General features: G+C 42.5%; 1 protein-coding gene across 1 annotated transcript; it reads left to right on the forward strand.

Annotated features, from left to right (window-relative positions):
- Positions 1 to 23,702: 23,702 nt before the first annotated feature.
- On the forward strand, positions 23,703 to 50,658 carry kcnk10a (potassium channel, subfamily K, member 10a; the record flags this gene model as incomplete). Its single annotated transcript, XM_079525611.1, has 8 exons — positions 23,703 to 23,757; positions 28,707 to 29,113; positions 38,915 to 39,032; positions 42,360 to 42,520; positions 43,959 to 44,151; positions 46,006 to 46,148; positions 49,427 to 49,780; positions 50,311 to 50,658. 8 exons carry the CDS (start codon positions 23,703 to 23,705, stop codon positions 50,656 to 50,658), a joined length of 1,779 nt encoding a protein of 592 aa, XP_079381737.1.
- Between the last annotated feature and the right edge of the window lie 21,431 nt (positions 50,659 to 72,089).

The following is a 72,089-nucleotide window of genomic DNA, read 5'->3' on the forward strand; positions in this document are numbered from 1 at the left end:
ATTCATGTCATGTGTGAGTGGATGGGACCCGAATGGAAACAAGGCCGCAAGGTCTTTCTTCGGTGTAATCCTTTTTCGGACAAAAAAAATGCCTGACTGTACATTGTGCTGTTTGCATTTATATGTTGCCTAATAAAATATTCAATCAATCTCCCCCCTAATCACTGATAGCCACCACAGTATGTACTTTTGCAAGACTGATGGGTGCCTCTATATTTGATCAATGTCCTTACTGTTACCTCACATATCCTGTCATAAGCAGCCAACACAAGACCAAAATGTACTTTCGACAGTTTGTCTTCAAAGGGTGCTTGCACCCACTAGATTAATGATAATTTTAATAATTAAAATGATCATTAATTGCCTGTGTATATAAATATATATCATTGTCATTGTATGTATATTTATATATACTTCTATACTGAAAGCATATGACCGGATGCCGTATGTGTCAATTGTGTATGACGTGTATATAATGACGTGAAATAAACACACTCGCTATCTCAGCCATTGTCTAAGAAGCAAAGATATATCTGTCTCTGAGTTTCTTTATTTATCCTCCGTCATGTTTCCGGCTAGCTCTGAGTTGTTGTTTATTTGACGCTATACACGCTAGCTTTGTTTAACACAGACAGTATGGCTTGTGGCCTCAATATTCCCAACGCCCTGACTTACTTGTACCCGGGCGCAAACACAAAATTTATTCTGGACAGACTCCCTATTATCCTGGCCTCTATTCCACCCACCATCAGCCAACTTGTTCTTCATGTGGGAGTAAATGACCAACAGTCCATTGAAACGAAAAATAACTTTAAAAGCATCTTCGATCTCCTTCTCAGCTGTGGTAAACAGTTATTTATTTCTGGTCCAATCCCGTTGTTGCGCAGGGGGAGGTGCGTTTCAGCCGGATACTGGACCTTCACTACAGGCTGCAGGGCTCCGTCTTTTTGGCAAATCTAGAACTTCCTGTTTGAGAGCTAGCAAATTTAAGACATCCGGTTGCTTTCAGAATAAAATCGTCGTTAATTAAATAATTATTACATTACATTATTAGTATTAGTATTACATTACAGTTATTGTGAAGACACACATTATGTTTCTGTGTAAAAATAAGTAATTAAATAACGTAAAAATGTTATCTAAATGGATAAATGCCCAAGTCCATGCACTGGAGTGCCCAAGTCCATTCACTGGAGTACATGGACTTAATAAAGTGGATGCTTTGGAAACGTCCCATTTCCAGACTACAGTGGACTAAAGTGGACACTGGACAAAAATCTCTGCTATGTTTCGACTAGTGTGACATATGCACGCGTCCGGGGAGACCTCCTCTACAACACCACACCCTCCGCTAAGCAGCAGAGGTGTAAAACAAAAATTGGCACCAGGTCAGAGGTAAAAAATGTCAAAAAACTTCCCATTTCCAGACTACAGTGGACTAAAGTGGACGCTGGACAAAAATCTCTGCTATGTTTCGACTAGTGTGACATATGCACGCGTCCGTGGAGACCTCCTCTACAACACCACACTGTCCGCTAAGCAGCAGAGGTGTAAAACAAAAATTGGCACGAGGTCAGAGGTAAAAAAAATTCAAACAACTTCCCATTTCCAGACTACACTGGACTAAAGTGGACGCTGGACAAAAATCCCTGCTATGTTTCGACTAGTGTGACATACACACGCGTCCGGGGAGACCTCCTCTACAACACCACACTGTCCGCTAAGCAGCAGAGGTGTAAAACAAAAATTGGCACCAGGTCAGAGGTAAAAAAAAGTTAAAAAAACTTCCCATTTCCAGACTACAGTGGACTAAAGTGGACGCTGGACAAAAATCCCTGCTATGTTTCGACTAGTGTGACATACGCACGCGTCCGGGGAGACCTCCTCTACAACACCACACTGTCCGCTAAGCAGCAGAGGTGTAAAACAAAAATTGGCATGCCATACAGCGAGGTGAAAGGTCAAAAAGTGGACTAAAATACAATAGAATATAAAAGAATACAGACAAGGCTTTGAAAGTTACAAAAAAATACCTTTTAATTAATCATTGCTAATATAACAGTGTACACTTTCAATGGAAAGAAAAAGGCATACAGTTTGCTTACGGTGTTTCCACTGTAGTCTGGAAATGGGAAGTTGTTTGACTTTTTTGACCTGTGACCTGGTGCCAATTTTTGTTTTACACCTCTGCTGCTTAGCGGACAGTGTGGTGTTGTAGAGGAGGTCTCCCCGGACGCGTGCGTATGTCACACTAGTCGAAACATAGCAGGGAGTTTTGTCCAGCGTCCACTTTAGTCCACTGTAGTCTGGAAATGGGACGTTTTTTTAAGTTTTTTTACCTCTGACCTGGTGCCAATTTTTGTTTTACACCTCTGCTGCTTAGCGGACAGTGTGGTGTTGTAGAGGAGGTCTCCCCGGACGTGTGTGTATGTCACACTAGTCGAAACATAGCAGGGATTTTTGTCCAGCGTCCACTTTAGTCCAGTGTAGTCTGGAAATGGGAAGTTTTTTGAATTTTCTTTTACCTCTGACCTGGTGCCAATTTTTGTTTTACACCTCTGCTGCTTAGCGGACAGTGTGGTGTTGTAGAGGAGGTCTCCCCGGACGCGTGCATATGTCACACTAGTCGAAACATAGCAGAGATTTTTGTCCAGCGTCCACTTTAGTCTGGAAATGGGACATTTTTTGACTTTTTTACCTCTGACCTGGTGCCAATTTTTGTTTTACACCTCTGCTGCTTAGCGGAGGGTGTGGTGTTGTAGAGGAGGTCTCCCCGGACGCGTGCATATGTCACACTAGTCGAAACATAGCAGAGATTTTTGTCCAGTGTCCACTTTAGTCCACTGTAGTCTGGAAATGGGACGTTTTTTTTTACATCTGACCTGGTGCCAATTTTTGTTTTACACCTCTGCTGCTTAGCGGAGGGTGTGGTGTTGTAGAGGAGGTCTCCCCGGACGCGTGCATATGTCACACTAGTCGAAACATAGCAGGGATTTTTGTCCAGCGTCCACTTTAGTCCAGTGTAGTCTGGAAATGGGAAGTTTTTTGAAGTTTTTTTACCTCTGACCTGGTGCCAATTTTTGTTTTACACCTCTGCTGCTTAGCGGACAGTGTGGTGTTGTAGAGGAGGTCTCCCCGGACGCGTGCATATGTCACACTAGTCGAAACATAGCAGAGATTTTTGTCCAGCGTCCACTTTAGTCCACTGTAGTCTGGAAATGGGAAGTTTTTTGAAATTTTTTACCTCTGACCTGGTGCCAATTTTTGTTTTACACCTCTGCTGCTTAGCGGAGGGTGTGGTGTTGTAGAGGAGGTCTCCCCGGACGCGTGCATATGTCACACTAGTCGAAACATAGCAGGGATTTTTGTCCAGCGTCCACTTTAGTCCAGTGTAGTCTGGAAATGGGAAGTTTTTTGAAGTTTTTTTACCTCTGACCTGGTGCCAATTTTTGTTTTACACCTCTGCTGCTTAGCGGACAGTGTGGTGTTGTAGAGGAGGTCTCCCCGGACGCGTGCATATGGCACACTAGTCGAAACATAGCAGAGATTTTTGTCCAGCGTCCACTTTAGTCCACTGTAGTCTGGAAATGGGAAGTTTTTTGAAATTGTTTACCTCTGACCTGGTGCCAATTTTTGTTTTACACCTCTGCTGCTTAGCGGAGGGTGTGGTGTTGTAGAGGAGGTCTCCCCGGACGCGTGCATATGTCACACTAGTCGAAACATAGCAGAGATTTTTGTCCAGTGTCCACTTTAGTCCACTGTAGTCTGGAAATGGGACATTTTTTTTTACATCTGACCTGGTGCCAATTTTTGTTTTACACCTCTGCTGCTTAGCGGAGGGTGTGGTGTTGTAGAGGAGGTCTCCCCGGACGCGTGCATATGTCACACTAGTCGAAACATAGCAGGGATTTTTGTCCAGCGTCCACTTTAGTCCAGTGTAGTCTGGAAATGGGAAGTTTTTTGAAGTTTTTTTACCTCTGACCTGGTGCCAATTTTTGTTTTACACCTCTGCTGCTTAGCGGACAGTGTGGTGTTGTAGAGGAGGTCTCCCCGGACGCGTGCATATGTCACACTAGTCGAAACATAGCAGAGATTTTTGTCCAGCGTCCACTTTAGTCCACTGTAGTCTGGAAATGGGAAGTTTTTTGAATTTTTTTACCTCTGACCTGGTGCCAATTTTTGTTTTACACCTCTGCTGCTTAGCGGAGGGTGTGGTGTTGTAGAGGAGGTCTCCCCGGACGCGTGCATATGTCACACTAGTCGAAACATAGCAGAGATTTTTGTCCAGTGTCCACTTTAGTCCACTGTAGTCTGGAAATGGGACTTTTTTTTTTTACATCTGACCTGGTGCCAATTTTTGTTTTACACCTCTGCTGCTTAGCGGAGGGTGTGGTGTTGTAGAGGAGGTCTCCCCGGACGCGTGCATATGTCACACTAGTCGAAACATAGCAGGGATTTTTGTCCAGCGTCCACTTTAGTCCAGTGTAGTCTGGAAATGGGAAGTTTTTTGAAGTTTTTTTACCTCTGACCTGGTGCCAATTTTTGTTTTACACCTCTGCTGCTTAGCGGACAGTGTGGTGTTGTAGAGGAGGTCTCCCCGGACGCGTGCATATGTCACACTAGTCGAAACATAGCAGAGATTTTTGTCCAGCGTCCACTTTAGTCCACTGTAGTCTGGAAATGGGAAGTTTTTTGAAATTTTTTACCTCTGACCTGGTGCCAATTTTTGTTTTACACCTCTGCTGCTTAGCGGAGGGTGTGGTGTTGTAGAGGAGGTCTCCCCGGACGCGTGCATATGTCACACTAGTCGAAACATAGCAGAGATTTTTGTCCAGTGTCCACTTTAGTCCACTGTAGTCTGGAAATGGGACGTTTTTTACATCTGACCTGGTGCCAATTTTTTGTTTTACACCTCTGCTGCTTAGCAGACGGTGTGGTGTTGTAGAGGAGGTCTCCCCGGACATGTGCATATGTCACACTAGTCGATACATAGAAGGGATTTTTGTCCAGCATCCACTTTATTAAGTCCATGCACTCCAGTGAATGGACTTGGGCACTCCAGTGCATGGACTTGGGCATTTATCCATTTAGATAACTTTTTTACGTTATTTAATTACTTATTTTTACACAGAAACATAATGTGTGTCTTCACAATAACTGTAATGTAATAATAATACTAATAATGTAATGTAATAATTATTTAATTAACGACGATTTTATTCTGAAAGCAACCGGATGTCTTAAATTTGCTAGCTCTCAAACAGGAAGTTCTAGATTTGCCAAAAAGACGGAGCCAACAATGCTTCCCACGCTAACCGACTGTTACATTACATTACATTACAGTCATTTAGCAGACGCTTTTATCCAAAGCGACTTACAATAAGTGTATTCAACATAGGTAGGGAACAAAAACTACTAATCACCAGAAGTCTTTAGTGCATTTTCTGCAAAAACAAGCAACCAAGAGTATACCTAGCGCTAAGGTAAAAGTGCAATATATCAGCTACCTATTTCCTTAAACAGATGAGACAAAATAGCTAAATCAAATGAGCATGAGCTAAAACAATTAAGTGTATCGACTAAACAAGATCCAATAAACAATACAACAATAGAAAACAAGCGTTCGTACAACAAGTAGGTCAGGCAGAGAGGAAGGTTAGTGTTTCCTGAAGAGGTGGGTTTTCAACCTGCGGCGAAATATGGGCAGTGACTCTGCTGTCCTAACATCAGTGGGAAGTTCATTCCACCACTGTGGGGCCAGAACAGAAAAGAGTCGTGACCGTGTGGATCGGCCAGAAGGACCCTTGAGTGACGAGGCAATCAGTCGCCCCGAGGTGGCAGACCGAAGTGGTCGGGCAGGGGTGTAGGCATCGACCATAGCCCGGAGGTAGGAAGAGGCTGTTCCTTTCACTGCCCTATAGGCTAACACCAGGGTTTTGAACTGGATGCGAGCCGCTACGGGGAGCCAGTGTAGAGAACGGAGAAGGATGGTTGTGTGGGAGAACTTGGGGCGGTTGAACACCAGACGAGCCGCAGCTTTCTGAACAAGCTCCAGAGGTCTGATGGCAGATGCCGGAGCACCAGCAAGGAGGGAGTTGCAGTAGTCCAGGCGGGAGATGACGAGAGCCTGGATGAGCACCTGGGCTGCCTTCTCCGTGAGGAAGGGGCGAATCCTCCTGATGTTGTAGAGGAGGAATCTGCAGGACCTTGTCACTGATGCGATGTTTGCCGAGAACGTCAGTTGATCGTCCAGGGTCACACCCAGATTCTTCGCAGTCCGAGTTGAGGTCACCACAGCATGATCAATGGTGATGGCCATGTCTCGGTGCGGACAGCCCTTCCCCGGGAGGAACATCAGCTCGGTCTTGTCCAGGTTGAGCTTCAGGTGGTTTGTCGACATCCACTCCGAGATGTCAGCCAGACAAGCAGCAATGCGTGCCTCCACTTGGGTATCAGAGGGGGGGAATGAGAGGATCAGCTGGGTGTCATCGGCATAGCAGTGGTAGGAAAAGCCATGGGAGTGGATGACAGCACCCAGAGATGTAGTGTAGAGAGAGAAAAGAAGAGGACCCAGAACCGAGCCTTGGGGAACCCCAGTTGTGAGCCTGTGTGGTTCTGACACAGACCCTCTCAGCATCACCTGGTAGGAGGACCCGTCAGGTAGGATGCAAACAGGGAGAGTGCAGAGCCTGAGACACCCATCCCCTCGAGGGTGGAGAGGAGGATCTGATGGTTCACCGTGTCGAACGCTGCAGACAGGTCCAGGAGTATCAGGACGGAGGAGAGAGAGTTCGCTCTAGCGGCATGGAGCGACTCCGTCACTGCCAGCAGGGCAGTCTCTGTCGAGTGACCCACTTTGAACCCAGACTGGTTGGAGTCCAGGAGGTTGTTCTGGTGGAGATAGGAGGACAGTTGTTTAAAGACAGCACGTTCGAGAGTTTTAGATAGGAAGGATAGAAGGGAAACCGGTCTGTAGTTCTTGATCTCAGAGGGGTCAAGTGTCGGTTTCTTCAGGAGGGGGGTGACTCTGGCAGTCTTGAAAGTAGAGGGAAAGTAGCCAGATGTCAGAGAGGTGTTAATAAGGTGGGTTAAGAAGGGAAGAAGTTCAGGTGCAATAGACTGCAACAGAGTGGATGGGACCGGGTCCAGAGAGCATGAGGTGGGGCGACTAGATGTAACAAGGAGAAGGACCTCGTTAGGGGAGAGGGGAGAGAAGTGGGATAGAGAGGGGATGGGGGGGGGGGAGAGGAGTAGATGAAGGTAGAGAGGGGGGGGTGGCAGGCAGACGGGTGTGGGTAGTGCGCAGGGCACCAGCCGGGGGAGGAGGGAAGGAGGATCGGATATCGTTCACCTTCTTGTCAAAGAAGTTGGCGAAATCGTCAGGGAGGAGGGACGAGGAGGGAGGAGGGGGTGGTGGTTGTAGGAGAGAGGAGAAAGTTTCAAAGAGTTTTTTAGGGTTGGAAGCAGAAGCCTGAATTTTAGTGCAGAAAAAAGCAGCTTTAGCAGCTGATAGAGAGGAGGAAAAAGTAGAAATGAGAGATTGGAAGGTGAGAAGGTCCTCCAGGAGATTGCCATTTCTCCATTTGCGCTCAGCCGCTCTCAGGCTCCGTCTCTCAGTCCGCACTGAGTCCGACAACCAGGGGGCAGGTGGAGTTTGGCGTGCAGGCCTGGTGGTGAGGGGACAGAGATGGTCGAGAGAAGAGGATAGAGTAGAGAAAAGAAGATCTGTGGCGGTATCAGGGGATAGAAGAGCAAAGGATTCAGGGGCAGGGAGAGCAGAGAGAACAGAAGAGGAAAGATCAGTGGAGGAAAGTGAGCGAAGATTGTGACGTGAGGAAATCATGTGGGTAGGGAGGGGCTGTGAGGGGGGAGAGGAGAGAGAGAGAGAGTAGGACATGAAGTAGTGATCAGAGAGTTTCTTACCCTTTTCACTGGAAAGAGGAGTGACAGACAGGTTAGCAATAGAGCAGCCTCTGGTGAAGATCAGGTCCAGTTGGTTGCCCGCCTCATGGGTAGGAGGAGATGGGGAAATAACTAGGTCAAAGGCGGCGAGAAATGAAAGTAGTGGGTCTAGCTGCTTCTCAGTCGGGAGGTTGAAGTCACCCAGAAGGATGAATCCAGAGCCATTGACAGGGAAGTGGGAGACTAGATGGTCCAGCTCCTCCAGGAAGCCACCAGCAGGGCCCGGTGGGCGATAAACAACTGCAATGGTGAGCTTGACTGGATGAGAAACAGTGACCACATGAAATTCAAATGAGGTAGGAGAGAATTGTGACAGTGAAACAGGAGAGTATTTCCATTTTCTGGAAATTAGCAGGCCAGCCCCACCACCTGTCCGCACGGCTCTGGGAGTGTGAGAGAAAGAGTACACATCTGACAGAGCCGCGGGCGTAGCAGTGTTTTCTGGTCTGATCCAGGTCTCAGTCAGAGCAAGGAAGTTAAGGGAGAGCAAGGATGCGTAGGCTGAGATGAAAGCAGATTTGCCTTCCACCACAGCCGAGTGGCAATTCCAAAGCCCTCCCGTTACCACTTGCTCGACGTGAGTTGAAAGAGTAGGATAGATGAGATTAGTTGTGTCGCGACATCTGGGTGTAACCCAGTGTTTGTGCGACCACCAGGAAGAAGAGAGGACAGGAATAGGAAGAAAACACATTGTAGATCACTAAACATATACTACTATACACTACTATATCTATCACACTACTATATATGTCACTAATCAATGATACAGCTTATCGTTCAGTGACGAAGTCGGACTTTGACAAAGTCGCCTGTCGCCTTTGTTCGCCTGGCCTTAGTTTGCTGGACGCCGCTTAAAAGCTGACGCTTTCAGCTGGTGGTATAAGGCCACTTCAACTGATTGCTAATCGTCTGCCAGGAGTGCTGGCTAAACCACACACTTCACAAGGCAATCAAGTGGCCTATACAGGGTGAAACTACTTATACTACTACAAAGTGCCAATAGCCTACTGCTTGAAGCACACAAACAATACAACTATAAACTACAGACTACCACACAAGCTAATAATACAATACTAATAGAAAAGCACTTAGGGTACCACTACTAGCAGCTTGCTAAATAACAAAATAATGCTACTATACTCAACTAGCCAGAGGTCAGGAGCTCAGTTCACTTCAGATGTTGGTTACACACTGAATAGAATACTCTCAACCTGCCTACTTATCCCTTGAGCTGTGCTGGCTAAACCACACACTTCACAAGGCAATCAAGTGGCCTATACAGGGTGAAACTACTTATACTACTACAAAGTGCCAATAGCCTACTGCTTGAAGCACACAAACAATACAACTATAAACTACAGACTACCACACAAGCTAATAATACAATACTAATAGAAAAGCACTTAGGGTACCACTACTAGCAGCTTGCTAAATAACAAAATAATGCTACTATACTCAACTAGCCAGAGGTCAGGAGCTCAGTTCACTTCAGATGTTGGTTACACACTGAATAGAATACTCTCAACCTGCCTACTTATCCCTTGAGCTGTGCTGGCTAAACCACACACTTCACAAGGCAATCAAGTGGCCTATACAGGGTGAAACTACTTATACTACTACAAAGTGCCAATAGCCTACTGCTTGAAGCACACAAACAATACAACTATAAACTACAGACTACCACACAAGCTAATAATACAATACTAATAGAAAAGCACTTAGGGTACCACTACTAGCAGCTTGCTAAATAACAAAATAATGCTACTATACTCAACTAGCCAGAGGTCAGGAGCTCAGTTCACTTCAGATGTTGGTTACACACTGAATAGAATACTCTCAACCTGCCTACTTATCCCTTGAGCTGTGCTGGCTAAACCACACACTTCACAAGGCAATCAAGTGGCCTATACAGGGTGAAACTACTTATACTACTACAAAGTGCCAATAGCCTACTGCTTGAAGCACACAAACAATACAACTATAAACTACAGACTACCACACAAGCTAATAATACAATACTAATAGAAAAGCACTTAGGGTACCACTACTAGCAGCTTGCTAAATAACAAAATAATGCTACTATACTCAACTAGCCAGAGGTCAGGAGCTCAGTTCACTTCAGATGTTGGTTACACACTGAATAGAATACTCTCAACCTGCCTACTTATCCCTTGAGCTGTGCTGGCTAAACCACACACTTCACAAGGCAATCAAGTGGCCTATACAGGGTGAAACTACTTATACTACTACAAAGTGCCAATAGCCTACTGCTTGAAGCACACAAACAATACAACTATAAACTACAGACTACCACACAAGCTAATAATACAATACTAATAGAAAAGCACTTAGGGTACCACTACTAGCAGCTTGCTAAATAACAAAATAATGCTACTATACTCAACTAGCCAGAGGTCAGGAGCTCAGTTCACTTCAGATGTTGGTTACACACTGAATAGAATACTCTCAACCTGCCTACTTATCCCTTGAGCTGTGCTGGCTAAACCACACACTTCACAAGGCAATCAAGTGGCCTATACAGGGTGAAACTACTTATACTACTACAAAGTGCCAATAGCCTACTGCTTGAAGCACACAAACAATACAACTATAAACTACAGACTACCACACAAGCTAATAATACAATACTAATAGAAAAGCACTTAGGGTACCACTACTAGCAGCTTGCTAAATAACAAAATAATGCTACTATACTCAACTAGCCAGAGGTCAGGAGCTCAGTTCACTTCAGATGTTGGTTACACACTGAATAGAATACTCTCAACCTGCCTACTTATCCCTTGAGCTGTGCTGGCTAAACCACACACTTCACAAGGCAATCAAGTGGCCTATACAGGGTGAAACTACTTATACTACTACAAAGTGCCAATAGCCTACTGCTTGAAGCACACAAACAATACAACTATAAACTACAGACTACCACACAAGCTAATAATACAATACTAATAGAAAAGCACTTAGGGTACCACTACTAGCAGCTTGCTAAATAACAAAATAATGCTACTATACTCAACTAGCCAGAGGTCAGGAGCTCAGTTCACTTCAGATGTTGGTTACACACTGAATAGAATACTCTCAACCTGCCTACTTATCCCTTGAGCTGTGCTGGCTAAACCACACACTTCACAAGGCAATCAAGTGGCCTATACAGGGTGAAACTACTTATACTACTACAAAGTGCCAATAGCCTACTGCTTGAAGCACACAAACAATACAACTATAAACTACAGACTACCACACAAGCTAATAATACAATACTAATAGAAAAGCACTTAGGGTACCACTACTAGCAGCTTGCTAAATAACAAAATAATGCTACTATACTCAACTAGCCAGAGGTCAGGAGCTCAGTTCACTTCAGATGTTGGTTACACACTGAATAGAATACTCTCAACCTGCCTACTTATCCCTTGAGCTGTGCTGGCTAAACCACACACTTCACAAGGCAATCAAGTGGCCTATACAGGGTGAAACTACTTATACTACTACAAAGTGCCAATAGCCTACTGCTTGAAGCACACAAACAATACAACTATAAACTACAGACTACCACACAAGCTAATAATACAATACTAATAGAAAAGCACTTAGGGTACCACTACTAGCAGCTTGCTAAATAACAAAATAATGCTACTATACTCAACTAGCCAGAGGTCAGGAGCTCAGTTCACTTCAGATGTTGGTTACACACTGAATAGAATACTCTCAACCTGCCTACTTATCCCTTGAGCTGTGCTGGCTAAACCACACACTTCACAAGGCAATCAAGTGGCCTATACAGGGTGAAACTACTTATACTACTACAAAGTGCCAATAGCCTACTGCTTGAAGCACACAAACAATACAACTATAAACTACAGACTACCACACAAGCTAATAATACAATACTAATAGAAAAGCACTTAGGGTACCACTACTAGCAGCTTGCTAAATAACAAAATAATGCTACTATACTCAACTAGCCAGAGGTCAGGAGCTCAGTTCACTTCAGATGTTGGTTACACACTGAATAGAATACTCTCAACCTGCCTACTTATCCCTTGAGCTGTGCTGGCTAAACCACACACTTCACAAGGCAATCAAGTGGCCTATACAGGGTGAAACTACTTATACTACTACAAAGTGCCAATAGCCTACTGCTTGAAGCACACAAACAATACAACTATAAACTACAGACTACCACACAAGCTAATAATACAATACTAATAGAAAAGCACTTAGGGTACCACTACTAGCAGCTTGCTAAATAACAAAATAATGCTACTATACTCAACTAGCCAGAGGTCAGGAGCTCAGTTCACTTCAGATGTTGGTTACACACTGAATAGAATACTCTCAACCTGCCTACTTATCCCTTGAGCTGTGCTGGCTAAACCACACACTTCACAAGGCAATCAAGTGGCCTATACAGGGTGAAACTACTTATACTACTACAAAGTGCCAATAGCCTACTGCTTGAAGCACACAAACAATACAACTATAAACTACAGACTACCACACAAGCTAATAATACAATACTAATAGAAAAGCACTTAGGGTACCACTACTAGCAGCTTGCTAAATAACAAAATAATGCTACTATACTCAACTAGCCAGAGGTCAGGAGCTCAGTTCACTTCAGATGTTGGTTACACACTGAATAGAATACTCTCAACCTGCCTACTTATCCCTTGAGCTGTGCTGGCTAAACCACACACTTCACAAGGCAATCAAGTGGCCTATACAGGGTGAAACTACTTATACTACTACAAAGTGCCAATAGCCTACTGCTTGAAGCACACAAACAATACAACTATAAACTACAGACTACCACACAAGCTAATAATACAATACTAATAGAAAAGCACTTAGGGTACCACTACTAGCAGCTTGCTAAATAACAAAATAATGCTACTATACTCAACTAGCCAGAGGTCAGGAGCTCAGTTCACTTCAGATGTTGGTTACACACTGAATAGAATACTCTCAACCTGCCTACTTATCCCTTGAGCTGTGCTGGCTAAACCACACACTTCACAAGGCAATCAAGTGGCCTATACAGGGTGAAACTACTTATACTACTACAAAGTGCCAATAGCCTACTGCTTGAAGCACACAAACAATACAACTATAAACTACAGACTACCACACAAGCTAATAATACAATACTAATAGAAAAGCACTTAGGGTACCACTACTAGCAGCTTGCTAAATAACAAAATAATGCTACTATACTCAACTAGCCAGAGGTCAGGAGCTCAGTTCACTTCAGATGTTGGTTACACACTGAATAGAATACTCTCAACCTGCCTACTTATCCCTTGAGCTGTGCTGGCTAAACCACACACTTCACAAGGCAATCAAGTGGCCTATACAGGGTGAAACTACTTATACTACTACAAAGTGCCAATAGCCTACTGCTTGAAGCACACAAACAATACAACTATAAACTACAGACTACCACACAAGCTAATAATACAATACTAATAGAAAAGCACTTAGGGTACCACTACTAGCAGCTTGCTAAATAACAAAATAATGCTACTATACTCAACTAGCCAGAGGTCAGGAGCTCAGTTCACTTCAGATGTTGGTTACACACTGAATAGAATACTCTCAACCTGCCTACTTATCCCTTGAGCTGTGCTGGCTAAACCACACACTTCACAAGGCAATCAAGTGGCCTATACAGGGTGAAACTACTTATACTACTACAAAGTGCCAATAGCCTACTGCTTGAAGCACACAAACAATACAACTATAAACTACAGACTACCACACAAGCTAATAATACAATACTAATAGAAAAGCACTTAGGGTACCACTACTAGCAGCTTGCTAAATAACAAAATAATGCTACTATACTCAACTAGCCAGAGGTCAGGAGCTCAGTTCACTTCAGATGTTGGTTACACACTGAATAGAATACTCTCAACCTGCCTACTTATCCCTTGAGCTGTGCTGGCTAAACCACACACTTCACAAGGCAATCAAGTGGCCTATACAGGGTGAAACTACTTATACTACTACAAAGTGCCAATAGCCTACTGCTTGAAGCACACAAACAATACAACTATAAACTACAGACTACCACACAAGCTAATAATACAATACTAATAGAAAAGCACTTAGGGTACCACTACTAGCAGCTTGCTAAATAACAAAATAATGCTACTATACTCAACTAGCCAGAGGTCAGGAGCTCAGTTCACTTCAGATGTTGGTTACACACTGAATAGAATACTCTCAACCTGCCTACTTATCCCTTGAGCTGTGCTGGCTAAACCACACACTTCACAAGGCAATCAAGTGGCCTATACAGGGTGAAACTACTTATACTACTACAAAGTGCCAATAGCCTACTGCTTGAAGCACACAAACAATACAACTATAAACTACAGACTACCACACAAGCTAATAATACAATACTAATAGAAAAGCACTTAGGGTACCACTACTAGCAGCTTGCTAAATAACAAAATAATGCTACTATACTCAACTAGCCAGAGGTCAGGAGCTCAGTTCACTTCAGATGTTGGTTACACACTGAATAGAATACTCTCAACCTGCCTACTTATCCCTTGAGCTGTGCTGGCTAAACCACACACTTCACAAGGCAATCAAGTGGCCTATACAGGGTGAAACTACTTATACTACTACAAAGTGCCAATAGCCTACTGCTTGAAGCACACAAACAATACAACTATAAACTACAGACTACCACACAAGCTAATAATACAATACTAATAGAAAAGCACTTAGGGTACCACTACTAGCAGCTTGCTAAATAACAAAATAATGCTACTATACTCAACTAGCCAGAGGTCAGGAGCTCAGTTCACTTCAGATGTTGGTTACACACTGAATAGAATACTCTCAACCTGCCTACTTATCCCTTGAGCTGTGCTGGCTAAACCACACACTTCACAAGGCAATCAAGTGGCCTATACAGGGTGAAACTACTTATACTACTACAAAGTGCCAATAGCCTACTGCTTGAAGCACACAAACAATACAACTATAAACTACAGACTACCACACAAGCTAATAATACAATACTAATAGAAAAGCACTTAGGGTACCACTACTAGCAGCTTGCTAAATAACAAAATAATGCTACTATACTCAACTAGCCAGAGGTCAGGAGCTCAGTTCACTTCAGATGTTGGTTACACACTGAATAGAATACTCTCAACCTGCCTACTTATCCCTTGAGCTGTGCTGGCTAAACCACACACTTCACAAGGCAATCAAGTGGCCTATACAGGGTGAAACTACTTATACTACTACAAAGTGCCAATAGCCTACTGCTTGAAGCACACAAACAATACAACTATAAACTACAGACTACCACACAAGCTAATAATACAATACTAATAGAAAAGCACTTAGGGTACCACTACTAGCAGCTTGCTAAATAACAAAATAATGCTACTATACTCAACTAGCCAGAGGTCAGGAGCTCAGTTCACTTCAGATGTTGGTTACACACTGAATAGAATACTCTCAACCTGCCTACTTATCCCTTGAGCTGTGCTGGCTAAACCACACACTTCACAAGGCAATCAAGTGGCCTATACAGGGTGAAACTACTTATACTACTACAAAGTGCCAATAGCCTACTGCTTGAAGCACACAAACAATACAACTATAAACTACAGACTACCACACAAGCTAATAATACAATACTAATAGAAAAGCACTTAGGGTACCACTACTAGCAGCTTGCTAAATAACAAAATAATGCTACTATACTCAACTAGCCAGAGGTCAGGAGCTCAGTTCACTTCAGATGTTGGTTACACACTGAATAGAATACTCTCAACCTGCCTACTTATCCCTTGAGCTGTGCTGGCTAAACCACACACTTCACAAGGCAATCAAGTGGCCTATACAGGGTGAAACTACTTATACTACTACAAAGTGCCAATAGCCTACTGCTTGAAGCACACAAACAATACAACTATAAACTACAGACTACCACACAAGCTAATAATACAATACTAATAGAAAAGCACTTAGGGTACAACTACTAGCAGCTTGCTAAATAACAAAATAATGCTACTATACTCAACTAGCCAGAGGTCAGGAGCTCAGTTCACTTCAGATGTTGGTTACACACTCAAATACGTCCGTATCTCAACAGGTCTCTCCTGGTCTGACAGACTTTAGTCCCACGTTTGCTCACCGTCCCTGTGCTGCTTCTGCCCCTGTGTGGCCTGGTGGTTTTGCTGCGGCATTTGCACCCTCAACTAGAGAGGAAACGAATAATGCAAATGCTGTTTATAATCATAATCTTAATATTAGAAATACTTTTTCTGATACTTGCACTTTAATAATTCCTGTGTTATGCTAAAAAAAAAACCTCATGTCACTGACAATCAAATAGCACTAGATGGTTATAGTGTAGATGTGACCGAATAACAAAAAATAAGACAGACGGTGGAGTAGCTATTTATATTAAATCTACATTTGGCGTAAATATATTGCTTTCATCGTCACTTCCATTGTTAAAATAGAACTGGGCCAAACAAAAGTTGTAATAATAGCGGGCATATATCGCCCCCCCTACGTGCTCCCCCGTGTGCTATAGAAAAACTAGCACGTAGCCTATCCTGTCGGATTATGCCCACTTGGAGCTCCTGGTCACCGGAGACGCAAACTCGGACTGGCTTTCCCAATCCCCCAGTAATTTTAAGGAGGTATGTGTTAACCTTCATTTAACACAATTAATTAAAGAATACACTCGAACGAATTTAAACAATATTGATAGATCAACTTTGATTGATATCATTTTAACAAACAGACCCCATAAATACAACTTGAGTAGCGTTTTACCACTGGGCTTCAGCGATCACTGCCCCGTGGTATGCATTAGAGACATGAAAGCTCTCACAACCCCAACTTGTTTTGTCACTAAAAGGAACTTTAAGAATTTTAATGACCAGGGCTTCCTGCACGAGATCTCTCGTAGCAACCTGAACCTTGCTGGTGTTATCCCAAATCCTGATCTTGCACTAAACCATTTAACCACTGTTTTTAATACTATCACTGATAGGCTTGCTCCTTTTAAAAGGCTAAGAATTAAAAATAGATCAAATCGTTGGTCTATCTATGGAACTGCGGGCAAGAGATAAAGCATGGCGTACAGCAAGGACGTCTAAGAGGGAAGTGGATTGGCAGAAACAAATGTTGCCTACTCACATCGAAGGCCAAATCTGATTACTACTGCTCATCACTGGTACAATCTGAAAATAATCCATCAAAATGTTGGAAAATTATCAAATCCCTAAACTCTGGTCCTACATCTGCATTGCCACACTCTATTGACACTGAGGCTGGTCCTATTACCAACAAACATCTGATGTGATTTATTTAATCAACATTTCATAGCTGCTGGAAAACTGTTTGAAAGTTCTGACCCTTCCCTTGCAGGAGGTTTATCTGAATCTGACTCAAGTACACCCACAGTGGAGGAAAACAGAGACATGTTTTCATTTAAAGAACTTACTGTGACAGAGGTCCTATTTGAACTAAATACTCAACATTTTTGAACAAAATGCCTCAAATCATCCAATTGCCACCCAAGGCGTAAGAAGAAATGGCACCCTTTTCACATTGGCCTATTATAGCGCCACCAGGAGGCCACATCCTGACCTGCCCTGGTGGAGACCTGTGCCCCGCGGGGCACTTTATCTAGTTACTCTTCTTATCTTGTTCTTATCTTGTCACATTTCACTGCTTGTACCTGAATGAGAGATCGACAAATAAAACCCTGTTGAATCTTGATCTCTTTTGTCTTAGAGACTTGAGGCAAGTATGAGAAACAGTGGTGAAAAAGTACTATACGTTTTTATGTAAAAGTATCAATATAACAATGTGCCAGAAGCGTACCTGCCAGACCTGGCAGAGTAGTTCTAGAGTAGTTCCAACGGATTGTGTGGCCTTGCTTGGTCTTTCCCTAATGGGACTGATCGAGGGTAGCTACTGGGACGTAAGTCGGGACTTGATCACCCCGGCTGGGTCGCCTGAGTGAGGGGTATGATGCTCGAGAGACCCGAAACCGAAACCCAGATGACCTTGGGATACATCTGAGGAATGGATACGTCCCAGGTCCATCCATGCAACTCACACTCATGGAGAGAATTTGGATGGAAATGTCTAATAAGGTTTTTTATCACCCCAAAGCAGAAGACACACTTTGCAGGAGAGAACGCAAATTGTTGGAGACTGTGCGGAAACTAAAACGCCAATCACTGGCACATATTCTGGGACTGCCCGAAAATAAGACATTTCTGGACAGAAATACACAAGGCATTGGAAGCTGTAATTAAGGTGAAAATATTGTTTCATCCTAGGGAAAACAGACTTTCACACAGGTCATTTCAATACATATCCATTTCATATACTACTATTGTTGGCTTAGTTGGCATAAACATGGACTAACTTGGCATAAACATCAAACAAATTATTCAAATGCATATCATATAAACACCAGTAATAAATAATCATATAAAGATCATGGAACATCCATCGCACGAGACTCAGAATTATTTTTACTGCTGTTTATTCAACACCATGTTCTTAAAACACCATGCTGTAAACACCGTAGAACTGACATACAAAACAAGACAACAAACAACATTAACTTGGGACATTCATAGTTACATTCACAATACATAAACCTTCACAATAACATCCAAACAAATACAATACTGACCACTTTGCCTGCTTGCACATGAATGGGGGGGGGGGTCGACTTGGATCCTTCAGTCTTTCTAGAAAACCCTTTTGTTTTCTCTTCTTTTCTCTATTTTACTTTACTTCATTTCTTGTACTTAACTTTACTTTCTTCTGCTTTACATATTATAGAACTTCGTTCACTTTACTTCTCCTAGTTTACTTTACTTCTTCTTGTCTACTTTGCTTCCTTCCTTCCAACTGCTTTCTTCCTTCTGCACAGAGCTCTCTCTCATGTGATCTGCACAGTGCACTCTCCTTCAATGTAATGAGACTTCTGCCCTCTCTCACTCACAAACAGGTGTAACCAACAAGCTTAATTACCAGAAGCACAGATGCAACAAAGACACATAATTGAGAACCCTCAACACATAGAACACACTTAGAGCGCCCCCAAAAGGACAAATACAGAAAAATGAAAACCTTGACATGGCTGCAGTAACAGAACAAATACTCATCATAAACAACATTACAGGAATGCATCGTATAAGCAACATTACAGGATCTTCTCACTTCATTATAAAACAGTACAGGATCTTAACACAGAAGAAGATGCAGTTTAATGACAGAGAAGAGTACTTACTTATTAATGCATCAAAGTGGACCCGGACACAAGTTTGTACCTCTTCACCCCTCAAGACTTCAAACCAAATGTTTGAGAGTTACACCTGGGCCTATATAGTCCTATCACAGGTGTGGCAAATTAGGCCACCCACCACTAGGTGGAATGATTAAAACCACTTAGTCCAACTTAACCAACTCACAGCCACAGGGTGAGGGATTTTGTACAAGCGCCCCTCACTTCACCAAATATATCATCATTAGGGTATCATTTTTAATTTTGTTTACGTGCTTCTCTGGTCTCAGAATGTAGTCTCTTTTTACTTTCTGTCTGTTTGTCTTTGTTTGTCTTTTCCTTTCCGTCTGTTAAATATAAAAAAACTAAAGGAAGGTTTTTCTTTTTTGAGGGTTACACTTTTCAAGAAGTACACACACTACCAAGGTTTTTGTCAAATGTATCAATATTAAAGACATAACTTTGTGGTAAAATGTACACAGTTCTTAACTAAAGAATTGCACACAAAAGTAGTAATACATGTTAACATCTGCAATGATTTGTTTGGCTTGACAACAACAGAATGGTTAACAAAAAATATTAAAGTGATTAACAATGGCTTCACTCCAGTGTTGGTTATGTTGACTACTGTTGCAAACCAAAATGCCTCACGTGGACGTTAAAGCCCATCCAATTAGTAAGGGCATTTTATCAGGTATTTGACCAATCTGGGAACTAAATCGTTACCAAGAAATTTCTTCACCAATGTGTTTCTAAAGGTGTCTAATAACATGTACTAAAAGTTTGAAATTCAACTCCCGTGGGAAAGTTGAGTTATTAGCATAATATGTGACCATACCCATAACATCCTATATAAGGCAAAAAAGTCCAAATTTCATCATTCTTTAAGTAGCATGTGACATATGAAACTAGGGTGATTTCATGATTCTGAATCCATTCCAAGCATTAGTTTTGCAAAAAAAACACTCCTTGGGCTAAATTAGGCCATATCCACTTGACCAAATGTGCTGACCTCATCACGTTTGTGTGGCCGTTTTCCTCCCAAGGAGTGTTTTTTGTGCAAAACTAATGCTTGGAATGGATTCAGAATCATGAAATCACCCTAGTTTCATATGTCACATGCTACTTAAAGAATGATGAAATTTGGACTTTTTTGCCTTATATAGGATGTTATGGGTATGGTCACATATTATGCTAATAACTCAACTTTCCCACGGGAGTTGAATTTCAAACTTTTAGTACATGTTATTAGACACCTTTAGAAACACATTGGTGAAGAAATTTCTTGGTAACAATTTAGTTCCCAGATTTTCATAGATTTCTCTTACTAAATCTAATCCTGTGACATTGTTTTTTCTTTTGTTTTTATTTTACAATTTATCATCCATCTGATAAGAACCTTTCACCCCTTATGGAATAGCAAAAAAACATTATTATATCTTCCAGCAGAGGGTGCTGGATCTCAAATCTCAAAGGCCGCCAACCTTGAGGGCAGGGAGCTGCCCATGGTGCTGAACTGTATCAGTAGATCACTTACTTGCATGGCTCTGCATGGCTCTGCTTACACTGGACCGCACGCACGCACGCACGCACGCACGCACGCACGCACGCACGCACGCACGCACGCACGCACGCACGCACGCACGCACGCACGCACGCACGCACACACACACACACACACACACACACACACACACACATACACACATACACACATACACACATTCTGAATTGCAAAAACATATGAATGTACAGTATACTGTATGCAGTGCCATGTTTATTATGCTAATTTGTGTCCCTGGAATGCTGAATAAAGTAGATGCACATCAACTCAACCACAGACTCTCAGAAATGTGAAAATGATTTCACTATAAAATTATGTTAATTTGAACAAATTCAACTTATGTAAAAAAACAAACAAAAGAACAACAACATTGAAGCATGGGAGTTGTATATTTGTCATGTTGTATGTTTTGTCATGAATCACTTCCATTCTGTGTTAACAAACTGCATAAAAACCTAATGCAACATACAGTATGCAGCAGCATTTACATGACAAATATGCATGGACATTAAGAATTTAGTCGTAAACTGTTAAAATCACACTATAGATTGCATACTGTAAGTCCACTGGACTAACTAACTGTTTCATTTAGAGGAACTCTTGACCAGCATGACCAGTGTGTGACAGTATAGCACTTTAAAAGAATGAAGAAGTCTGCACACCGTTTTAAAAGCTCCCCACAACGTTTCGGCCTCTGTGGCCTTCGTCAGGTACTGAATAGCAGCGCATAGGACAGGTATAAGTGGGCAGAAACAAGTCAACATAATCACACCCGGGGCCCCAATTTGGGATTGAACTTGGCTATGACACTCAGGACAAAATAATGAAGCCCTTAGTATCCCTATGTGGCCACCAGGGGAAGAAATCATCACACATATACAAATATCAAGAACCCATATCACACAGTAAGTATAGCACTGTAAAATGTGGAGGGTTCGGTTAATTTGTACACTTTCAGAGTTAAATTAATCCTCAGGAGTTTGCATTTACAAACTCCATGGGTCAAATATAAAAGTCTGGATAGGGGGATGATCAGCATTTAACCCATCCACTTATGAGAGGCTAACGCCCCTCAATGTGTACTTTGGTGTATAGGCCTACTATAGGCACATTCACTCTTGTTTCTATACATTTGATTGTCCTTGCCAAAAACTGCCGGTGTTTTCATGGCCTCTTTGACTTCTGTTGGGTTGCCTTTGCCTTAGAGAATAACGCTTCAAGTAGGTAGAAATAAGCGTACCTGCATACTATGAGAGCCTGCAACTGAATGATATGAAGAAAGGTGTTGCTGAAAAACAGAATGCATGCTCAGCAAATCTTCCCCAGGCGAATAAAGATTTGTGCTCAGCTCAGCGACTCCTATAATTGTACCAAATGTTACCCTGACAAAAAGCTTTATTGGGTTAAGGTGCAGTGATTTTTCATTAATGATGAACTACTATAAGTCTCAGTCCTGATATAGTTTGGGGCTTTTCCAAATAATTCTGATCCATGAGAATTCCATGGGGACCTGAAAGCACACTTACAAATACAATTAGATAACGGTTGCGTCTCAACCTGCTGAAGTTGTAATGTTGTCCCCCCCCCCCCCCCCCCCCCCCCCATGATAACAAAAATATGGTTTGTGTGAAAATCAATGTACACAATATTCCATCACAGACTGAGTAGCCTAGTCTGCAAAAACAAATGGTAGTGTAGGCAATTTCTCCTGCATGGTCAGATGATGTAATGGTGTCTGTCTGTGCATTGTATTCTGGTCCACACCTCACATCCCACGTCCCACACTGAAAATAGCCAATCAACAAACTCACATTGCATACAGCTTGTATTATTGTATATCTGCTATTTTCGATGCTAAGTATATGAATCAGGCTTATAAGCTAGTTCTTGCATGATATTCCTCAATGTGCTTAACATATACACTTCCCAATCAAAAATAAATACATAGCCTAAAACATAAATTGTGTATAATAACAAAAAGCATCCCTCATCTCAGTCATCTACACGTGACACGTGGCTTTGTGGTGCTGAGGCTCTATATGTGGCTACTGTCTAGTGTCTTGTCTTCTATATGCAATGTCGTAACGTATTTGGTTGTACCTTAGCGTGTGCACACCGTTCTACTGTCACTGCACCACATAGGCTAATTCCCTTTGTGTGCATCCTTATCGTGGGGAAATAAGGTGTGTCTTATTGTGATGAACTTCTCGACCACACAACCCCACTGGCAGTGTGGCACGCTCAACCGCGCGCAGCCGCGCACCGCGGCATAATGAAAGGAAACGCCACGTGTGCGCCAATCCAATCCAAAGCGTCGTTGGGTTGGGAGAGGAGCAGGTGGTTGTTCAGGCTGACGACTCGCACTGCAGGCAAGCAGCTCCGTCCTTGCATCGCTCGTATGCCCCGCGCAATTTACCTTCGAAAATGTAAGCGTCAAGTTCATCAATGCCACTGGAGAACAGTAGGCAATAGACTCTAATTGACTGCCACGTACTGCCACGGTGCTTTGTGTTTACTACAATGCAAAGACAGACCCGAGTCACCCCACGGACAGTGGTGCAGCGGAGAGGTTAGTCGGCTGTGCGCTGCTGGATGGGTGGCGGAGAGGAGCGAGCGGACATTTACGCATTTACCACCCCGACGGGCACCTTCTACCCCGAAGTGCACCTTTCTACACACCGTCAATGACCACCACGAAGACGAATAGACGCATATGATGTGTTTTTATTCCCTTCCGTTCAACATCCTCTCTCGGTTAAAGCCAACATCAGATTCGACCAAAAAGGCGTTGAGAGGTTCTTCATAAAGAGGCTTTCCCCACACACAGTATATAACGACGACCCAGGAGACGATTTCAAAATGAAATTTCCAATAGAGAATCCAAGAAAACCCGGAGCCACGACCCCACCACCAGGTTTGTGTTTACACATCGTTCAGGCTATTTTCGTTATACGCGGCTATATTTGGATCCTGGCACATGCAGTCTATTGACCCAATCAATATTATAGATTAATAGATGCATGCATATTTCCACATTTTGAGTGCAAGGAATTGGTTAAAGTTAATCAAACTTAATTAATCCAGTGTAAACATATACGGCAGTATGCCAGCATCAGTTGCATGGATGCTATTCAATTTGAGAATGGTGCAAGCTGGTGTCAGTTTCAAACTGTTCTCTCTCCATTTGCATTAGCCTATTCTACTGTGCAATATCTAAAGTCTGTTTTTATTCTGTGGATGCTATGTAATAAAAAAATTGCCTATTGCTGTTTCATAATAGACAGACAACCAAAAACCAAAACAGGGGTTACACTTGACAAAATTAATAATCAAGTCTCTCTATGCATATCCTATAGCAAAGATGTGGTCAACCTTCAGATTAGTTCAATTAAGACCATGTCTTCATTCTATGAATGTCTGATCAGTAGCCTATAGTCCCTGCACGACTTTCTACCGCAGCCGTCTCACTTGGGTGCCCCCCCCACTGTTTATAACAGAGGTGAACACATCCACAGCCTTGATTCATCCATTGCCAAGACAACCAAACAATGGTTCTCACAAAAAAACAACAACAACAAACTAATTGTTTATTGACCACACAATGGGTTTGTCTATAATCAATTTGGGGAAATGGCAATCGATCAACATGGAGAAGCAGAAGGTAATTGTTTGATGCAGCAGTGATGTATAGGCTATACATTACCTCATCCACTGGCGGGGTAGACCCCCCCCAATCAGGCATGTGTGTCACGTCCTTCCGCCTCACAGTCACACGACCACCACAACATCACATTTTACTCAGCCGTTTCAGCCATGTGCAGCTGATTTATGTCCTGAGTAGAAACGCAAAGCTCAGTTTTTCACGTTTGCACCCATGTCAAGTGTTGCCTGCATGGCTGCACGCCACAGCATTAATTTGGAGGCACGATGTGTGCGGCTGTGCGCATCACAGAATTGCACCTGCCAGAGCCAGTGTATGAGTGTAAGGAATGCATGTTCTCCACATTGCTGCCGCCTGTGTTACATAAATCAAATCGAGCTAATTCCCTTTGGCTCCCACATGTCTGGCCTTTGTGTGAGAGATGTGACACACAGTTGTCACGATTCTCTTACACATCATTGCGTGGGCTAATGACTGCATCTGAGATGAAGGAATTGGGTATGAAGGAATTGGGTGTTGCTGGTGTCATCGGGGAAATAAGGGAAATGAGTGTCGTTTCCAGACGTGTGTGTGTGTGTGTGTGTGTGTGTGTGTGTGTGTGTGTGTGTGTGTGTGTGTGTGTGTGTGTGTGTGTGTGTGTGCGCGCATGCGCGTGCACGCGTGTGTGTCCACCCGAGCTCCTCTTGTCCAGGTCTATCACAGGAGAGTCGTACATTATTTTGAACACTTACAGGCTTTACCCCATTCATACACTCACCTTAAGTACTAAAGATTATTCTACGATTGCACTTTGCTTGTAAGTTACTCAATAAAAACACAAGTGGTTAAAAATGTAAATGTAAATGTAAGATGCTTTACGACAATTTTGCAGTTTATAGCCTATGCTTTAGCGCTTTATAAGGTCACGTCCTCTGTGGGCTGGTGTACTCATCGACGCTGGACGTTGTCCAGTGTTTGTGGTTGGAGTGGATGATGGACTGGTCTGGCAGAGCAGAGGATATTCCATCTCTCAGTTAGCTCTGCTTAATAGCTTTTGGTAAAACGCACAAAGACATTATAGAGGTTCAGTCTTTTTCCCAGCAGCCCCTTCTGCTCCTGCGCAACGCTGCAGAATCCATCACTTTTCTTCCTCACACACACACACACACACACACACACACACACACACACACACACACACACACACACACACACACACACACACACACACCACACACAACACACACACACACACCACACACACACACGCACACGCACACACGCACACGCACACGCACACGCACACACACACCCTCTCCTCTTCATCACATACACAGAGAGAGACTCACGAGTAACCTGGACGGGTTTTTGACATTATTTCAAACGTCTGTGATGTCAAGGATATCTTAATTTGGTGTTGATCTTATAGCGCTCATACAGTATGCTGCCATCACCTGTTGCACATCAGCTTGTTTGGCAGCAGTAACATTTCATTGCTTTGCACAGTCACCATTTATTTGCAGTGATAAACTACGGCAGTGGAGTGATAAAAGCACAGCATCAAAATGATGAGAACTGATGCACAGTATAAAGGGCCGTCCATATGAAGTAGTATAACTATAGCTATAGCGTTCAGCACTTTCACTGTTATGGCTGTGCTGTGTGTGGACTCTGCCATCCACATGAGTTATGGGCCATCCACACCAACCACTATATCTCTACAACTATAACTATACAGTAACTAGTTATTTTATTCAAAATCATTCTAACACAAGTGGATGTCCATGCCACAACTATACTGAATGCTGTACATTTTTAACAACATAGTTGTAGTTATAGTCATCGTTCTTGGTGTGTGCAGCCCTTTAGAATGGGAAACTAAACACTGACATGATAGAAAAACTGCAGCGAGCAGTTCACTTCTCCTCCTGCACTGTTGTGGCAGTCCAGAGTGATCCGTGTTCTCTAGCCCTCCATCTTCTTTCATTCTGTCTCTTTGTCTCCCTCCCTATTACTTTCACTCTCTCTTCCATTCTACCCTTTCAAAATCAATTGCTTCCAGTCAATGTTCCCCATCTAAATCAATAGCAGTGACCGAGTTTAAACTCTTCTCACTCGTCCTGCTCGCCAAAATAAATGTTGGCACTGTAAGTGTCTGCAAATCACAGGATATGTAGAATGTGTGGATATTTTTTAATCTATTAAGACCTGATACCTACAAATGGCTTCTAAATCAGTGGTCACACTGTGACACACTGTGGTCACATCAATAATAATCGGCTATTTGAACTATTCAAGGTGATTTTCAAAATAGTAAAAAAGGCAAATAAGTTTAGGTATAAGGGGTAAGGCACTGGCAAAAAAATAGGGCCCCATGCAACGGCATGCCAGTAGTGGCATGGGTAGAAGGCATCTAAAAGGCACGTGTGTCACCTTGTAGAAGATCAATAGCACATACTTTATAGTGGAGACATGACACGTTCAATTGGCGGCTCTTTGCCCTCAAGCTAAAACTACATTTCGATCAATCAGAAGTCTGAGGTCGAGAGCTGAATGCGAATGAAAATAAAAGCCTGTGTACCGAGGCTAGAGGTAATGAAACCCCTCGCCAGCCCATTTCACTGCAATAGACGTATCCTTTCAGTTTTTGTTTCCTATCTTTGTCTCTGATTCAGCCTTATGCTTGATTTATACTTGGTTGGCTGCGCATCACCATCAAAAATAGCTATTTTCATGGTGCAAGTGGTGGGCACCTAAGTACATATGCAACCTTACTCTCTACTCCTCTCACTGATACACTTTCTTATGAAAACACACTCGCGCACGCACGCACGCACGCACGCACGCACGCACGCACGCACGCACGCACGCACGCACGCACTCATAGTACCGGTACATAGTATGCCTTGCATTTTCACAAAGCGTTAAATAATCATCCATCGATGGAAAGTCTAGCTCTCTCATTTCTTACGGCAGATTCATGTGCGTAGAACATTTCAAGGGTAATCATTACTATCGGTGCATCTATAGGAGAGATCCCTGTTTTATTGTGTAGTTAATGTTTTATAGTGTTTCCAGTTTTATTTTGTTGCACTCAACCGTGTCGTCGATTCAGTTCGGAAGTGCAATCTCACACAGTCACACTGAGCTTTTCATTCTGTAGCTCACGGTGAAATTAAACTTCTCTGTTTGTATGACTGCTGGGATTTAGCTTAGTTATTATCATCACCTTGAAACCTAGTGTATATGAAACGATGTGTATCAAAATGGATACAGCACCACCCTGTATAAAAGATGGTTGGCAACCCTATGGCCTCACTGGGGATTTATGCTCATAACACCCCATGCAGTGTTGCATTGCACATAACCTGTTCATCCATCAATATATATATATTCTAATATTGTAATATTCTAATTATATTCTGGCCATGTTACAAAAGTCAAATATTTGTTGAAAATAGTTGATCTACAAGCTTACAATGTGTCACATTGTTGTGGTGTGACTCTTAGCTTGTAGATCGGCTATTGTCGGTGAAGATTTGTTGTATGCATAGGGAAAAAAGAAGGGGACCAAGCAAGCATAGATAGAACAAAGTACTGTATACCCTAGTATAAGGATTAAGTGGTTAATTAGTGTTGTGTAGCCAGACGATGGGATACCTCTGCATGAGCTTGGACAGCTCTGCGAAAGCGACCGGTGACAAAACCCTTGTTTTTGTTTAGGACACGCCTTCACCATTCAGGTTGGAGGGGGGGTTTGGTCTCTGAAGTGTTACCACCCACCTCTAGCCCTCATAGAATTAAAGCTCCACCAGACTGATCAGTAGGCGGAGATCTCTGAAAGTCTGGCTCCTCGGGACTAGTGGTTAATCAGCAAGGTAAACTGTAATGTGCACAGTCCACACGCCGCATATTTTAGCATTCTTTGCACCATGGTAGAAAACTAGAGGCAATGTGAGGAAAGGATATAAATAGAAATGGTGCAGATGAGAGAGAAAAAATTACCTACGGCAACAATTGGCACAGATGCAGTGTCTTGACTTCTCCACCCTCAACTTCTGTTATTCTATCTCTTGTATTTTGCCCCTACGTGAAATGCGCCTGAAATCAATATGAATGAACAAGTTGAGGAAATAAAATTGTGTTGTCCTTGTTGTAAAAACTTTTCTCCCCCTCGCCCCCGCCCCCGCGCCCCCTCCTCCTCCTTCACTTCTGTTTTGCAGTGGCCGTCGGCGTCCAGCCCAACCTGTTATCCCCGAAGAAGATTCCGGCAGGCTTAATGCAGTCCTGCCTGGTGCAGGCCAGCGTGGCCACCATGCAGAACCCCATGAGCTGCAGCGTGCCGCGCATCTCCGTGCCCCTGCCCTCGCGGCCCGTCAGCATGGCGGTCAGCATCGATGGGGTGGGAGTGGCCGAGGGCACGGTGGCCGTCTTCACGGTGATGAAGTGGAAGACGGTGGTGGCCGTGTTCGTGGTGGTGGTGGCCTACCTGGTGGCCGGAGGCCTGGTGTTCCAGGGGCTGGAGCAGCCGTTCGAGAGCAACCAGAAGATCACCATCACGGCCGAGAAGGCGGCCTTCCTGCAGAGGCACCCCTGCGTGTCGCCTGCCGAGCTGGAGGCGCTCATCAAGGTAAGATATTCCGTCTCGCCAGCCAGCCCGCCCCGTGTGGACGCGGTCGATACTGGCGCTTTCCCTGTCCCTGGTGTGGACTCAGATCTACCGAAACCCGAGCGCCGTATTGATCCGAAGCTATTCAAAGCCCCTATGCATACAAACAATGTCAGCCGTCCTGGAATTGGATACAAACCACACAAGAAGGGGCCTGTGTGTTTAAAAACAGAAACCTGTAGAAGAGGGTTGCGGGGGTTCAAACATACTACACATGTCCTTGAAGTTTGGCGAATTAGAAAAATAAAGTCCCTCCAAAAAATTGTGACTGGGGTGCTATAGGGGGACTGGCTATTTAGAGGGGGCTAATGAAACTTGGTTTACATAGAAGTCAGTCAATTGGGTTTGTTTTGAGGGGGGGCTTATGGGGGGCTAAGCCGCCACCAGAGGGAGCTAAAGCCCCCCCTTGCCCCCCCCCTGGAGCCGTCCCTGCCTTTTAGGACGGGAAGGAGTGCCAATTTACTCCACTGCAAGGCTTCCTTCATTATAGGAAAACCTTTTTCTGAATTAAAGGAATTGACTCACTCACATGACGGGTCTTTCAGGTACTTTATTTAATAGGCACACACGCACATCTCATGCATGCGTTTCAGCACAAATACTTTATGCCTTCTTTTCACCCAATATACTGGTATATTATGTATCAAAGAAGTAGTTTACAAACAAACGGATGGAACAATCCTAGAATCGACCATTTCCTCTTAACTACATGAACCCTATAGTGTCCCTATTCTGGGGCGGACATTCGGAAGTCTTTGAATGAGTTGTCCAATTTGATCTGAAGCCTGAGCAGGTGTTAGAATAGTCAGTCAAACAAATGTATTTTTCTAAAAGTCTATGCCTGTGGAGTGTGGACACCTGCCCTGCGTGTGACTCTTAATTGCTAATTCAAATATTTGTGTGTGGAATGTCCGCTGTGTCCTTCAGCAAGACATGATGACAGCGCTTGAGTGTGACATCCTCCAGGTCCTGTCTGTAGCAGCCAGACACCCCCCCCCCCCCATGGCGATTCTTAATGTCACTAATTACTATTAGTGTATGTCTGGGAAAAACTGCATTGGATTTAAATAAAGATGACCTTTTCTGGCATTTCTGCTTAAAAATGTCTCTAGAGTGTAAAGCAACAGGGATGAGCCGCTGGCAGTAGAATGCTAAATAGTTTCTTCCCTCCGGACAATCAGGCTGATGGGCGAACAGGCCAGGAAAAAGAAAAAACTAAGCTTGGGAAATGCTACCCGTACATAAGATGTACTGTAACACTAATGGCTCTTTTACACTACAAGAACTGTGCCGTGCCGTGAGGCCCGTAAAATGTATTTCATGGCCGACCAAACGGGCCAACATCCTGTTATCTCCCCCAGAGGCAAATGCAAAGGAAACATACAGCAGAGGGCGCTGTTTTTTTGCCAATGGGTTCCCAGAATGAAACCTTGCACATTGGGCCGACATAGGGATTTGGAGATAGGTCTGTATGGGTGTGCTTCTGTCCTGTGATATAGGGAGGGGCTATAGGTCTATACAGGCTACCCATTTCTGTGTGTCTGTTTCTACGTCGGGAGACTCGTCAATTTTGATTAATAAAGTGAAAATGAATTCACAGAGAGTCACAGTATATACACAGTAGTAAAAGTGATGTATCCATTTGTACAAATGTATCCATTCAGGTCAACTTTGTTACATTTACACACTCAAGCATTTTAGTGTGTAGACTGTAGAGAGATACTGCAGCAGTATTTGGTGTAAGAGGGACACGACTTGCGGAAAGGCATTTCGGAAAATGATTGCTGTGAGTCATACTCAAGCAATCGATGTGATCCCATTTAAGTGAGAGTCACAGCGCCACAGCGTCCCTTGGTGATCTTCACACATTTTATTTCTTTACCTGGTAAATCCCTCCACTGCAGCAGTTAGACATCAATGTGCGCTTTGCTCACAGCTAATAACAGTAGTTTCAAGAGGACACTGAAAACATTTGTGAAATTTGTTTTTTGTCAATCGCATGCAACTCTGCACTTGAAAACCACCTACGTAAAACAACACTTTTCTACGGATTTTACATAGGAGATGACAATGGAGAGGATTACATTTCTTTATTTACATGGAAGTGGGGATTGGGGTTTTCAGGAATTCACATAAAGGCAAAGCATTTACATTGCCAAAGCAAGTGTCAAATATAAAAAATCACCAAGCAGATTAAAGCCAGAACAAAACACTGGCTTGGCGTGAAAACAGCCCTGTCTTATAAACTGAACTTAATTTGACTTGTATTGCGGCACTCCTACTTTGCAAGCTCCAATGCTTTTTGTTCATGGACAGACAGCTCACTGCCCCTTGTAAAAAACCCAGCGGAGTAACACCCAAGGGTTTTCGCTGGCCAGTTATTGACCCTGCGGCAGTGAAACCCTGTATGATAATGGACAGGGTAATGCTGGACCAGACGCCTTCATGGAATAGCATCATGTCCTATTTGTCATGTCCAATTTGTGACTTCACACACGATAGTAGCAAATAATAGAAACACACAAAGTCGAGCCACACTCGGAGCTGAATAGCAATGGTGCGTATTTCAAACCACAAATAGGAATTAGTGCCTTGATTCTCAAGCACGGCGAGAGCGTCGTTTGTCTTTCTTAGGCAAAACTAGGGGAATGGGCTAAACCAGAGAGAGTACTTACTATCCAGTAATAGATCGATTGCCCATTTGAAAAGGCTCTTCTGGAGGGGAGAGAGGCAGAGAGAGAGAGAGAGAGAGAGAGAGAGAGAGAGAGAGAGAGAGAGAGCGAGAGGCAGTGGGGAGGCAGGGGGAGGGAGTGTGAATGCAGTTGCTAAGGCTGACTGACTTCATGTGCCCATGCTGCTGCAGCAGATGTGTATTGCTTCTTGCGGAGAGGCTGCTGTAGGTAAAAGGAAAAATAAATTATATTTTTGATGGCTTCAAACAACATGCAGATATGCATGCTGGGTTTTGCCATTTTCAGATGGGCTTTAAGTTTAAGCCAAGTTCAGATCAAAGCTTTCCAATGAAACAATACCATTTTAATCCTGATTAAAAATGTGATGGTGTTGTGCGCCAAAATTAGATTTACAATTCAGGCATTTAGCAGACGCTCTTAATCCAGTGTGATTTACAGTGAGCAGGAACAATACAAGGTAATACATCACATACATAGAAATAGTCATGGGAATCATAAGAAAGCTAAGAACCTAATATCTGTCTAACAGTAGATTCTGTGCAGTGAAGCTATGAGTAGGCCTATACAATATAGAGTGCTATGTACTACGTCTACATAAAATAAGTTATAAATAAATAAAATAAAATGCTAAATTATAAATCTAAATTACACCTGTATACACCTGTAGATGATCTGCAAACCCACAACGTGTTGCATTTGAGACGCGTTGCTGGTTTGTAGATCGTCAATTTTCAACACACGACACCAACTTACGACAACATACGAGTATAATACTTAACTACGGACGGTAGCAGTGCTGCTGGACAGAACATTTCTGTTGTCGTGCATGCACATAGAATTCTATATAGATTTCCTACTGAAAACACCCTGAAATATTCAGCAACAGCTGTGCCTTCATTTCCACCCACACTCTTGTTTGTCATGGTAAAGAGTTGCCCGGATGTATGCCACAAAAAATGCCCACATCTTTAACACACCAGGCGTTAAATTAAGTCTTCAGGTCTTAAGAGCATCTGCCAGGGAATAAATTATTCATTGTTTTCATCCGGCAATATCTGATCAGCTAGCAGTGGTGGAAGAAGGCAGAGCCATGGTTTTCTTTGTTTAGTGTGCATATAGGGAGGGTGTTGAATGGTCCTTGGGTGCCTGCTGTGTTGTTAAGTATGAAAACAGTTTCCTTAATGTATATATGGATCATGAGCTCCCTATTAGGCTCTACTGAGTGCTGCATAATGGATGGCTGCCGGTGCAGGAGTCTGTGTTACATTAGGTTGTAATGTCAAAAGCCTGTAACGTCATCAATTCTGGAGACACTTCCTCTATCCTTACTCCTTGTTTTTGTTTTGAATATTAGCAGCTCGGCTTTGTATAACGTTCACACACACACACACACACACACACACACACACACACACACACACACACACACACACACACACACACACACACACACACACACACACACACACACACACACACACACACACACACACAGTACAATCAGTGTTGCTAATTTGCAGGTTGCAGTATGCAGGACTCCAGGACCCCCAGTTTGATATACATCAGGCCATGGATCACCATTTCAGTCAGGAACACTCACGTCATAAGTAGATTTGACCATTTATTGCAGCAAATGGAATATAGTTAAACTTGGCATTAATGGCTCCACTCTTAAGATGTTCCCTGAATTTAGCTAAGCAGCATGCTAAGAAAAATCAGGGAACGCTATGCAAAACCCTGCACAGGTATACAAGAGCGGGCCCCTAGCAAGACATTTAATTAGATAAATGCCCAGTGTAGGAGGGAGCCATATTTAAACTGGCCGTCTTGTTGAGGTTATGAGGTGTGATTTTTGTGTAGAAAAGCGTGGCTGATTGAAAGCAATCACCAGACTGACGGCTGATTCCAGCTGAGGCGTGTATGACTCCCGTGCCCTGCATGAACTACCACAATGTTTCCTTTGTTGCAAATTTGATCCAGGATCCCAATCTACACTGCAAAATGCTCAGTGTTACCATAACTATGAGTGTGCAAATATAACTAAATTGACACGTAAGGTTCCATTTGGTTAATGACTATCCATCAATTAAGCGGGCAGCCCCTGGAACCCCCTCAAGGACCCCTGGGGGTCCCCAGATCCCATGTTGAGAACAGTATCTATATTACAAGACAAAACCTGCGCGTCACATTAGCTCAGGGCAAGATTGCTGTTTAGCAACACTGCTGCACACTTCGGCCGCCACGATCACACGCCACGGCACACGGCCAGCCTCCCGGGACCTCGCGACAAACCACCCTCCGCTCCTGCACCAATATGCGCAAACGTGTAATACCCAAATGTAATACATTTACGCCACAACACCCACCTAGCCCCACCATAGCCCCCGCACTGCATGTTGGGAGCGACACAGCTTAATGTAGGGGTCACCGATTGCTGTGCTACATCCCCCTCATGTTCTCACCACCCAGTTCGGCTACACCACACACACTAACCTACACAATTCTCCACATGCAACACAGAGCCCTTATTGGCTAGCCCGCTCACATGCCGATCCCCACGCAGCAAAACACAGCTGTGATTTACCAGCCAGCCACACACACACACCACATCTCATCGCCACAACGCGCGCAGTCGGTTGCCAAGTTCTTCGGACTGTAACCTCACATCAGTGTGTAGACACGTATTCATTTCACACTGTGGAGGATGTTTGTCTCGCATCGTGAGTTCGTGAGTGTGTGTGTGTGTGTGTGTGTGTGTGTGTGTGTGTGTGTGTGTGTGTGTGTGTGTGTGTGTGTGTGTGTGTGCGCGCGCGTGCGTGCGTGCGTCGTTTGATTTCAGCATGTTTTACTCCCATGCACATTTGCGCAGTGCACACCATGGGACCAGTCGGCTTTTCACCCCCTGCCACTGTGCCCACAAACGCATGTCCAAGAGGAAAACAATCTAAACATTATATACTAACGTAAATTCTAGTAATACACAATACAAAACTTCTTTGTATCACAGTGGACACTGGACAGAGAATTTTGTAATACAACCTTGCGAAATATGTCATTGTATTGCATCCACTTTTCAGCAAACTCGTTTGTAAGAACTGTAGCCCAGTGTCCTGCTTACAGCAAATTAAATGTGAAAGTTGACTGGATGGTGGCAGGAGCAGTAGAGGCAGATGATAAACACCGTTGGGATCTTTGCCAAATCCTCTGGCTTCCAAACCCCAGAGACAGAACCTTGAGGACAGGAAGGCTGACACCAAGGCCATAGAACCCTGCTGGGGAGAGATACAGTATATCCTGAACTCAAAACAAGTCACGGTTCATTTCTATGGGACATTTCACCAAACAAATGATATTGGTGGTTTGGTTTAAAATACTGGTAATGCTATGCTGATCATCCATAAGACCAGCCATAAAATATTAATGAAACGAGAGCAAACTACTATGCTACCTATAATGCATTATCCACACCAGAGATTAAACCTCGTTGAAATGTTTAGGTTTTTCTGCTTATTCTAGGAGCGACACTGTAAAACCCCCGGTGATACGTGATACTGAGAGTGTGCAAATGTAACCAAATGGACCCTATTTCTAGTGGTGTAAAGTAACTATGTACATTTACTTAAGTACTGTACTTAAGTACAATTTTGAAGGTATTTGTACTTTACTTGAGTATTTCCAATTTCCAATACTTTTAGACTACTTAGTTCTACTAGTCCACTACATCTCAGAGATTACTTTTACTCCACTACATTTATTTGAAAACTTTAGTTACTAGTTACTTTGTAGTTTTTGATTATTATGACAGAACATACAATAACCACTTCAGCGCTATATACATTTCGGCCATTTGAAAATAGCCGATCTACAAACTCATAATGCGTCGCGATGGTGACGCATTGTGAGCTGGTAGATCGGCTATTTTTAAATGATTTTTATACATTTGAAAATTTGAAATGGGACTTGTAAGTGGCCTACATTTTGACACCAATACTTTAGTACTTTTATTCAAGTACATTTTGATTAACGGACTTTTACTTGTAATGGAGTACTTCTACATGGCCGTATTGATTGATACTTTACTTAAGTAATACATGTGAGTACCTTTTCCATCACTGCCTATTTCCAGACTTGGTCCGTCTCTCTCCTCTCCTCTCCAGACTTGGTCCGTCTCTATCCTCTCCTCTCCAGCAGCAGATTATAGGCTGTGTGGAATGGTTATTGAGCCACTTTAGCTCTGTAATGCACTCTCTGCTGAGACCATAGTTTTACGTGAACACGTCCTACTGGATCTGCATTGCTCAAAGGGAACGCAATATTAAGACACCGATGGCAGCATACCAAAGAAACTTAGACTGTTATCAACATCTCCAAGCTAAAGGCAGGCTCTGGGGTCACTGCTGTTCATAAGCCTCCTTCCAGCCATCTCAGTTGGATGTATTATTTCACTTCTCTCTAGCTCAAAAAACTACAGGAAAAGCTCATGTGAAATGGTAGTCTATACTCTACTACTAATAATAGATGGATGGATGGATGGATGGATGGATGGATGGATCAATTCCCAGTCACGTTTTGACAGCTTGTAGGTCTGCTATTTTTGCCAAATGTTTGTGTACCAGTGCAGCATTACATCATGTGCTGAGGTGTAGGATAAGGCTTCACTTAATTGCTCAATCACTTGTACAGCAAACTGCTTAGTTTTTACTGCGGAAAAGCTACTTTTGAATGGATGGATAGATGGTAGGCATGTAACGATACACTCTCAACTCACGATACGATACGTATCACGATATGAGGTTCACGATACGATTTTTCACGATATTTTCAACACAATTATTTTCCAGACAATTGACCGAAAAATATTTTTTAATGATTTATCTTCCCCCCAAGCTTTTTTCACAATTTGTATTTAACTACATTGCAAAAGTAGCATTACTTTTCATGTAAAATTACTTAATTTCTGTGCAACAACTGTAAACATGCTTTCAAGTTTAAACCTAGCTCGAGTTAACATTTCTTCTTTTCTTTGATGGCATCTTAGGATAGATGTAGACCTATTTGACAGTGCATAAACATAATTGCCTTCCTTGATGTATTAATGAGCATCAATAACGACCATCACCTGTGTCACAGACACATACAGCTCCCTGTATCAAGCATGTGAATATGATGGAATATGATTACAGCTCACATTTCATATCACACACTAGCCCCCCTAAAAAAAAAGAAAAAGAAAAAAAACAATATAAATCTTTAATAAATCGATACATATCGTCGGGATATAATATCGATATATATCGATATACGATATATCGTTACATGCCTAATAGATGGATGGCGTGACCTCAGTAAGGGGCAATACAGATAAACTCCCAATCACATTGTGAGCTTGTAGATTTCCTATTTTTGCCGAATGTTCGCCCATTTTTGCCTAACAAAACCCAGTCAAATAAAGCGCTGAATCGTATTATGCCCCGTCTCATTTGTGGATCATCCATGCGGGACACTCTGGAGGCTTCAGGGGAGGTGAAGCGGTACCCTGGGCAACCAACTGCAGAGTTTACTGCGTCAAAGGTCTTAGTCATCACAGCACATTGCATAATTACAAAACAAACCCTGGAGACAGGGGCAGAACTTGAGTCTCAACACTCAGGGGATGGAGCCATCTCATGGAGCCATTCAGATAAAAATAAAATAACTGATATCCTTGAACACAAATTATAACTTAATGAGCCGAGCAAGCCGCAAGACAAAGGACACAAAAACGAAAACCGGTCAGTTGTGATACTAATGGACAAACCAAGGAGAGCACACATCACTCAAAATATATATGGACTGGTTAATGGTTTGGTTCAGCACCACTGGCAATGGACAGCGACAGGCCATGTGTGCTGTGACCCAGCACCATGCCTTTTACACACAGGGATAAAATACCTATACGATAAGAGAGCAAAGCAGCATACAGAGCTGCCATCTGACCGTCTCAGTCTGCACATAGGCAGTATCCGTAGAGCAATTCTCAACACTACAGTTGGGAAGAGAGAGAACGCACATGCAATGCAACAATGGAATGATAAATTACGTTTGCGGTTGACAAATGAGTTGTGATTATGTAGACCACCCTGCCTTGTTATATAGTTGCAATCGAACACAAAATATTTTTTGAGAAAATAATTGGTGGAATACAAGGGTGTAACACAGCTCAGCTGTGCATAACGTATCACTAGCACAGACTCAAGCATCCGTGCAGTGCGGCTAGAAAGCTCTCTGTCATTTTGATTGGCACAGTGTATTCAGCAAGAGAGATTGTAACTGGAACGTCTGCTCGGGAAAGAGATGTTGTTTTGGTGCATGCTGTGGCTGTCAACTGCAATTATGAGTGGAAATGGTGACTAGTGCATAATTAGGAAGTTATTTTGTGCCAGTGCAGCATTACATGTACTGAGGTGTGGGAAAAGGCTTTGCTTAATTGCTCAATCACTTGTTCAGCAAACCTCTTGTTTTTTAGATTTCACTAATCTGAGTAAAAAGAAAACTAGCGAGGCGCTTCACATCTACTTCTTGTATATTTAGTTCACTGCAGCAAATCTATAATTGTTACAAACACCGTTTCTTAGGGTTCAGTGCTTCACGAGGAGATCAACTGATGCCTGTCCGTCCTTGCTTTGTCCTTCAGCCAACTGCACGCCTATTCCTCACGCCCTGTGAGAACATCCGCACACCGAGTCCCATCTGTTAGCGGTGGCATCACTCAGGGCACACTGCCACAGAGTGTGACTGCTATGGCCATAAAGACCTGCCTGGCATTGCTGGTCACTGCTCTGCCCGGCACTGCCCTTGACGGGCACTGCCTACCAAAGGAACACACAAGAAACCAAGAGTTGAAGTTGAACCAAACTTTACAGAGGTACTGTACAATAGAGGTACAATAAAACCGCAACTAAGGTTCTAACTGAAACTAATTCTCAGGAACATGGACAAATGAACAGGCAACTCAATCAAAGGCTCATATTATAACCACAGACCACATTTTGTCATACGTACATGCTACTTCCTTTGTGTGTCTTTCCAGCATTCTATAGATGCTCTGAATGCTGGGGTGAATCCCAACGGAGATACGTCCTACAACTCCAGCCACTGGGACCTAAGCAGTGCCTTCTTCTTCGCTGGTACCGTCATCACAACCATAGGTAAGTGTACCAAGGGCACTGCAGTGGATTGCAGCAAGAGAGGACTCACCGACTCGCACAACTTCGAAAACACGACAGAGAGAAAAGAAAGAATATGGACGAAGGGAGCCGTGACAGTAAACCCGTTTGGTTTCTGCAGACCAGTTTTGAAAGCACTAATCCCAAAAAACAACCAAAATCTAATGCTATTGGGTGGGAGTGGAGCGAGGGTGTCTGTAACTTTGTGAGTGTACATTAAGGGTCCATTTGGTCCCATGTGTATGCTCTCAGAGTAATGGGGGTCCTTGAAATTAAAAAGTTTGAGGACCACTGGCATAAGAAACTGACTGTTGGCAGATCTTTATTGAGAGGGATAGAATGATAGCTTATAGTAGAAAAGACTATTTATGTTTGTGGCTTTGGTCTGTGGGTTTGGTGAATATGGTGGACTCATTACAGATTACCCAGGTCACAAAGCTCACTTGGTGACTATCACATTCCATAGCGTATTCAATTGAATCAATACAAGTATTGAGATACTGTGAAAGGGCCCGGCGATTACATTTAGAACCATTCCAGCATCATATGTCTGGAGAAAGAAATCTTTGTCATGGAGAAAGTTTTTTTGTGATCATGTGATCATTTATTTTATTTTTTGTTGAAAGAAAAGGGGGTTGGATCGAGCTATAGAGAGTTCCAGAGCGATCATGTCCATTAATGAGAGGATCCATTGTGAGACCTCAAGTTTATGGGGAGGTTTCCATCTTAGGACGAGCAGTTTTTTTGCAGCTGTCAGCCCTAAGAGCAGGAGTCTTCTACGTGGCATTGTCAATGTCAACCCAATCGCTGAATCATCATTCAACAAGAAGTTATTTTTTTTCCACAAACGGGAAATCAGTTGGGAAATGTTGTGGATGTGATGTGTTGTGAGCTTGTACATCGCCTATTTTCAGCACCCACATTTTGGTTGCACAATACCTCAGTTTATTGTCCTCAAGTTTCATGCATTGGCTGCACTTGACATGTTTTACACCCAGATCCATCATTTGTTCTGTACCGCCACTGTTTGTAAACAATGCTATCCATCTCACTGGCCAAATGTAACAGCTCAGAATCAAAATGGCATCCTGTCACCAGGCTGATAGATTGAACAACTAGCCTACGCTGTGGTGGAAAAAGTACTCACATGTGTTAAGCAAGTAAACATATCAATACCGCAATGTAGAAATACTCTGTTCCACTTACAGTGTAAGTAAGTACAAGTCCGGAATTCAAAATGTACTTGAGTAAAAGTACAAAAGTATTGGTATCAAAATGTAATTAAAGTACCAAAAGTAGAAAGTACTCCTTACTGTATGTAGATTTCAGTTTTCAAATGTATACAATATATAAAGAATCTTTTGAAAATAGCAGACCTACAAGCTCTCGCATCGTGACACATAGTGAGCTTGTAGATCAGCTATTTTCAAATGGCTGATCTACAGTATATAGGGCTGAAGTGGTTAACAAAATCTTTAAACTAGTAACTAAAAGTTTACAAATACCGGTAATTGTAGTCGAGTAAAAGAACAATATTTGCCTCTGAGACTTGGAGTAGAAGTTAAAGTACTGAAAATTGGAAATTCTCAGCTAAAGTAAAGAATACCTCAACATTGTACATAAGTACAGTACTTGAGTACATGTACTTAGTGACTTTCCACCACTGAGCTGCATATCCGTCCCTTCCAGCACTAACTTGAGTTTTTACCAAAAAGTCATGACGTTGTTATATATTATTTGTTTCATACGGTAATATTGGAATATTACATCCTTGAGTAGTGAGCTCTCTTCTATAATTTATATCAGTAGTAGTAGTAGTAGCAGTAGTAGTAGCAGTATTACTTTTACACATCAACTTAATTATTGATTACCATGCATATGGGTCCAAATCTTTTCCCTCTATGTGCATATGCAAAATGGGTTTTAGCACTGCGAAGGGTGAATAAGATATATGTGAAGGAATCTTGACTTGACTGTATCCCTAAACTACATGGTTTTTACTTTTATTTATATGCATATACCATATTCAAGCAGCCATACCAATATTGTTCTTCATCTTGTAGAAATATAGGATTGGAACAACAATGATACTTGAACTGTCTAGCAGGTGGCAAATTAATGACAGTCACATTTATTGTCACATCGCTGGATTACATGTGCAAAAGATCGGGTGAAATGTTGTTTGTGCAAGCGCTCAACATTTGCAGTTACAAGGAAAAAGAATAGAGAAAAAAAGGAACCAAGAACAAGTCACATAACACGAAGGCACAGTTAAATGAATTATGCAACACTAAATATAAGGCGCATGGTTAAAAATACCAATGGATTAATAGCACGATGGAAGGCAGAAATGCCTCTGCTGCAGGTGGAAATCATATTATATCCAGCAGATAGAAAATAACATGTATAAAAACTGTCTAATGTGCGTGCTTTAACAGTGATGTTAAATTCTCTGTTGATTTTATTTGAAGAAATGTTTCATGGCATTCATGACTCACCCAGTCATCATGTGCAATCAACAGTTCCAATTGGTTCCACTGGAGTACCGTGTTCTGTTTCTATATCAGTTCATCAAGCAGCTTTAGTCATCATCGTCACTTAAACCATGCACATCAAACTGTTTATAAACGTTAAAAAAAATGTTTTATCTGTCGCAGTGGTGTAAAGTAACGAAGTACTGTACATTTACAGTACTCAAGTACTGTACTTAATTAAGTACACTATTGAGGTATTTTTACTTACCCTTTAGGGCGAGGTCGCTTCTCGCCCCCCCAGGCGTTTTCTATCCACTTTTAACGGCCTGTGTGAAACGTTCTAATACATTGAGAGGACACACTGGAAACACGACTGTTGTTGGAGGAGTGCCAATAAAGCGCAGTTCAAAGTTTTCTTTATGAATCCCCTCAGCGGAGCTGCAGAGTACAGTATCTCTCCCACCAGCTGGAGAAGGCACATTAGGTGTCAGTCATAGTCTTGTCAGGGTAAACCTCGTCTGATGTCCATTCCCTGACCTGCATGCTTGACCCTGTCCTTGCTTGTCATGACCCCCATATATCACTCCAAATGAAATCTGATTCCTGGGAAGCTGTCAGACAGATTTTACAGCTGCTCTGGATGTGTGCGTGTGCCTTTGAATTCTACTATATTAATTTGTTCTCTTCTTCTTCTTCGTTTAAGCACGTTGCACTGTGAAAATAGACAGACATACTTTCAGACGCATGCTGTAAACATTGCTAATTCAACTATAGATGCTGTGCCTCGACCTTGAGACATGACACATTAATAAACACCTCTCTTTTCTCTCCCTAGGATATGGTAACATTGCCCCAAGCACAGAGGGAGGGAAGATCTTCTGTATTCTGTATGCAATATTTGGCATTCCTCTCTTTGGATTCCTCCTGGCTGGAGTTGGAGACCAGCTGGGGACCATCTTTGTGAAAAGCATCGCCCGGGTAGAGAAAATGTTCAGGGTAAGTAAAAAAAAAAAAAAAGAAAAGAAAAAAATCAATGTGACCAAAAATATATTATGCACAATCATAACAACACACACACACACACACACACACACACACACACACACACACACACACACACACACACACACACACACACACACACACACACACACACACACACACACACACACAAAACACACACACACACACACACACACACACACATTCACACACACAGCAGCTCAGAAGGAATGCTATGAAAAGGATTGGTTTCAACAATGGCTATTCTAAAAAGTTCTGCCCGGGTGTCCATTTAACGCTGAGTTATCTAATTTATACTGTAGTTAAATGAGTTTATTTTTCCCTTTACTAGTCAGAGCCCTGTGCAAGGATAAGGACAAGTCAAGGACGAGGAACAAAAAACTGCACTCAGTCTGTAAAACTGAGAGTACACTAATGTACATAATAGATACGTGTAGGCTAATCTTTGTCCTTATTTTCTTATTATTCATTATTATTATTATTATTATTATTATTATTATTATTATTATCTTGCTTTATTTTTGTGTTAGTACAGTCTTTGTGGAACATGTCCTTCCAACATCGTTTCTGCTTGCACCTTTAATGAGTTGAGTTGAGTGACCCTCGTGATTGTCTCGATTCTTGATTACAGTGCATGTGTGTAGCCTCCTCTCAATACTTCTACTCAGTTAGAGGTCAGACAAATGAGGAGCCCTGTGGAGGGAGTTGGCTTGAGCAGCCTGCCAGGAGGCTCCTGGCAGCTACAAAGCCCTCCCAGCAGCTTGTTGATGCTGATTGAACATTCCTTCCTTATTATAATGAGTGGTCTTGCTGATGAGCTAATGACAGCACCTCGTCAGTGGTGCCACAAAATTTCCTCTGTTGTTGCCAACAAAGCCAAAACGCAATCTGCCCCCTGTGTGATGATATGGCCATGGTATTATATGGCTTTAATTGTTCATGCTGTGTGGGTACATTATGTCTCTGTGTGTTCTTTATGTGTTTCAAAAGACCCCACAAGGATACTAAAACTAGAAGAAAAAAAGAAAGAAACAATGACATGGATCCCTTTGGATACCTTTATTTCTGAACCCCTGTGACTCATTTTTATTATGGCTAAGACAGATTTTACAGCGTCAGTGTAACGGTTGGTGGGTGTGTGTGTGTGTGTGTGTGTGTGTGTGTGTGTGTGTGTGTGTGTGTGTGTGTGTGTGTGTGTGTAGGTGTGTGTGTGTGTAGGTGTGTGTGTGTGTGTGTAGGTGTGTGTGTACTGTAGGTGCGTGCGTGTGTAGCAAAAAAACATATGTATATTTGATGTCATCAGAAAAAAACTAAAAAACAAAAATAAAGTATGATGTCCAAAAAGACGTTCTGTCTATCTGTCTGTACTATTGTCTGTATGAACACAGGTTTTCAATGTGTGCATTCACAGAACAAACACAGACAGATCAGCCAGACTAAGATCCGTGTCGCCTCCACCCTCCTCTTCATCCTGGCCGGCTGCATCGTCTTCGTCACCATCCCAGCTGTCATCTTCAAGCACATCGAGGGCTGGACCGCCCTGGATGCCATCTACTTCGTTGTCATCACCCTGACTACCGTTGGAATCGGTGACTACGTGGCAGGTGAGGAGTTGCTCGTTATGAACCACTTCAATGCAGGCCAGCTTTTTTACACTCTACAGCAAATGTTCACCTAATTTTAGCGAATGTTGGTTGATCGACGGACAGAATGTTCCTGGAAAAAAATCGATTGAATGAATAAGTTAAAGCGGGGCTTAGACTACAGGACTTTTAAACAAGTTGCAATCTGGTTCCATCACAACACTACAGACGTAGCACCTCAACGTGCAGTGATGATCACATGTGAAAGCAGGTGCGGTGGGAATGGACGAACGGTTCTGAATGCTAGAGTATGTCTGCTGGCCTCATTCACATGTACCAAACACCAATCAAGCAAATGTTTGGTTGTTTTTTTTGGTCCACCACAATGCTTTTCCAATGGGAGTCACATGGTTTGATCAAACATTTGTGTTTGATTGCTGATTGCTGGTGGTGTTCTGCCCCTCCCCCCTCATCAAACAAAAATGTTTGGTCAAACCATGTGACTCCCATTGGAAAAGCATTGTGGTGGCCCAAAAAAACGACCAAACATTTGCTTGATTGGTGTTTGGTACGTGTGAATGAGGCCTCCAGGGAGGGCAATACACGCTATGTAGTTGTGTTCTTCCCACATACTGTAGCAACAAGCCTCAGCTGTGCATCCTCCCCCTTAACAGGTTGTTTTAACAGGTTGATCACTGTGTCAAATGTCTCATTCACTCAACGTCTACTTGTAGTTGTTTTCCTCTGTGACGTGCTACTGCACTCTTTTTTTAATATATTTGTTTTGGGGCTTTTTTTTTGCTAGGACAGCTCCTGCCGTTCCACTCAGACAGTAGTGACGTAACCAGATATCAAACATGCTTAATCATTTATAATATTCGGGAGGTTTTTATATTATTCAGGAGGTTTAAGGTTGGATCTTTGAACCGCTCACACTATATGATTGTCTTGCCAGATCATTCCGATTATGCTGTAGTGTGTGAGCCCAGCATTAGCCCTATTTATATTGTACTTCACTGTACAACGAATAGAGGAATTAGAAATCTACAAGCTCACAATGCATCACACCGCAACCCATGGTGAGCTGGTAGATCTGCTTTTTTAGCTGAACTATATAAAAAACGTTTGATATGTTTTGTGAATCTTTGAAAATCTTTGCGCCTATAATGATAAGCCCAGAATAGGGCTTGAAAGGGGTTAAATTCGATCCCATGGCATCAGCCTCTATTCCTCTTATTTGTCCTATTGATTGATTATGCTTGCCAACAACTGCTCCACGCAATCATTATTCATGTCTGATGACCTAACGTGGGGTCAGTGCTGCTTTATAGGAATGCTTTCATTGCATTGATGGGCTTGGCAAGAGTTGGGGTTCCATCTCCACCGCGAGTGATTTACTTTCGACGGAGTGTGGCTTTCTTGTGTGATGGATGCAGTCCTCTCTGTGTGGACTGGTGACATCCAGGTAATGTGAGGAGCGGTTGTTTATTGCTTTAGTGCAATGGAATACGACAATGGAGCTGTGCAGGCCATGCTCACTGTGCCTGCACATCACCAGTGAGGAAAGAGGAGGAAAAATATTCAGGCAATTGCTGCTGACTGTCTAAATATGCCATTTAACTACCCTATTTATAGTCCTTTGTTCACAGTGTCGATAGTCACCTATGTGCTTTTGTATGTTTTGAAAGTTTGGGAACATTTCCAGAACTTTTGTTCTGGCCTTTTTTTAGGCACATTTCTGTCTGTAATGACATGCCCAAAATGTAATAAATAAATAATAAAAGATATGAAAAATGCAGGCTGCTGCAGAGACAATGAATATTTGATCTCTTTTCATTCCCCCCCCCCCCCCCCCCCCCCCCCCCCCCCCCTCAGGAGGAGACCGGAGGATTGAGTACCGTAAGTGGTACAGACCACTGGTGTGGTTCTGGATACTGGTCGGTCTGGCCTACTTTGCTGCAGTGCTGAGCATGATCGGAGACTGGCTGAGGGTCATATCCAAGAAAACTAAAGAAGAGGTATGCATCCAGCCACATTATGATGTTCTTTTGCAGGGTTTATATGATTACGTGTAGCAGAGTGTCTCAGAGCCTCAGCCTGAAAAGTCTAATATCTCCCCTGGTCCATGGGGTTATCCCTTTGGTCTAGTGGTTTAAGATGTTGGACTTTCATGCGGGAGACCTGAGCTGGAATCCCGGGCATTACATACACAGTTTTATTTTTAGATTACTTTTTTTTACTACCTCCTGTCTGTGTTTCTTGTCTTATTGTTGTTTTCTGTAATGTTAGTGTATTGTTTGCTCATTGTCATACTGAGGGTAACCTCTGTGCCTTTTGAGTATACAGTAAATAAACGTTTGAAATGTATCTCAAACAGTAAATGAAGCACGCTCATGATACATCCAATGTTAAAAGCCAGGTGTTGGGCAGAGACATACTGTATACTAAGAACAAATATAGCTCCAAAGGTGACGTTTCGAGGGTGACATTTCGAGGCTTAAAACATTATCCGATGGTAATACAAATACCATTGGACCTGAATCCAGTCTTGAAGTAGCCTGATTATCAGACTGTAGCTTTCTTGAAGCTTCAGTCTGACATTGTCTCCTGTCTGAGCGATTTCAAGGGGGAGGGGATTAGAATTTCCCTCAACCAGTAGCCATTGGTGTTGTTTTTCCCCTCCTTCCTCTGTGTGTTGCGCTGCGTGATGACGCTGGAAACGGGACTCGGCGCTGATTGGTTGTTCGTTAGACCCACCCCCACCACCGATTCTCATTGGATAATACATTTTTGTACCGAAGAAATTATAGGTTCACAGTGCAACACCAGACCAAGAGACTCAGTCCACTCAGAGAGTGGGCGGGGTCTTTGGGCTGGATCCAGGCTAGTCTTGAAGTGTATCCCAGCCTAGTCTACAGTACGTCAAATATTTGAAATAAAAATGCGCAAATCTCAACATTGAGATCAATATTTGATGGAGGCAGACCATGCAGGGTAAACCTAACCGTCACACACAACTTCACCATAACACCATAACCATAACCAATTGTACAGCGACTAACCATAAACAAAAATGAGTGATGTTAATATTAATATGTTGACTGACTTGGTCCACATTTTGGTCTCGACTCGACTGTTTTGGACAATCAATATGAATTCTGACAGCCTTGGTGGACAGAGACCAGGTTGCATAGTACAGTATGTAACTGTTAGAATAATTATATCTCACGGTTAAAGCCTAATGTTGAATTCACACCAGCAGCAGCAGAGATGAATCACAAAATGCAATGACATGGGCTTGTCTGAGGCAGGAGTGAAAGCCTCGTAAATAAGCAAGTTGTGCACCAGTGAGAGCTCCGCTGCTCAGAGCAGATCAAGAGAGGCACAGCTGCGCCAGGCAGGGAAGCTCAATGCCATACATTTTACTTAGTGGGCAGTCTTGATTAATATCACACCTACAACTGCTAGTTTAAAACTTGGCTATCAATATTCTCTACTATCCATACATTAGTGACTAATGTATGGATAGTAGAGAATATTGATAGCCAAGTTAATAATCGGATTAGTCTGTTTCAGAGGTGAAACAGTGAATCAGTGGTGTTGAGTGTAGTGTGTACAGTATGTATATGCCTGGTCCACACCTACTAAAGGGCGCAGCGCCCTGCTTTTTGCTGGCGCCGCTTCTTGCCATGGTGGAGAAAGGGGCAGTCGGTCACTCCTCTCCATTGACAATGCATCGAACCTCGCCGGCTTTGTCAGAACACGGGAACTAATTACTTCTGCTGGTGTGAATTGAGCATAAAGCCTGTAAACGAAAGCTGTGAATGCAAAATGCATTATTGACGTCACTGTCCCCCACAACATCCTAGCAGTGGTGGAAAGTATTTCCTTTTACATCTACTCCACTACACCTCAGTTCCAATTTTTTTATTTTTACTCTACATTTTACTTTACATTTATTTGAAAACTGTAGTTACTAGTTTTTAGATTTTGATTATTTTGATTATTATTAGAAAAATCAGACCCGTCTGAACTGAGTGATGCTGTTGGGGTGTCGGACTATCGGTTGTCGGACTATTGGCGCTATAAAGAACAGATTCCTTGGCCTCTAGGGAGTTGGCATACAAAGTTATCCACAGATCCGTGCAGTTAAAGGTAAAAACACTTTTCGGCCAGTTATAGCGCCACCATGAGGCTGAGTTGAAAATGTTCACGTGGCATTTCTTCCTCGGCCTAGTGGGAATGTGCGTGCACAATTTCACGGAAATCACACAATGTGTTCATGATTTGCAGCATTTTGTTTGAAACTGAGCAATCCTGCGAACTTTGGAAGCCAATCTTAGCCAATCAGGATGGAGTCTGAGAAATCTGAAAGATCCTTTTCGTTGAATGGCTCTAGAGAGACTGTGTACCAATTTGCGTGATGTTTGGACAAAATATGTAGGTGTACTGTCCAAAAACTTGTTTTGCACAAAGCGGCCTCCTGGTGGCGCTATAACAGGCCGTTCTGGAAATTGTGGGGCAGAGGTTCATCGATGGCATCCAGGGAGTGTGTGTGCAAAATTTGGCATCGGCCGGGTTAACAGTGCCGGAGATTAGCTGTTCACAGACGGAAGGACGGACGGACACAGACACACACACACGGACGGACGGACGGACGGACGGACGGACGGACGGACGGACGGACGGACGGACGGAGTGCAAAACATACTCTCTCCCCATGCCTTCGGCCTGGTGGAGACAACAAGACAGACAGAAACATATCTCCGTAATGGAGCGGGGCTCGTACTGTAGTGTACTCTGTGCCACTTTACTCTGTGCTGTACTGTACTGGCCACTTTTGGTGTTGCAGCTTTCCGTGCTCGGACATACAGACACAGAGACATACATACGGAGATACAGATGGACGGACATAGCTCCGTAATGGAGCGGAGGCACCGCTCAAAAACTATTGGTGCAGCTTCCCATCATGCACTTGTGCACAGTGTGAAGCTCAACAACGCCACTTTGTCACCTGTTGGTACCCTAAACCGACATACATACGTACGTACATAGGGACACACATTATTGTTCCTTTTAGTGGCTGCACCACTCAAAAACATACATTAACCATTTCAACCCCATATACATTTTGGCCATTGAAAATAGCCGATCCAAAAACTTGTAGATCTGCTATTTTCAAAGTACATTTGAAAATAGCAGATCGTCTTAGTATTTCTACATTGCAGTATTGATACTTTTTACTTAAGTAAAAAGAAATATGCAAGCACTTTTTTCCACCACTTGCGTCCTGTAGGTGGTGGAGATCAAGGCCCACGCGGTGGAATGGAAAGCCAACGTGCAGGCGGAGTTCCGGGAGACGCGGCGGCGCATGAGCGTGGAGGTGCACGACAAGCTGCAGCGTGCCGCCACCATCCGCAGCATGGAGCGCCGCCAGCTGGGCCTGGACCAGCGCGCCGTCTCGCTGGACATACTGTCGGCGGAGCGCCGCGCACCCGCCTTCACCAGCCTGGACCCCAGCCGCTTCAAGAGCTCCCAGGAGAGCATCGACATCAAGCTGAACAACCTGCGCCTCCGCGGGGTGGCGGCGAGCGGCGACCAGACCACCTCCGAAGACAACATCTTCAACCGGCTGGGCTCCGTCACCAAGGTTTTAATTAGTTTTTAATCCCTGATTATGTGGGCTAAAATCCTTGATTATGCAGGCTAAAATCCTTGATTTTGTGATGAAATATGCAGGTTTTTATGTGATTTTATGCAGTGAAACTGCAGGAAGTTGTGAAATATGCGGATAGTTGCGGAAAGTTGTGAAAAAAAAGAACTTAAAAAATATGCAAGGTTTTATATGATGCGGTGAAACATGCGGGAAGTTTGCACGATTATGCGCCTTTTTTGATCTGCGCCATTTGGCATAATCACTGGAGGGTCTATGCCTCTATGGTATTAGTTTTAGTGTTAGATTTGTTTTCATACTGGATTATTTGTCACGTGTAGGATTTAAAAAGCTCAGAGTAAGTTATTTTTCATTAAATGCACAATACAGTTTCAGTTAGTTATGGTTTTAGATTTTCTATTAGTTTTTATTTAGTTACGTTAACGAAAACGTTATATTTTTTTCAATTTTAGTTTTCGTTATTTCTTTACATTTTGTTAACCATAATCTCCTTGTCCGTCACCAAGCTGACCAAGCGGAACCGGAACACCGCCCTGAAGAAGAACATCCCAGACCAGAGGCCGCACAGCGACACTTACAGCAGCTGCACCACTCCCACCTACAACTGCGTCACGCCGACGCCTCTCGGCGAGGGGAGCCGGGCCAAGGACGACGGGCAGGACGAGGTCGAGGACAAGGAGTGCAACACCAGCCTGTCCGACTTCCCGCTGTTCGTGGAGGTGTGCAAGCCCCTGAACGGCTTCGTGCCGACACCACAGACCAAAGAAAGCGAGAGCGAAGAAATAGCACTTGAAGAGAAAGAGGTGGAAATAACACTTGAAGAGAAAGAGGTGCAGGTCGAGACCGACCCGTAGGCCGTCCCACCCCGCCCTCACTCCTACTCAGTAAAATCATCAATGTTATTAACTTAAGAGTGTACAAATGTAGGCCGGCTTGGATTTGCCTGGGGGAGATGGCGGGGAAAACCATCCCTCTGTTTTTATACCCCCCGCTCTCCCTTCATCGTCAGTCTTATCCCCAGTTCTAGTCAGACTGAACACTTGTGTTTGATGTTTATGTTTGATAATATCACAAAACAAGATATATGTGTTATGTTAACCACAAATCTTCATATTGACTTTAGAATTAAAAGAATATCAATAATAGCGATCTACAAGCTTGTAGACTGGCTATTTTTGCCATTTGTTGTACAACAAAGTATATAGGGCTTGAGTGGTTTTCTTTTTATGAATCCTCTACGGACCCTGAATGTAGGTCACATTTGTACACTCTCTGGGATTGAATTAGCACTAATGATTTTACTGTGTAGACACAGGAGGTTTTAAACACCACCACAATGTGCCTTATGTTCTTATTCCTCTTTGTGCTTAAGCAGGGGCTACACACGTGTCCCTTTCTGCGATACTGTAATGTTCAAGTATTCACTGTGCCCAAATGATCTGAGGGATGTGTATTTGAGTTGGCTTCATGACAGCTACAGGATGAGGTCTGTTCCCAGGGAAGACGGTAAGACTATGCCAAATGACGGTCAGGTAGAGTTAAAAATCAGCAAGACTTTTGCACACCTACAGCGCGACAGGAGATTAAGGGCCGGTCAACGTAGAAGAAAGACTTCTGCACACTGACTTTAAAGGCAAAGATAAAGTTGAATGGGAAGATAAAGTTGAATAAAGTTGAATGGGAAACACAACGTTTGGGTCCAGAGACCGATCCTGATTCAATTCGCTGGTCTGAAATGTATTGTCGTTTGCAATTAAACTTCCATCCATCCCATCTTCAAACGTATAGGTATCTGTGGAAACAAAGGGGGCTGTTACAATGGTTCGGGCATCTAGTATAGACACTTCCTGGCGTCTAAGGTCCTCTGGGCACGTCCCACTGGGAGGAGGCCACGGGGCAGACAGAGGCCAATCAACTTTATCAATGTGCAGGAGTCTTTCTTCTACAGTTTCTTACAGTTGAAAGAGCAAAGGTTGTCTGCCATAGCGAGATCAAGCAGAAGGCAAGCCTGATTGCCAATTGATGTCAGATCCATGGGCTTGTTGTAATGAGCAGACAACGCAATAAATTCATGGAAAAGAACCACTTGGCATAAATAATTAAGAACTAGAGTCATGAGAATTGTGCTGGATGTGACATTAAGAATGACTCGTCCTTATATAAAGTGCCAGTATGGATGGAATGCCAGTGCGGTGAAGCAATTAAAATTCCGTAGCAGACTTTTTTGAAGATTTTGTGTATCGGGGAGATTCGGGACTGACATGAGCATGAGGACCACTGACTTTGCACTGTGTTCGACGCTCCGAGTCAGACACGCACTAAAAAGGACACCACAGAAGAGTTTGAACGGCGAAACATCTAATGAGTCGTCGCTAAACATAACTCTTCCACATTATGTCATGTGTTTGTTCCCACGTCTTTTTTTTGCTCCATTTTGACTCCAGAATCTAAATGAAAAATGCACTTGCAAAAATGACTTTACATAAACAAGCCGCCACATGTCGTCAGTGCATGGTCCCAGATGTCCCAATGTACCAATATGCTACCTAGATCATGATCTCTTTTAACTAACAATCTCAGGGCTTGTCCTAAAGTCTGGTTTATACAGTACTAACCCCGAAAATAGCAGATCTACAAGCTCACAAAGTGGTGCACCACAACGTGTGAGCTTGAAGATCGGCTATTTCTGGTGCGCGACACCAAGTATAAATCAGGCAACTTTGCTGTTTGACATGTCTACTGAATGCTGCATTCACACTTCATAAAAAAGAGAAAAAGAAAGGCATCGCAAGGGACAGCAGAACTGGACGATTAAGTAAGCCATAATGCAAGTTGCGGTACGATCCTATAATCGTTGGCAAAACATCAATGAAGTTAACTTACGGGCGACTTGGAGATATTTAGAGGCTGCTGGTCATTGGAAATGTCCTGAGCTGACCAGTGCAGTGGTTAAGCTTGAAAGCAGTGCGTTAACGGTGGCAGTTTTTTATTTCACAATACTTGACCCAAGTGCACCACGTTTATGTCCGCAAAGTACAGTTACATTTTCATAATGGTCTCATGGTATTATATGGGAATGACACTTATGTTATGCATAATGGTTCGTGAGCTTGGTCACTGATTGTACTTGTGTGAGGTGCGAGGTTGAATAATTTATTTTGCCTTGCTCACACACATTCAGACACTACTCCCCCCCAGCCTCACAAATATACTCACACAAAAACTCCAAATACTATATACAGTACTACACTGTCTCAGATCAGATTGTGTGCATTACTTTGGGTACAGAGTTAGCCTATAGTGTGAATGCAGCGTCAAAGAACTATCAATGTGTTTTTGTAAAAACGCTTTTAAGGATGAAAAAACAAACAAAAAAACTTTAATGCTTATTTAAAAAAAAGAAAATAAATTTTAAGATGTGGAATTCCAAAAAGCATGCTATATTGCAGAAAAGATGTATATGGTAACTGATGTATATGGTATTGATTGTACCATCACCGCCCACCACCTGCTTCAAGAGGACACTCCTTCATGTAGGATATTTTATTTTAAATTTTATTTTGACTGCCTTGAGGCGGCACAGACAATACAAGTCAACACACAGCGAGTATTTGGACGTTGTTCATGGTATTAACTTGCAACCATTATGCAGGATTTATACATAGCTGTGTACGATGTTGCGAATCAAAAATAGCAGATCTATCAGCTCCCATTGTGAGCTTGTAGATCGTCTATTTTTGGGATGCAACACGGCATACAACAAGTATAAACCAGGCATTACATTAAATGTAGTGAGTGCCTTTTGGAAATAAAGAACACTGAATGACGTGCTATTTCAGAGTTTGTGTGTGTGTGTGTGTGTGTGTGTGTGTGCGTGCGTGCGTGCGAGACAGTGCGCGTGTATGTCAGTTGGACTTCAATTTCCTTGAGAGATTTTGTATCTCGCTACCCCTATCTGTCTCAGCGATGTAGCTATCACAGTCGCTCATCAAGCCGGAAAGAGGACTATATCCCTTTCATTGTCATTGGCAGTGACCTCGCTCTTGCATTGAAATAAACCCCCTCCGGGTGTTTCTTTGGGGCCAATCTTTCCAAAGGTTCCTGGGAGTTGTTCCTCAGAACTGCATCACTTACTTCCTGACTTGATAATCCATTATGGAAACCTTGTTGTCACAGTACATCGCAGATAATCGCCTCCAAGCAACATGAGCAGGGTATTGCAAGAAGAGAGAGACATCGATAGACCTTTGTGGATTCCGCAAAGGAAATTCTGTTAGCACTGGACAGATACAGATAGGGCCAGAGATCTCTGTGTAGATACTGTATCTATGTACAGCAAACAGATTAGAAATCAGGTACAATAAAGGACCAATTTGAATTTACTTTCTTTAATTGTTTTTGTCCTAAACGGTATCATTATGATCAAGATCTGCTTTTTGTTGAGTGGTGTAAACCACTCCTACAACTGGCTTTTGTGTGCAGAAAAAAATGAGCATGGTTGCTATGTTCAAAATAATTTCTGACGTAATTAAATCACACCCGGGTGAACTGGATGACCGTAGCAACCATGGTCATTTTTTCTGCACAAAAAGAGCCAGTTGTGAAATCACATCCGGGTGTGATTTCATTACGTCAGATCAGAGCTGATCAGGCTATATAATACCTTACCTTATATAATACCTCACATCAGACATTACGTCAGACCACAGCTGATCATGCTATATAAAACCTTACACCACTCAGTTCACACGGGTGTGATTTTTTTCATTACGATTCCATTAAGAGATTTAAAAAAAATCACACCCGTGTGAAGTGAGTGGTGCAACTACGTGTGGGGGTCCCCGGGGGGTCCCCGGAAGTTCCAGACCCACAGGACCATTGCCAGGGTGCCTGGTTCCGGCGAGCCGCCCCACGTCCAAAACGGTAGAGAAATGAGAGTTACCATGTGGGGGTCTCTGGGGGAAAGCGCCCAGGGGGCCAGGCCGATTCCTCTACTGTACTGTACTGTACTGTACTGTACTGTACTGTACTGTACTGTACTGTACTGTACTGTACTGTACTGTACTGTACTGTACCATCATATATACAGTTAATATGTGCATGTGTGTTTGTGTGTGTGTTAGTTAGGTTGTTAGGTGTTGAAAAACAACCATGCTATTTTCGTGCTCAGACCCAGGCACCCACCCAGCCAGCCAGCCAGCCACACACATAGCTCTGTAAGGACTCAGAAATGACATTATGTTATTTCCCTGAACCAGTCTGCTTTACATTACAGCAACACACAACAAGCTATTCTGCCCGGTCTAACCTATAACATCAGTCTTTTCTTGTTGGCAAACTTAAGTACATTTTTAACTGGGTTAAGATGTGTGAACGAAACACTGGCACAGGTTTAACCTCAACCAAAGACAGTGGGCTTGAGACCATGATGACACTCAAACTTTGATTGATTTCCGCTTTCTGTGTCGTGTTGGATTAGGAGACCAGAAGTCTCTTAATTCCAATGGAATGAAGAGATTCTGGACGATTCTTTGGCCCCATAGCTGAAGTCAATATTAGAGACACAACAGTCCCATATGTTTTTAGAACATTCTGACACTAAATTCAGGCGTAAACAATCTTTATTTGAGAACTACCTGTTCCAGCAACACACTCACAACATCTAACAACAAAACTAACTAAGTGTGTATACCATTTCATTCCATTGGCGAGGCTTGGAATGAATAAGGGTCTTTGAAAGTCTCCTCTTATGTGTTCCAACAATATGCTGAACCCCTGGCAGCTCGCTCACTATAAGTCACAAGAAGTACAAGCATCAGCTCCAGGTCTGAAATGAATTGTAAAAAAATCTAATTGCCCTTATTTGTCCTGAATCTTGAACAAGGGCCAATTGTGGCAACATCAAGAGTTCACACAAATCAATTACAAAGTTAATTCAAGAGGCTTGGAGTTCGTGTTTGATGGATAGTGCAGTGCGTGCTTTCAAACACAACAGCATCACCAAAACAAACTGGGCTCCAGTTTCTATCTTGGCAGCAGTTTTTTGGTATTGAACGACAGTGAAAGGCCCTTACACTCTGAAGCTGTGTAATGCCTAATTTATGCTTTGTCACACGTTGGTGTCGCACACTGAAAATAGCAGTACAAGCTCACAACGCATGGCATTCACAGCTCATAATGAGCTTGCATATCGGCTATTTTTAGTACACAACACATGAATGTAGGTACTCGTTGCTTCCTTTAAAATTATATGGTATAGATTAGTAATTTTGTTTCTGCTCAATTTGCAAATGTGATCATTATAAGGAATCCAGATCTTATAATAACCTCTGAAGCGTTATTTGGTCAAATGTCAGGAGTCTCAGGACCACTTTCGTCAAAGCGAAACATTTTAATTGCATGTTTGAATGTGTGTAAATGCAATATTCAGTGGTGGCAGACCAGGGCTCTGTTCTGCCCTTCCATGTGCATACCCGGTATTTGGAATGCCATAGGCAGGGGGAGCAGCAAGCAAAGACCCCCGCAGGTTGTCACAGTGTGTGTCTAGGAGGACCCAAGTAGGCCTCTATCTGATTGGTTGAGGGGCATGAGGTGAGGTGGAAGGACTAAAGGAGTGTGAGCAGTCAGGGAAAGGAGGGAGGGACTGAGGGCACCTGGTGGAAAATGGGGAAATAGCAGGTCTGGAGAGTAGAGACAGAGGCCAGACATGTAGAGACAGAGATACAGAGAGGTGGATAGAGCAGTGGTTCTCAAACTGTGGTCCGGGGACACCCAGGGGTCCCTCACATCGAGATCGCACCGCCAAACTGACTGATGCAGTATGTCCATATACAGAGATCTGTCAGTCCTTGTCCTGGCCGGCCGCAGTGTTGGAAAGTAACTGAAGTAACTTTATTATTATTACTTTGTTCCAGTAACGAGTAATATAACTAATTACTTTACATTTTGAGTAAAAATATTACTAATATGTTACTATTTTCTAAAAGTAACTCGTTACTATTTTCATGAGCCTTGGTGGTAATGTGGGCTTGAGTGTTAATTAATGGTAGACTGGGTTGGGAACTTGGGATGGAGTTGCTTTGCAGGCTGCTGATCCGGTCTAGATCCAGACTCTAGAGCGGATAAAGAAACAATTTGTCTGTACGTGTGAATTATCGGATGTGGAATTGCAGGCCTTAAACCGTCCGGAACAACGTGGGTAGTGTGAGACTTTTGGGGACAATAGTTGCAATTTCTGGGGGTGAGGAAAAAAGGTAAAGTAAAGTATTACTGTAAAGTAACAATATTACTTATTTTAAGTAACTACTAACTAACTAGTGATAGGTAATATATCACCGTTTTGAGTAACTTTTCCAACACTGGCCGGCCGGCCTTAAGCCAATTTTAATATACTGTAGGATAGCATCAGTTTAACCACTTTAACCTTTTATGCTTTGGCTCTTTGCCGATCTACAAGCTCACAACATTTGATGCTTGTGGATCAGCTATTTTGAGAAAACAAATTAGAATAATTTTTGAAACATAACCACAAAGGGCCACTCATATCATCATATTATTGTTCCTCACTAATGTTCCATTCTGTCTATTTCTGTCTATTTGCTCTGTGTCTCAGAGGAGGGCTGTGGAGAATAGTGGACAGACACCTGCCTCACAGAGACACAGATGGAGAGGGGAGGCAGAGTAGGGACAGAGCTACAGACAAGACAGATGGAGGGGAGAGACAGACACACAGAGAGACAGATGGAAAGGAACTGACAGAGAGAGACAGATGTGGCTGGTGATACATAGACAGATTCTGACATGGTTACTACAGAGCGGAGCAGCAGACAAAGACGCTGATAAAATCAGACGAGCATAAGAAGGAGCTTGGGGTACTAGCTTGCTTATACTGCGGCAGGAATATGCTGTTATTAAGAGCGCTCCATTAACGTGAATGGCCAATGACAGAATGACAGCGGAGCGAGCCAAGACAACACCATGGGTTTGGCAGGAATACGCTGATACTCAGCGGGTGAGGCAAGGCTTGACTATCATATCCTGCCAGAACTAATGCTATATGCTCTGTTAATATGAAGCACAGAATAGCCATCTTTGATATAACAAAATGCCAGCTTCAGTGGGGTGGCCATATAGCTTAGAGTCTGTCTGGTACTCAGAAGGTTGCTGGTTTGCTTTTCGGTCCGCCCAGCATGCAGTGGTGGAAAAAGTACTCACATTTGTGATTTTCTTTTCTTTTTTTACTTATAGGCTATGATACAATTCTGCAAATACTAATACTAAGTAAAAATCCAGAATTCAAAATGTACTTAAGTACGAAAGGATTGCATAAGGCGTAGGCATTATGCAGAATATCCCATAGCACAAGTTTTCAAATGTATACAATACAGGCACGTGTGGGGGTGGGAGGATGGGGTGGAGTAGAAGTAAAATGAAAATTGGAAATACTCCAATAAAGTAGGCTACACCACTGCCAGCATGTACATGCTAAAGTGTCCCTGAGCAAGGCACCTTAATCCCTAACAACTCCCGTCTAAGCAGCCTTCCGCTGGGTCAATTTCTCATGGGAATAATAAAAACCTACCACTTCTATTATCCCAAGGTTCACACATTCTATACATGAACCTAAGATGTTTTTATTCATATGTTTCCTGTGCTGAAATTAACACATTTCCCCTCTCAGTCTTACACGTGCAAAACCTGCTTAATTAACAGCCAGGGACACTGAGGAAACACCCTGCAGTGTGTTCCTGTGTTTCATCACCATAGCTTTATAGAAAAATAAAACAATGTAATCCCGGTTCTATAGTTCATAATCACATTGCCTGCAGGCCCACTACAGTATCCTGTGTCCATGTTTTTTTTGTTTTTGTTTTTAATCTTTTTTAGTGTTAGGACGTAATGAATTACAGATGAAAGATGTTTTTATCATATTTTACCCCAGTGGTCCTCAAACCTTGTCCTTATGGCTGTGGACGGTGGAACGATTTTGTGGTAGGAAACCCCATACAAGATTTGTGTTGTTAACAATAACACATATTCAAAATGTTTCTATTTCTTTTTTGATTTTTCCGAAGAATGTTTGAAAATAGGACATCGACAAGCTCACACAACTCATCTGATATTTTCAAATTGACAATGTAGGGTTAAAGTGTGCCTCAAGCTTCCGTACTAGGTCCAGTTATTTTTACCATATACATAAATGACATGTTTCCACACTAAAATAGTTGGATGTCCCAAAATTTTCTCCAGCTCAACGCAAATAAAACCGAAATAGTTCTCTTTGGCCCTCCAAGCGACACCGACATTCTAAAAAACAGCCTAGCAGACATGGCTATGAACATCACACCGGTAGCCAAAAACCTTGGGGTTTTCATTGACTCAGGTCTTAGCTTTGACATCCAAATAAAAAAAACGGTGCAAGCATGCTTCTTCCAATTAAGAAGCATAGCTAAAATCAAGCCATTTTTAACAGTTCCCGACCTAGAAAAAGTTATCCATGCATTCATCACATCACGCTTAGACTATTGTAATGCACTATACACAGGCCTAACCCATAAATCAATTTCCCGCTTACAACTTGTCCAAAATGCTGCCGCCAGACTCCTGACAAACACCAGGAGACGGGACCACATCACTCCGATCCTGGCTACACTTCACTGGCTTCCTGTTGTTTTTAGAATTGACTTTAAAATCCTTTTATTAACATTTAAGGTACAAATGGGCCAGGCACCCCAATATCTTGTTGATCTCCTACACCCCTATAACCCTCCCCGCACCCTTAGGTCTTCAGACGGGGCTCTCCTAAAGGTTCCCGAGAAATTCCATCGTGTAAACAAGGGAGAACGAGCCTTCTCCATCCGTGCCCCTAAAATTTGGAATACCCTTCCCAAATCCATCCGACAAGCAGATACCATTGCATCTTTTAAATCTCTTCTCAAAACGTATTTGTTCAGAAAAGCATTCCCCCCCCTGCCCCGTTAAATGTTTTTTCACTGAACTTTGTCGGTATTATTATCTATTTTTATCTATTACATTGTTGTTTTTTATATTGCATCTTTAAAATATGCTTTCTACTGTTGGCCAGCTGACTGTAAGTTGTTGATTTGCTATGTTGCATCTATCTGATTTTGTTCGATTTTCCTGCTTTTATTGATTGTGTTGTACAGCACTTTGTGACTCCGTCCAGAAAAGTGCTATATAAATAAAGTTATTATTATTATTATTATTATAAAAGATTGCCAATCCCATTTATATGCCAATGACATTATTATCTATTGTACAGCTGACTCTACCCAATTAGCAATGGAAAAACTCCAACTAGCTTTTAACACCATGCAAGATGCACTCATCTCACTCAAACTCGTCCTGAGCGCCAGTAAAACCAAATTTATGCCATTCTCAAAAGCCAAAAACATAGACTTCAACTCCTTACACATTCATACTATCAATGGATCCTCTATCGATAGAGTCACTAAATATAAATATCTGGGTATTTATTTGGCTCAAGCTTTATTTTCTTTATAGAAACAAAGCTAACTTCCCAATGATCTGTAGGAAAAGGGTTGTTGTTATGTCAGTTTTGGATTACGGTGATGTAATCTATAGAAATGCTGCCCTTAAACCTAAACTTAATGCTACCTTTTACCCCTAGTTTGTCACTCAGCACTTACGTAGATTTATCACTAGTGAAAGCTAAAGCACTCACCATGTACCCTCTTCCCTCTCTGAGAGGAGATCTAGGCACTGGCACCAGTTTATTTTTAAGGCTATTGATGGGAGGTTACCACAGCACGTTGCTGCTAGACTGGAAAAGAAGCACTCGTCAGACCCGTTCAAGTGAATGGCTTACACTAGAGGTCCCATCTGTACAGTCTGAACTGGGAAAATCTGCTTTCTGCTTCGATGCCCCTACTTCATGGAACACTCTACAACAAACACTGAAAATGAATACCCCAGTATGGACAATTTAATAACCTGCTTTTAAATCTAGCTACCTCAATATGTAATTGTTTTTAACGTATTCACTTTCAGTTGCTTTATTTCACTGTTTCTGTGTGCTCTTTTCGATTGAAGATTTCAACCAAAGTGGTTAAACCTATATTAAGTAATTTAGGTGCGGACCCCCTGGAACCCCCTCAAGGACTGCTGGTGGTCCCAGGACCCCACTTTGAGAACCACTGTCGTTTGGGATGAAAGCATTAAACGGACAGTAACAGAGTGGCAAAGTCATCCCTGGAGCACCGCCATTAGCGGGGCTAAAAATAAAAGCCCGAAGGGCTCTGGACTTACATTTTCTATGCGTCATCCTTTCTTCCTCATTATGCGTCACAGAGGATACATCCAGTCAGACAGACTGGTGACCAGCTGAGTCTGACTACTGTTAGACCATATGGACACCTCAGGTATCCGACTCAATTACTGTACGCAGTGTTACAAGTAATGATGGTGATCGATGATGTTTACGCCATACTGATCTGGAAGTATAATGTGTTTACAAAAGAAGAAACTCAAAAACTTTTTAAGCAAAAGAAAACTATACAGTAATCGAGGAGAAAGAGCAGGCCTGTAATTCACCTTGTTGAGACAAGAAACTGCCAATTGAAGGCACGTACAGGTCATATGAGCCAGTCAAAACAACATCATTATGCCTGGGATCGAATGTGTGCTTTTGTGAAGGATAGCACACGCACACACACACACACACACACACACACACACACACACACACACACACACACACACACACACACACACACACACACACACACACACACACACACACACACACACACACACACACACACACACACACACACACACACACACACACAGTAAGTCCACTCTCAAATAGTCCTTGAGAGGATCTATGAAGAAAAAGATGAAAAAGAAATACAGCTTCTGTCTGGTTTCCTGGGAAACCATTGTCTGTGTAACATCGCCCTACAAATTGGCTCTGGTAAATGTCTGACCAAATTCAGTGTGGTTCACCTAGCAATCTGCCTATTCGATTATGATAGCTTGATATTATGATAATAAGATATTATGATATATCTTGTGTGCAAAGTTGAGGTTTTGGCCTGAGGTTGGCACTAGAACACTGTTTCCCAACGTTTGGTCCGAGACCCACCAGGGGTCCATATGGATTCTGACGGGTCTGTAATTCTGAGAGCTAGTGTGCACATTTTTTATTTTATTTTTTATCTTTAGGACTATAGTAACTATAGTATGCTATAGTATGCACTGTAACTCCCAGAGTTACAGTCCATTTGGACGCCCCTGGTGGTCCCCAGACCCGACGTTGAGAACCAGTGCTCTAGAAGAATGTGCAATGTCAGAGGGGTCAGCAAAACCAGTTGAGGATATACTTCAGAGACCATCAGGCACTCGTCAAGTTTCATGACAATCCTGTCAGGGTGAGAGTAGAAATGGACCCAAGCACATTACGACAGAGTGGGAAGAGCAGTTCAACTCAAAAAGGTCTTAAATAAACGTAAGGTTCTAATAATTTCTGTAGTATACTGTACGGTGATATGCAAGATACATAGTACAGTGTGTATGTATTTGAGTAAATATGCATGTTGATTAGACAGCTGGAAACAGACTAGGAGAATGCTTCATGTCTGCTTGCCTGAACTACTGTAGAATAGCAAAAACATGATGACACATATCTGGACATGTCACAATGACCAGCCAGTGACCCTTGTGTCTAAAGGTCTGTATGAGATGGACAGACTGGACATCTTAGGACATGATGGATGCAGGATGCTAATATTGAAATACCATGTGATAAGAATAGATTTCACTACATCTGCCTGGTAATATAAAAGCACTGAGCAGGAACTACATGGGAGCTGATGCTGCCCGCCTCTTCTGCTGCAGGATGATTGCTGCCTATAAGTCATTCCTTCTGCCTGCTCGCGCGCATGCTAGATTAAACCTACAGTATACCTAGGATGTTGTAACATATACTTTGTGCTGAAAAAATAGTGAAAATGCAGAGTGGTCTGTAATCCTTGCATTATAGGTTCGAAATAAGCCACAAGCTTTGCTGCCCGTCTCTCTGTGTGTGTAGAATGGTGTACTGCAGCTGTCAAAGCAATCCCTATGAGAGGCATCATAAAATACCCTAATTTCACTGGTTCATTACTGAGGCTGTAGCGATTTTTTTTGGTGTTAATAAAGTGTCCCATATGTTTGATTTGTCCTTTTCAATGTCACATACCTGCCATCTCAATATACAACCCACAATGTAGGCTATACTATAATATACTCCATCAGTGTGTCAAAAGTGCTAGCATTGTAAATCTCAAGTTAAAGTGTTTGCACGGTATATATGTCATGGTTGCATCCTACAGTTGAATTTCATTGGACTTCTATGGGCTGGCCTGCAGTACACCGTTCTAACGGACCAGAAGTAGGGCCGCTGTCTCATTGTCGTAACTCTCTCTTACTCTATGGCTCTGGTATATACCAGAGACATATAGCTCCATTTTCGTCACCGCTAAACCCCTTATCCCTAAACTTCTTTGCCTTTTTTTACTATTTTGCTACATTTTTGAATAGTTAAAATGGATAGTCTACAAGCTCACAACGTGCCAATGTAGATTGGCTAGTGGAACTATTAAAAAATTATTTTCAAAATAGTAAAAAAGGCAAAGAAATGTATGGATAAGGGGTTTAGCGGTGACGAAAATGGAGCCCATAGTGTAAGATACAGTTACGACAACAACTCCATTCACTTCATGGGGCCAGGCTCTTCTACATATACTTCTATATTGGTTTGTCCCCGTTTGTTCCTTCAAAAGGGGACAATCGGAAGTTTACGGAATGCATTGGAGTCTATGGGCTCGCACAAGTACATGAACCACGTGACCAGGCTGTTTTCTACCCCCTCGATGACGTAACTCTGGCTCTGGTACAGTATACACCCCATCCCCATGGCCCCTCCCACCAGACAGAACCAAAATAATGGTGATCTACATGACAACATGTCACGTATGTTTAGAAAATCGGCACAAAATACATTTCAATTAATTTAGGCTGGTATAGATCTTGCTTTTTCAAAGTCTTGTCAAAGTCCAGTGTCCCTCTATGACACAAAATACTTTGTCCACAGACAAGGAGTTCAATTTAGTTTGGCCCAAATTGGCCCCAATCAGTGGTTTCAGGTGACAATTACAGTACTGGACAGTCTGGACCCCATTTTGATATATGGTGAGAGTTGAGCTTATAGGACTAGATATTACAATCCCTTAGATAATCAGAACTTGGCATAATAAAGAACCTTAAATGTATAGTTTCTGTTTCATCATCCCCTACCTAACAAGTGTGCACCATTGATAGGCATGTAAAGAACAAAACATGGACAGTGACAGAAGTGCACTGTTGCATTGTGTTGTGATGAGGTGCAGTGTTTTAGTGAGACAGTCACAGCTACTAGAGAGAGAGGTCACCTTTGTTTTATTTTGCTAACTTCAAAACTGGAGGTAAGCTTGGTCTAGTTATGCGATAGCCTTTCTAGTTCTAATGTTGCTGCACATTGTATTTCTGGTGTGGGTAAATATTTGATTTTTTTAATGTGGAAATCAGAAAGTTCAGATTGAATATACAATGAGAGCTCATTAGACACTGTGAGAGGGAGGATGACTGATTTAAGCAGTCACACCTGGCCTGAGTCAAACTAGAACTGGACTCAGAGCTGGGTGTGGCTGCGCACCTGTTGTGCATGGACTTGATCAAGGCACAACAGGATAAATCAGTCATCTCCACAAACACTCAGGGGAGAGGCTCTGTCCGGACAGTGGAGAACCATCTGCTCTCCTGTGTAAACTAATATTGTGATGCTTTCAAAGTGTTATTCCCTTGACTTGGAGGAATAAAGCTACAAACGTAAGAAAGCTGCCCTGTGTTGTGTCCTTCCTTGCCCTGGGTAGTGACTAGTCGGTCACATTTGGAGCCTGAACAGGGACATGGAGGGACAGCAGTGAACTCCTGGGACTCTGCGGAGGTGCAGGCACGCGCCTGCAACAGGCAGAGGCACAGCGGCAGCAGTTGGACCAAGCAAAGGAAAGGCCGATGGACAGCAGTTACTGGCACAATCAGTCATCCTCCCTCTCACAACACTTTCCCTGTATAAATTATATAGAGCGACTCAATTATACAGTAGCAGCACCCAAAATTGGAACTACCGCCTCTGACCCATAATAAACGTATTTATGGCCGGTAGCTGGATTTAGACTATCTCCCTTCTCGCCTATACTTCATCACTCATAGCCAGGCTGTAAAGTCCTCCCTCTGTTGCATGTGTCATTATGACTCAAAGGCAGAGCAGTTAAATCTCACACTGGAGCCACACTATACCTGTGTGGTTACCGAGATGCACCATATTGAGTTTTGGAGGGGTGCCAACCGCTCTGGTCGTGTGTGTCTCTGTGTATGTCTGTCTGTCTGTTTGGGGTAAAAACAGTACCCAGCAATACTGCTGGGTGACCTAAAGTGTCACTAATGACACACACACACACGCACGCACGCACGCACGCACACACACACACACACACACACACACACACACACACACACACACACACACACACACACACACACACACACACACACACACACACACACACACACACACACACACACACACACACACACACACACAAAAAAAAAGGCTGGCACAAGAGCAAATCTGAGATGGGACCCAGACACATAAAACGCAAGTTAGAAGACTGGAAAGCCAAAACAGAACACACCTAACATAGTTTTACAAACTGGGTCAGCAGCCAGTGGAATGAGTCCAGTTTTATAGCCAGTTTGTGGCCACAGGTGAGTAATGCCAAGGGAACTGTAGGTCTGATGAGGGAGTGGAGACAGCTTTGTATTTAATAGGACTGAGGTGAGATGGAAAGGAATGTGTGAGAGCATCCAGAGTGGAGACACTGGGACAGAGAACAGAGAGATGGAAAGAGACAAGATAAGACACCCACCCACACCCTCCCCTACAGTTCCCTTTTAGCTGTTCTGGCACATGCTTACTATTGTTTCTTCTCATCCACTGTTTACTTGTTATAATATAGTTACTTTTAGGTTTATCATAGCTCTCCTTTCACTCTGATTCCTTAAGCTTACACATTTTAAATGTTTGACTAAATTGTCTTGGCTCTATTACTCTGTACTTGCACTTCGTACGTTTTTTATTTAATTTGGTTTAACACTTTGCAGCTGATGCAGATCAGCATGTTCACACAGTCTGTCTATAATGTTTTGTCATTAAACATAGCAGTAAAATAAAATATTCCAGGGGCAACCAAACTGACAGCTCGGTAGTTAGGACATGTACTACATGGTCCTTCTAATGCCTGGCACTGAGTCCCGGGTATGGTTCCCACCATTTTCTGCATCTCTCTCTCTCTCTCTCTCTCTCTCTCTCTCTCTCTCTCTCTCTCTCTCTCTCTCTCTCTCTCTCTCTCTCTCTCTCTCTCTCTCTCTCTCAGTTTACACTGTCTGTCCAAATCACAGGGATTGTGTTGAGTTTGGGCTTAAGGTTGTGTTTATAGTGTGGGCGTAAATTAAAGAATCCTACAAGTCCAGAATGCATTGCGTAGCTCGTAGCTCTGCTATTTTCACAGTTTTTGAAGAAACATTGATTTGGGTGATTGGAATCGTGAAAATGAGAACATTAACGATGAACAATTCTGCATAAAATCCTCATTGTTAATGTATCCATTCTTAAACCGTCAATTACCACTGAGGATTTCACTGTGCACAATGCTTGCCAGTTGTCTGTGGCCACTTTCACACGTCTGCTGTGTACACTGAGTCAGACATCTGTGTATTGTCGCCACGGCAACTGGAGCCTGCGTGGCAGTGACTTTGGTGAATGTCATTGTCCAACCCTGTGTGTCTCCTGAGAGAGGACATGACTAGACACTCCATTATAATCTCTTTGGTTTTTGAGCCTTTCTTAGTTTGTTCAGGCCAGTATTTACACTGCTGTCAGTTCTTGTTCTGTAAACTAAAGAGATTATTATGCAGATATATGCTAAATGTAGTGTACATGTAGGCCTGCTGTGTTGTTTTATTTTAAACTGATAACATAATTGCAGCAAAAATAATCAGAAAGCAGGGGAGAAATAAAGGCATTGGTAATTTAATAGACAATTGGCACAATACAGATCATTATAATCATGATCTTCCAGATCTTAACGCTTTTAAGAAAACAACATAGAGCATATAATGGGCTTAGTTTTGCCTATTAAACAATAAAGGAGTGATGATTGTACAAGTACAATCATCACATGAGCATAACAACTCATGTAAAACCATGGTGCATAATACGTTATTTGTAGAATATACCACAAGATGGCAGCATCTGTTGAGAAACAATATTTCATGGGAACACTGTGTACTGGGCAACTAAGCCAGGGAACCAGACGAATCTGCCAGCTCATGTTTCATTTGCTCTGGCAGATTGGTCTGGCAATGCCAGACTATATCTAATCTACTGTGAAATGTACAAATAGCTTGCAGCGCACTGTATGTGTAAACCAAGTAGACTACCATTTTTGCAGTGTGGGTCTGTTTGGTTTAACAAACTTGATTTTGTCCATTTTATTTCTCATCACAGAATGTAATTTGCTTCTATAACTGTTGAAGCCTAATGTCTAATTCGCTTTAATCCTATTCAATTCATGATGGAGTCCTGAAATCACAAGACATATCCATGTCTTTTCATTTCAATTTCATTATTTTCCATAATGCCGATTAGTCATTGTAGAAATTCGTCCTGGACCAAATTGGAGATCAGATCCAGCTATCTATTCATCCTCTTTTGGATCTGCACTGTAGGCCATGTTCAATCTTTAACTGGAATAGTAATGGTATGGTAATGGTTATGTGAGCCACATTCAAATTACCAGTTTACAACAGAAGAGGGAAGCACTGCATTGTTCTAATGACAACAGGTGCTCTTTAGTTAAATACATAAAGTAGAAACAACATCCATGAGGCTTTGACCTGTAGCAGTAGTAGGGGTCCTTGAGGGGGTTCCAGGGCATTCCCAGCAAAAGTTAATGTTGTACAGCATCAAAATCTGTTTAACCCTATTATGCATTGACTATTTGAAAATACTACAAAATAGCCCATCTACAAGCTCAACTGTTTATCGGGAAAGCTAATGAGTCTTATTAAAACTGGGAAAGCATCTGTGTGTCTGTCATTTTAGAGTCTAGGCAGACCATAGCATATTGGTTGACTTGTAAAAAAAAAAAAAAAAAAAAAAGATAGCAGATATACGAGCTTGTAGATCTGCTATTTTTGAAAAATTGTGAACATTTTTACAAATCTTTGGATATATTTCACAAACATTTTTAAATCAAATCCGAGGGTCCCTGGAACTAAATATTTCTAGATGGGGTTGGCGGCCAAATTCATATAATATATGGTGTCCTTGACATGAAAAAGTGTGAGCACCATGTATAGCAACATTTATTTAGTTATGAATTATTGTTAGAATGTAGAAAACATTGCAGAATCGACTTCAGGTCATGTTTAGAGCTGCTGTGATATGTTTTGGTTACAAAGCTAAAGCTCTATATTCTGATAGTAATCATTGCTATAGTGTTTGCGCATGAGCCTCCCTCTCTCTCCAGCTCTTTAACTAACAGACATTTTAATTTCTAATGCCACATCAATTGCATTAGGGGAGAGAACCCATTTATAAGCATCAATTATATTGAATTGTACTCTCACACTGATTGTGCTCATTATCCTAATAATGTAGTAGTGAATGATTGGGTATGTCTTGTTGATGTTCAATATTTTTCATTTGATGTAAATCCCTCGTCACTTAGGTATGGATTTATATTTATTGCGCTTGTATGCTTACAATTATTGCTGCACTGATTGCCCTCTGTTATATGTCAATGCTTGATTGATTGATTGAAATATTTATTAACAGTTTGCAGAATTACAGTACATTTCAAGCACAAACTCAATACAAAGACTGTTAACTGTGAGTGGACGACCCAATTAAGCATTACACTTGTTTACAAGAGGGTCCACCATGTTCAATTCATCAAAACATTTAGAGACGTACAAATGGACACTTCTATATAGTCAAAGAACAGAACAGATCATGAATTCATCTTAAAGGAGGTAAAAAGGGAAAAGAAACATATACAGTGAGGGGAAAAAGGGGGGGGATTCAGATTTTACGGGGGCCAGTTTCGAATTGCAGCCGTCCGTAGGTGCCCTTTGAGAGCGGTTTTGAAGGAAGGTCAGCTTAATTTGCTTATGTGATACAGTAGGTGGGATGCCAGGCTGAGGCTAGCATATAATTATTAAGACTGGTCGTTAGACACCGATGAAGACGAGAGTCCATGTATACGTAGGAATATTGTTTTTGTTTCTTAGTATTTGTTTTTTTCTCATTAGCTGCATCACTGGTGGACTATAGATCAAGCTAGTCTTCCTTCCCAGTATCATGGTCAGTAATAAGGCCAGTATCATGTCAGTTATCATATCAGTATCATGGTCAGTGCCATGGTCAGTATCATGTCAGTGCCATGGTCAGTGCCATGGTCAGTAACATGTCACTATCATGGTCAGTATCATGGTCAGTGTCACATCAGTATCACGGTCAGTATCATGTCAGTATCATGGTCCGTATCATGGTCAGTAACATCAGTAACATGTCAGTTTCATGTGTCATATCAGTATCATGGTCAGTAACATGTCGGTATCATGGTCAGTATCATGGTCGGTGTCAAATCAGTATCATGGTCAGTATCATCATATCAGTATCATGGTCAGTGTCATATCAGTATCAAGGTCAGTATTATGGTCAGTAACATGGTCAGTATAATGGTCAGATTTGTATGCTATCACGATGTGACATTATGATATTGTCAGAGATGATGGAAGATCTTAATTATTATCAAGCTTGTCTTACTACTCATAAATAATGCATAACATTTAAATGCGAGAACGAAAACAAATAGACACATTTTCTGATGGTTTGTGGCAGTTCATTATGGTAAGAGACTGCCCTCAGGTGGTGATATGTCAACAGTAATTATGTTATTGTATAAATAACGCAATCCATTCGAAATCCCCCAAGGTATGCTGTATGTATGGCATCATTTACGTGAAGGTATGTGTTGAGTCAAAACTCAGTAGTGGAGCTTTTGCTAGGCATCTTCCATATGGTCAACATTACACTCAAATTGACTATAGAGTGCAGCAGCAAGATGGCTGCTTGTTACCTGATTAGGAGCAAGGAAGCTTTCAGAAGGAAAGGAAATGGTCACGTGACTGGGCTGCGCCATGACACTTTCATGGACACTTTCATGGGAGTAAAACTCACACCGGAAGTTCAATTAATACATGGCAGTGAATGGAGCTGGCTGGACCAGCTCATAACAAACATTATTTCGTAAAAAAAATTAAGACCTTTGTCATTTAATCAGTTCAGGAATATAAAAGAAGACATATCACAGGTTGTCTTCTAATCACTTGCTTTTTGATGTGCACAGAGTGCACAGTATATCATTTTATTTGAGGATCTAAACAGCAGGTATTGTTTCTGGCTCGGAGGTATCGCGATATTTGACTGACAGACAGGAAACGGTGGGAAGTCTTGCGATACTTGGTACGTTCAGAAAGGTGCTTTGTGCTCTTTAGATTCCATACCTCTAAAAAATTACACAGTGTACACATCTTAAAGCAACACAGCAGACAATAATGTCTTATGTCTTCTGTTATTTTCCAGAAGCGATTACTTTACAAAAGGTCTCAGTCATTCAGAAAGTGTTTGTTCATGAGCTTGTCACTGAGCTCCATAGCTGAGCTCATATTGACTCCAGTGCATTCTGCCGAACTTCCGGGTGTAGTTTGGCGATCCCATGAAAGTGTCCATGAAAGTGTCATGGTGCAGCCCAGCCCATTAGGCTACAACAATGAGCACGCTCGGAAATACCGCACCGGAGCGCACTCGCCTATAAGGGTGCGTTCGGAAATGCACACCTGTGACGCATTCACACCGCCGACACCGGACAACCCCAGCTTCAGGGTAGGGTCGCTCAGTGCGGGCACACGGCACACCCGGTGCGCAGTGCACTGGATTTTCGAACGACAACGCACCGAGTGCACTGAATAAACGAACGACAAGAGAGCACACCAGTGCGTTCAGGGCACATTTCCGAACGCACCCTTAGTTTGCATTGCACAGTGCGCTATTTCCGAACGCGCCCAAACAGAAACCAGAAAGAAGACAAAAGAATTGCTCCAAGTTCCATTCCTGAGTTCAACCCAAAAACACCAATGGTCGGTTAAATTGTTTATTTACTTGTCTTGCATGTTTGTAATGCTGCTTAATGTGTTCATGTTTGTAATGCTACAGTTTGCTCTTCAACAAACCATTTATTGCTTAACCCTGTCTTCCCTGAGTTATCCCAGACTAGTAAAGTGTGTTGGAATTAGGTGGGCCAAGAAGTAGTTGAATCAGTTTGTTTAGTTTTTAGTAGGGATGTCCCAATCACGTTTTTTTGCTCCCGATCCGATAATTTGATTTTAAGTATCTGCCGACACCGATTTTTCTCGATCCGATATTTTTAAAACGCTTGTTTTATACTTGCGTATGATGAAAAATAGCCGATCTTCAAGCAAAGTGTCGCTTTGCGACGTTTTCTGAGTTTGCAGATCAGCTATTTTCGATGTGTGACATGGTCATATGACAAAGTATACATTTATTTTTTTAACAATATATTTATTGCATTTTTCTTTTTTGTACAAACAGACAATACAACAGAACAATACATAAGACAATACAATTTTTTAAAAAAAACATACAGTACATACATATAAATACAGTATATTAAAATAAGGGCACTAAGACTGGTAACAACAACAGAGTCCTTATGGCCACAAGACCAAATAGCTGCAGAGAATACAATTAGACATTTTCAGTTTCCACCATTAAATAAGATAAATCATTAACCGTAATATATTGGATAAACCGTCCCCAAATCTTATCAAACATCTTTTTTTTATTTTTCAAAGTATAAGTGATTCTTTCCAGAGGAAGACACAATGACAGCTCCCTAAACCACTGAGCAATACTGGGTTTGCCTATCTTTGTCACGGTTCGTAGTGAGATAGAACCCAAATGCAGGAGCCACAGGCAGAAAAGTTCAAATTAACTTATTTATTAATCAAACAAAGGTAAAGCTTACAACAACAAGTACAAAGGTTGCAAGCAGAAACTCAGTGAAGCAAAAGCTAA

The sequence above is a fragment of the Electrona antarctica genome, assembly GCF_951216825.1.
Source record: "Electrona antarctica genome assembly, chromosome: 17".
In the NCBI taxonomy this organism is placed as follows: Eukaryota; Metazoa; Chordata; class Actinopteri; order Myctophiformes; family Myctophidae; genus Electrona; species Electrona antarctica.